Genomic DNA, 61,908 nt, shown 5'->3' with positions numbered 1-61,908 from the left:
TGGGAGATGGTCAAAATGAGAACTAAGGGTTATTTCATAGCAGCAGGCAAGAGGAAAGCAAAAGAAAGGAGAGCCAAATATAAATACCTGAATGCTGCCCTCCAGCGTCTGAGCCTGCTTCAGCTTCGGGGGTTCCCTGTAAGCGACGAGATAGCCCAGACCAAGCTAGATCTTTCAGTGCTTTGTAGGGAGGAACAACGAAAGGTCATGCACAATGCAAAAGTGCAAAAAATGGAGGAAGACGAAAAGTGTACTCGCTTCTTCTTCCAGAAAACGAGGGAGAAGCGGCACTTGATGTCCTCCATGCTCGACAGCAGGGGGAGGATAGTAGAGGATAGTGAGGGAGTGAAAAAAGTGGTAGAGAACTTCTATAGGGACCTGTATAACATCAAAGCTACAGATGACACCCTGATAGAGTGGTTCCTGAGCCAGTTGGAGCCTGACTCAGTGCGGGACGACGAGGAGGAGGAGAAGGACCCAGAACTCACGCTGGAGGAGCTCACCCAGGCGGTTAAGACCATGAACACCGGTAAGACGCCAGGTCCAGATGGCATCCCGGGTGAGTATTACCATCTTTTTTGGGACACGCTAAAAGTCCATTTAGCGGAGGTCTACAGAGCGGTCTACAGGGAGAAGCGGTTGGGCCCTTCTATGCGGGAGAGTGTAATTACTCTCCTTCATAAGAAAGGGGAAGTTAAAGATCTACGGAATTGGCGCCCAATCAGCCTCCTTTGCGTGGATTACAAGATACTAGCCAAAGCTCTGATGCTCCGGCTACAAGTACACCTCCCTTTGGTCATTGGCCCCGACCAGGCTTGTGGCGTCCCAGGGAGGTCCATCACGGGTATTTTAATGTTAACAAGGGACATTCTGGCTTATTCTAGAGAACGGAACCATCCCCTCTGCCTGTTCAACCTTGACCAGGAGAAGGCGTTCGATAGGGTAAGCCATGAATATATGTACAAAGTGATGGACCAGATGAAATTCGCTCCTGGACTTAGGGAGTGGGTTAAAACCATATATACAAACATTAGTACCCGAGTCTTGGTGAACAGGCACCTGACTGGTAAAATATCTATCCAGTCAGGGGTCAGACAGGGTTGCCCACTATCCCCACTGCTATATGTCGTGTGCATTGAACCCCTCCTGCAGGCAATTCGTAGGGATACCAATATAACTGGTTTCCAGCTGCCTGGATCCAACGGGGTCCAGGTCAAAACAACAGCATATATGGACGATGTGTCACTCATTTGCACCAACACATCGTCGGTACCTCGGATTAGTAATATCCTTGAGAAGTACTGCACGGCGACCGGGGCAGTGATTAATAAGTCCAAGAGCGAAGTCTACGTGTCTAAAAATTGGCAGGTAGATAGGGAACTGTCGGACATGTACCCTGTCAAAAAGGACAAAATCAAGATTCTGGGCCTCATTTTCGAGAACAATAGCTCGGGGGCCCAGAGCTGGACGGCGGCCATTAACCAGGTCCATAAAAAGATTGGCGGATGGAGCACAAGATCCTTAACAATGACGGGTAGAGTATTAATAACCAAGTCTATACTGTTCCCCATCCTCTCTTATGTAGGAAAAATCTTTCCCCCAGACAGGACCACCAAAAAAGTGGTGGACCGCATTATCCACCGCTTTATCTGGGGCAGCAAGATGGAGAGGGTAAAACGAGCCACCCTGAGTAAAGCCGACAAGAAGGGAGGTAAGGGGGTCCCGGACGTTGTGCAGCTCACCCGAGTGCAGGGGCTCACGCAAACTATCAAGAACATCCAGGCCCTGGACAGGAAGGTATGTTACATGAATCGTTTCTATTTTGCCACCTGTCTCAGGGCCTTGGGCCTCTGCACTATTGATAACACCGTGCCGTACTCCTGGGACCCCCCATTGTATTATAGAACCTTAAGGGACACTATATATAAATTGGGCTTAGATAAAGCAAAATTGGCCTCCTGGGAATACAAGGCTGTAACTAAATATCTTGCCGGTTCCCAGGAAATTGAAAAAGTAGCTACTTTCTCCCTCACCCAAAGCCAAAAAATCTGGGAGAATGTGTCTCACAGCTGCCTCAGTAATGTCCAGAAGGATATAGCATGGAACACCGTCCACAGTGCACTCCCCACTCGAGCGTTCATGTTCAGGAGGGGACTAGCCCAAGTAGAAACATGCCCCTATGCAAAGTGCCGCAAGAGAGAAACACCAGCCCATATCTTCTGGGAGTGTAATGTGGCTGGCAGTGTCTGGCTCTCTGTCTCTGTCTTCCTAAACAGGTTTGCTGACACGGCCAAGATGACCGCTGAGACTGTGCTCTATGGGCCTGCGGGAGGAATCACTACCAGCACAGCTAAGTGCGTTTGGCGTGTCATCAATGTTGTCAAGCAGATCCTGTGGGAAGGCCGTAACGTCTGTGTCTATCACAAGCAGGAGCTAGACACTATCACCACGACCAGAAGGGCACAAACTCTTATCAAGGACTTTGTAATTCTGGACATCCGGACCCTCGGGAAGGACAAGGCCTGCGCGGAGTGGAGGATCGCCGGACTTCAGGACGTGAAGATGGAATAAAGGAAAAAACTGGAACCGCTAGCTCCTAGGAGCGGGACTACGGGGCACCGCTAAGCCTTTTATTTATTTTGTCATGCCAGCATTCCGCCCTTTTTAGCTGGCATGACCGTTTTTTCAACGGTGCCCTGGTTTTATGTAGTCTTTTTGTTTCAGTTTTATTGACTTTTATTTGATTTACGTTGAATGTTTTATTTGATTTTGTTTTGTTTTGTTTTATGTATCTTTAAGATTTTTAATGTAAACTATTAAAAGTTACATTTTAAGTGTTTTAAAATTTTAGAATTTTAACTCACTGTTCTATACACTGTCCCTTTTCCCCTGTCCCTGTTTTAGATCTAGTTTTATGTTCACTTTTGAACTTTTTTAGAGAGCACTCCCCGGCCCTCACAAACACTGGTTTTTTATAGATGGTTCTTTTTTTCCAGTCACTTTTAAAGCAGCACAGGTTTTTTTCATGTTGATTTTAATCTGTGTCTGTTTTAACCATGTACAAAGCACAATTGTCTTGGTGTTTTTAAATGTATTTTAAATAGCAGCCGTTGTGTGTGCTGATGCGCCAGGGAGGCAAAATAAGCTGATCCCTGGAGCCAGCATTACACTTCAGCCATTAACACCAGACAGAAGGATATCTACATCATCATATGGAAGGAAACGTAAATGGATGGAGACACATATGGATCACATTAGTTTACTGTAAAGCTACGTCTTAGTTGGTGCTTATCTTGGCGAGAGCCGAGTTCAAATCAGCATGAAGTTTTAACATCTACTCTCGTGTAATGGAAATCATGAAGATCTGGATACGTCCAGTGACTGCTGTGAATAGTGCAGCTGGCAACAAGGGAAAGACCTTGTGACAGCCTGGAGAGACAGCTGACAGGAGGAAAGAGACCCCATTGGGGCTGGTAAGGGTTAGCTACCCTTGTCGGCAGTATCCAGCTCTGTGTTTACAGGATGCTGGAGACACCCGCCCAAGGCTTCTAAGAAATTAAAGAGAAAAATACCCCTAGAGTCTGCGAGAGCGGGGGCGGAAGATGACTCAACGTTGGACAACACGGTTAACGACTTAGGAACGGAAACGGATATGAGTATGGAGAGTACTTCACAAAAGACTAGTTCAAGATCTGCAGTTAACAAAGACATGGAACTCCAGGTTTGTGTCTGCGGCTGGAGCAAGGCGACAACGGTCAGGGGTTTGAAGATTCATCAAGGGAGAATGAAATGCTTGAGGGAGAAGGGACAAGGGCCTCGCATTGATCAATACTTCTTACGAAGTCAGTCAAGTCAGTCGAATGAAATCCAGCGACAGGAAGCAAACCACAGTTCGCAGGATATCAGCACCCCTGTCATAGATGTGAGGAGGACTTGCATGGACACAGTTAGTGATGAACCTAATGATCCTTGTGAACCCGGTCAGACAAACCAGCATAAGAGAGAAAAGAACCTCAACGGGCACAAGCCTGGAGTTAAATGGCCAAGAGCTTGTGAGAAAACTGCATGGGACACAGTAAACACAGATCTCTGCGTTGCATTGGAAAGATTAAGTGGAACAGTTGAAAAGAAGCTGGATAAATTTGGGGACATCATCTACGCATATGGAAGTGAGAGGTTTGGAGTTGAAAAAAGGAAGGAAAAAGTACAAACTATTCCTGGAAAGTCTAGACGGCAGCAGGAGATTGAACGCTTAGTTAGAGAAAGGAGACAGCTGAGGAACCAATGGAGAAGAGCAGAACAAAGTCAGAAGGAGGGACTCAATCTCTTACAAAGGGTCATAAAAGATAAGCTTGCAACATTGCGCAGAGCTGAGCGCCTACGGAAACGCTACAAAAAGAAGGAGCGTGCGAGAGCTAACTTTTATAAAGACCCATTCAAATTTGTAAAGAAGTTATTCACCAGTGAGAAGAATGGCACACTAAAAGCAACTAAGGTTGAGCTGGAGAGATATTTGGAGGAAACACATACAGATTCAAAAAGGCAGGAGCCTATGTCAATTCCGTCAGACATCCCACCTATCAATCCACCAGAATACCAAATGGAGGACTGTGCACCTAAGTGGAAAGAAATAGAGCAAGCTGTGAAAAAAGCAAGGGCTTCATCATCTCCAGGGCCTAATGGAGTTCCGTACAGAGTGTACAAGAGTGCTTCAGGAGTTCTACGAATTCTGTGGAAATTGATGAAAGTGACATGGGAAAAACAGGTTGTACCAAGAGCATGGCGCCGAGCAGGTGGAGTCTTTATACCTAAAGAAAAAGATTCTACAAGCATCAGTCAGTTTCGTCCCATTTCCCTATTAAACGTAGAAGGCAAGATTTTCTTCAGCATTATTGCTCAGAGATTGTCAGCTTACCTATTAAAGAACTGCTTCATTGACACTTCAATACAAAAAGCGGGCATTCCAGGTTTCCCAGGTTGCTTAGAACACATCAATGTGATCTGGCAACAAATTCAATCAGCTAAAAAGGAGAGGAAGGAGCTCCATGTGACATTCCTGGATTTGGCTAATGCATATGGTTCAGTGCCACATGAACTACTTTGGGCAGCATTTGATTTTTTCAGTGTACCGATGACAATAACAAATTTAGTGAAAGCCTATTTTGGAGATTTACAATTCAGTTTTTCAACTTCAGAATTCAGCACTACATGGCAATGCCTAGAGGTTGGAATAATGGCAGGATGCACCATTTCTCCACTGGCTTTTACCATGGCAATGGAAGTAATCATTAGGGCATCAAAATGGGTAGTAGGAGGAGAGCGCTTGGCTTCTGGAATGCGACTACCACCAATTCGAGCATACATGGATGACATGACAACCATGACTACAACAGTAGCCTGCACTAATCGATTATTGGGCAAATTAACCAATAACATTGAATGGGCACGAATGCAATTCAAGCCCACTAAATCAAGGAGCATCTCTATAATTAAAGGCAAAGTAGTAGATAAAACATTCTTCATTAATGGTGAGGCAATACCAACAGTGTCTGAGAAGCCAGTGAAGAGTCTTGGGAGATGGTACGACGGGGATCTAAAGGACACAGTTCGTGTGGGAGAAGTTAGACAACAAGCAGTGGAAGGGTTGAAGAGCATAGACAGCTGCGCTCTACCAGGTAAACTAAAACTCTGGTGCTTTCAGTTTGGTCTACTGCCGAGGTTGCTGTGGCCACTGACTGTGTACGAGGTTTCTTTGACAACAGTAGAGAAGCTGGAAGCTTTAATCAGTTCATACATCAGGAAATGGTTGGGAGTTCCACGCTGCCTCAGCAGAGTGGGACTTTATGGTAAAGGAATACTGCAGCTACCAGTCTCTGCTCTAACCGAGGAGTTTAAGTGCGCCAAGGTCAGACTGGAAATGACTTTAGTAGAGTCACGCGATAAATGCGTAAGGGAGGCAGCACCTGTGTTGAAAACTGGAAGAAAGTGGGCGGCAAAGAAAGCTGTGGAAGATGCAAAGGCTGCCCTTCGAATTGGTGATATCATGGGGCAAGTTCAGCATGGAAGAGGGGGTCTTGGTTTCAGTTCAACTCCTCCTACATGGCACAAGGCGGCCCCAGCTCAAAGGAGGAAGCTGGTAGTCAACGAGGTGCAAAAGCAGGAGGAGAGGATGAGGTGTATAAAGGCCATTTCCCAGGCCAAACAGGGAGAATGGATGAGATGGGAGAGTGTGGAACAACGCAAGATTGGCTGGCAAGACCTATGGTCAATGGAACAGAGCAGGATCAGTTTCCTCATCAGGTCAACATATGATGTTCTCCCATCACCACAGAACCTAAACCTCTGGGTAGGAGAGGATCCCTCATGTCCTTTGTGTTCAACACCTGCAACATTAAGGCACATTTTGACAGGATGTAAGGTGGCTCTTAGCCAAGGACGGTTTACTTGGCGCCATGACCAGGTGCTGCAATGTTTGGCTTTAGCATTGGAAGACAAGCGTAACATGACCAATAAGTTGCCACCTGTTCCATCAAAACATTACACACAAAAGACAACATTCCTCCGCCCAGGAGAGCAACCACCAAGAAAAGGTGTTAAAACCAATCCTCGCCCAGGACAACTGGAAGCTGCTAGAGACTGGAATATGCTGGCAGATGTTGGTCAACGGCTTATTTTTCCACCTGAGATTGCCACCACTAACCTTCGACCAGATATTGTCTTGTGGTCTGGATCAGCACGCCTTGTTCACCTGGTAGAGTTAACAGTGCCATGGGAGGATGCTGTAGATGAGGCGTATGAGAGGAAGAAACTGCGGTATGCTCAACTAGCCACTGAAGCGGAACAGCGAGGATGGAGAGTTCGGGTTTACCCAGTGGAAGTGGGTTGTCGAGGATTTGTGGCACACTCTACAACCCGGTTTCTCAGAGACGTCGGATTCAGTGGCCAAGAGTTGCGTCGCACAGTGAAGAACTTATCTGAAGCAGCAGAGAGGAGCAGCAACTGGCTGTGGTTGAGACGGAAAGATTCTGGCTGGGGACAGGTAAGTAAGCTGGGCTGAGTTGAGTGGGGGATGGAGGGGGGTGATGCTGGGACGCCAGAATCACCGTCGAGCCCTCTTGAGGTGTCGTGGGCTAGTCGACGAAACACTGAGGATGGAAGGTGCCCACTTGAAAACCCCAGAGATGTACCCTACTTAGCTCAATCCAGACGGTTGTCATGCTGATGCGCTGGGGAGGCCGCACTTTGGTTGATCCCCGGAGCCAGCATCGCAGCCGTTGTGTGTGCTGATGCGCCAGGGAGGCAAAATAAGCTGATCCCTGGAGCCAGCATTACACTTCAGCCATTAACACCAGACAGAAGGATATCTACATCATCATATGGAAGGAAACGTAAATGGATGGAGACACATATGGATCACATTAGTTTACTGTAAAGCTACGTCTTAGTTGGTGCTTATCTTGGCGAGAGCCGAGTTCAAATCAGCATGAAGTTTTAACATCTACTCTCGTGTAATGGAAATCATGAAGATCTGGATACGTCCAGTGACTGCTGTGAATAGTGCAGCTGGCAACAAGGGAAAGACCTTGTGACAGCCTGGAGAGACAGCTGACAGGAGGAAAGAGACCCCATTGGGGCTGGTAAGGGTTAGCTACCCTTGTCGGCAGTATCCAGCTCTGTGTTTACAGGATGCTGGAGACACCCGCCCAAGGCTTCTAAGAAATTAAAGAGAAAAATACCCCTAGAGTCTGCGAGAGCGGGGGCGGAAGATGACTCAACGTTGGACAACACGGTTAACGACTTAGGAACGGAAACGGATATGAGTATGGAGAGTACTTCACAAAAGACTAGTTCAAGATCTGCAGTTAACAAAGACATGGAACTCCAGGTTTGTGTCTGCGGCTGGAGCAAGGCGACAACGGTCAGGGGTTTGAAGATTCATCAAGGGAGAATGAAATGCTTGAGGGAGAAGGGACAAGGGCCTCGCATTGATCAATACTTCTTACGAAGTCAGTCAAGTCAGTCGAATGAAATCCAGCGACAGGAAGCAAACCACAGTTCGCAGGATATCAGCACCCCTGTCATAGATGTGAGGAGGACTTGCATGGACACAGTTAGTGATGAACCTAATGATCCTTGTGAACCCGGTCAGACAAACCAGCATAAGAGAGAAAAGAACCTCAACGGGCACAAGCCTGGAGTTAAATGGCCAAGAGCTTGTGAGAAAACTGCATGGGACACAGTAAACACAGATCTCTGCGTTGCATTGGAAAGATTAAGTGGAACAGTTGAAAAGAAGCTGGATAAATTTGGGGACATCATCTACGCATATGGAAGTGAGAGGTTTGGAGTTGAAAAAAGGAAGGAAAAAGTACAAACTATTCCTGGAAAGTCTAGACGGCAGCAGGAGATTGAACGCTTAGTTAGAGAAAGGAGACAGCTGAGGAACCAATGGAGAAGAGCAGAACAAAGTCAGAAGGAGGGACTCAATCTCTTACAAAGGGTCATAAAAGATAAGCTTGCAACATTGCGCAGAGCTGAGCGCCTACGGAAACGCTACAAAAAGAAGGAGCGTGCGAGAGCTAACTTTTATAAAGACCCATTCAAATTTGTAAAGAAGTTATTCACCAGTGAGAAGAATGGCACACTAAAAGCAACTAAGGTTGAGCTGGAGAGATATTTGGAGGAAACACATACAGATTCAAAAAGGCAGGAGCCTATGTCAATTCCGTCAGACATCCCACCTATCAATCCACCAGAATACCAAATGGAGGACTGTGCACCTAAGTGGAAAGAAATAGAGCAAGCTGTGAAAAAAGCAAGGGCTTCATCATCTCCAGGGCCTAATGGAGTTCCGTACAGAGTGTACAAGAGTGCTTCAGGAGTTCTACGAATTCTGTGGAAATTGATGAAAGTGACATGGGAAAAACAGGTTGTACCAAGAGCATGGCGCCGAGCAGGTGGAGTCTTTATACCTAAAGAAAAAGATTCTACAAGCATCAGTCAGTTTCGTCCCATTTCCCTATTAAACGTAGAAGGCAAGATTTTCTTCAGCATTATTGCTCAGAGATTGTCAGCTTACCTATTAAAGAACTGCTTCATTGACACTTCAATACAAAAAGCGGGCATTCCAGGTTTCCCAGGTTGCTTAGAACACATCAATGTGATCTGGCAACAAATTCAATCAGCTAAAAAGGAGAGGAAGGAGCTCCATGTGACATTCCTGGATTTGGCTAATGCATATGGTTCAGTGCCACATGAACTACTTTGGGCAGCATTTGATTTTTTCAGTGTACCGATGACAATAACAAATTTAGTGAAAGCCTATTTTGGAGATTTACAATTCAGTTTTTCAACTTCAGAATTCAGCACTACATGGCAATGCCTAGAGGTTGGAATAATGGCAGGATGCACCATTTCTCCACTGGCTTTTACCATGGCAATGGAAGTAATCATTAGGGCATCAAAATGGGTAGTAGGAGGAGAGCGCTTGGCTTCTGGAATGCGACTACCACCAATTCGAGCATACATGGATGACATGACAACCATGACTACAACAGTAGCCTGCACTAATCGATTATTGGGCAAATTAACCAATAACATTGAATGGGCACGAATGCAATTCAAGCCCACTAAATCAAGGAGCATCTCTATAATTAAAGGCAAAGTAGTAGATAAAACATTCTTCATTAATGGTGAGGCAATACCAACAGTGTCTGAGAAGCCAGTGAAGAGTCTTGGGAGATGGTACGACGGGGATCTAAAGGACACAGTTCGTGTGGGAGAAGTTAGACAACAAGCAGTGGAAGGGTTGAAGAGCATAGACAGCTGCGCTCTACCAGGTAAACTAAAACTCTGGTGCTTTCAGTTTGGTCTACTGCCGAGGTTGCTGTGGCCACTGACTGTGTACGAGGTTTCTTTGACAACAGTAGAGAAGCTGGAAGCTTTAATCAGTTCATACATCAGGAAATGGTTGGGAGTTCCACGCTGCCTCAGCAGAGTGGGACTTTATGGTAAAGGAATACTGCAGCTACCAGTCTCTGCTCTAACCGAGGAGTTTAAGTGCGCCAAGGTCAGACTGGAAATGACTTTAGTAGAGTCACGCGATAAATGCGTAAGGGAGGCAGCACCTGTGTTGAAAACTGGAAGAAAGTGGGCGGCAAAGAAAGCTGTGGAAGATGCAAAGGCTGCCCTTCGAATTGGTGATATCATGGGGCAAGTTCAGCATGGAAGAGGGGGTCTTGGTTTCAGTTCAACTCCTCCTACATGGCACAAGGCGGCCCCAGCTCAAAGGAGGAAGCTGGTAGTCAACGAGGTGCAAAAGCAGGAGGAGAGGATGAGGTGTATAAAGGCCATTTCCCAGGCCAAACAGGGAGAATGGATGAGATGGGAGAGTGTGGAACAACGCAAGATTGGCTGGCAAGACCTATGGTCAATGGAACAGAGCAGGATCAGTTTCCTCATCAGGTCAACATATGATGTTCTCCCATCACCACAGAACCTAAACCTCTGGGTAGGAGAGGATCCCTCATGTCCTTTGTGTTCAACACCTGCAACATTAAGGCACATTTTGACAGGATGTAAGGTGGCTCTTAGCCAAGGACGGTTTACTTGGCGCCATGACCAGGTGCTGCAATGTTTGGCTTTAGCATTGGAAGACAAGCGTAACATGACCAATAAGTTGCCACCTGTTCCATCAAAACATTACACACAAAAGACAACATTCCTCCGCCCAGGAGAGCAACCACCAAGAAAAGGTGTTAAAACCAATCCTCGCCCAGGACAACTGGAAGCTGCTAGAGACTGGAATATGCTGGCAGATGTTGGTCAACGGCTTATTTTTCCACCTGAGATTGCCACCACTAACCTTCGACCAGATATTGTCTTGTGGTCTGGATCAGCACGCCTTGTTCACCTGGTAGAGTTAACAGTGCCATGGGAGGATGCTGTAGATGAGGCGTATGAGAGGAAGAAACTGCGGTATGCTCAACTAGCCACTGAAGCGGAACAGCGAGGATGGAGAGTTCGGGTTTACCCAGTGGAAGTGGGTTGTCGAGGATTTGTGGCACACTCTACAACCCGGTTTCTCAGAGACGTCGGATTCAGTGGCCAAGAGTTGCGTCGCACAGTGAAGAACTTATCTGAAGCAGCAGAGAGGAGCAGCAACTGGCTGTGGTTGAGACGGAAAGATTCTGGCTGGGGACAGGTAAGTAAGCTGGGCTGAGTTGAGTGGGGGACGGAGGGGGGTGATGCTGGGACGCCAGAATCACCGTCGAGCCCTCTTGAGGTGTCGTGGGCTAGTCGACGAAACACTGAGGATGGAAGGTGCCCACTTGAAAACCCCAGAGATGTACCCTACTTAGCTCAATCCAGACGGTTGTCATGCTGATGCGCTGGGGAGGCCGCACTTTGGTTGATCCCCGGAGCCAGCATCGCAGCCGTTGTGTGTGCTGATGCGCCAGGGAGGCAAAATAAGCTGATCCCTGGAGCCAGCATTACACTTCAGCCATTAACACCAGACAGAAGGATATCTACATCATCATATGGAAGGAAACGTAAATGGATGGAGACACATATGGATCACATTAGTTTACTGTAAAGCTACGTCTTAGTTGGTGCTTATCTTGGCGAGAGCCGAGTTCAAATCAGCATGAAGTTTTAACATCTACTCTCGTGTAATGGAAATCATAAATGCTTTTAAAACAAAATGTATGTCTGTATGCATGAATGTCATCTTTAAAAGAAATGTAAAATGAATGAAAAAAACGAATGGGTGTAAATGTAAAAAATGTAAAATCTCAATAAAAGAGTATTAATATCTGATACGTCCCCTATCAGGGGACCATATATTAAATTGATTTTTGGAATCGGGAGATGGAACAGGGGCTTGCTCCGTCCACTCCACGCATCGGCCCGGTATTGCAGTACCTCCGGGAACGGTGCACACCTTTCTCTAACGTTGGTCAAAGTCAGATCTGGATCTCTCCTGTGAGCATTTTGTCTACCCCTGCTGGAGGGAGAGTGCCAGTGTTGATGCAAGTTTTCCCGCCGTTTTACTTCTTTTTTTTTTCTTTCTCTCTTTCTTTCTTTCTCTCTTTCTTTCTCTCTTTCTCTCTTTCTTTCTCTCTTTCTTTCTTGCTGTCTTTCTTTCTTTTATTCACATGTGGTGATGATGTAGACAGCAGCAGGTTGTTTCCTGGGAGCATGCAGCTAACCAGACAAGTGTGGTGGAACATGTCCCTATGCCAGGACCTTCTTAGCAAGCCAGCCAGCCAGCGAGGCACAGTTGTAGTTACCCAAGGCACCTTGCACAGCATAGCAGCTTGGCATGACTATTTGTAAGACGCACTCCGCCAGTTTATGTTTTGTTTTTGGTGTTATGTGTGTGTTTTTGCTTTGTTTTGTTTCCTCCTGCTTAAATTGCACATTTCCCCTCTGGAAGCAGCAGCCCGTTTTTTGGGGGTCTGCTTGTGCTTGGAATTTTGCACCCACCTTTGAATCCCCCTGTGCCGTCCGGGCTGGGGGGCCCCGGGCAAGGGCCAAGTCGCCATCGCTTCTCGGCCTTTTGGCTAAGATCAAGTGTAGTATCTGTTCTTATCAGTTTAATATCTGATAAGTCCCCTATCAGGGGACCATATATTAAATTGATTTTTGGAATCGGGAGATGGAACAGGGGCTTGCTCCGTCCACTCCACGCATCGGCCCGGTATTGCAGTACCTCCGGGAACGGTGCACACCTTTCTCTAACGTTGGTCAAAGTCAGATCTGGATCTCTCCTGTGAGCATTTTGTCTACCCCTGCTGGAGGGAGAGTGCCAGTGTTGATGCAAGTTTTCCCGCCGTTTTACTTCTTTTTTTTTTTCTTTCTCTCTTTCTTTCTTTCTCTCTTTCTTTCTCTCTTTCTTTCTTGCTGTCTTTCTTTCTTTTATTCACATGTGGTGATGATGTAGACAGCAGCAGGTTGTTTCCTGGGAGCATGCAGCTAACCAGACAAGTGTGGTGGAACATGTCCCTATGCCAGGACCTTCTTAGCAAGCCAGCCAGCCAGCGAGGCACAGTTGTAGTTACCCAAGGCACCTTGCACAGCATAGCAGCTTGCCATGACTATTTGTAAGACGCACTCCGCCAGTTTATGTTTTGTTTTTGGTGTTATGTGTGTGTTTTTGCTTTGTTTTGTTTTCTCCTGCTTAAATTGCACATTTCCCCTCTGGAAGCAGCAGCCCGTTTTTTTGGGGTCTGCTTGTGCTTGAAATTTTGCACCCACCTTTGAATCCCCCTGTGCCGTCCGGGCTGGGGGGCCCCGGGCAAGGGCCAAGTCGCCATCGCTTCTCGGCCTTTTGGCTAAGATCAAGTGTAGTATCTGTTCTTATCAGTTTAATATCTGATACGTCCCCTATCAGGGGACCATATATTAAATTGATTTTTGGAATCGGGAGATGGAACAGGGGCTTGCTCCGTCCACTCCACGCATCGGCCCGGTATTGCAGTACCTCCGGGAACGGTGCACACCTTTCTCTAACGTTGGTCAAAGTCAGATCTGGATCTCTCATGTGAGCATTTTGTCTACCCCTGCTGGAGGGAGAGTGCCAGTGTTGATGCAAGTTTTCCCGCCGTTTTATTTCTTTTTTTTTCTTTCTCTCTTTCTTTCTTTCTCTTTCTTTCTCTCTTTCTTTCTTGCTGTCTTTCTTTCTTTTATTCACATGTGATGATGATGTAGACAGCAGCAGTTTGTTTCCTGGGAGCATGCAGCTAACCAGACAAGTGTGGTGGAACATGTCCCTATGCCAGGTCCTTCTTAGCCAGCCATATACTCTGGCTTCTCTTCAGTTCGAATAAATCTTTCTAAGACTAAGGCTTAGAGGGTAGTGGCATTGCCCGCTCCCTCCGAGGGTCTGTGAGAGGTTTGTTCGGGTGAGGAGGAACAGAATTTTTTTTATTTTTGACTGGCTTTCTTCAGCTCGGCAACTTTTTGGAAGACTAATGCTCAGTCTGGTTTTGGCTTGCCCAATCCAGGCCGAGGGTCTTTCAAGATTTTGTTGACTGTTGAGAGCAGTTTTTTCTTTTTCAGGCGGTTCCCGTTTTTTTCTTTTTCAGGCGGTTCCGGCTTTTCCAGACGTTCCTGGAGTTAGAGAGAAGGAGGACCTACCATCCAGACGACCTTTGAGGACACTTTGATGACCTAGACGACCTCATCCCCAGCCCTTGATTGTAATCGAGATCCAGACCGAGAGAGCAGCAGGCGCCCAGCAGAGGGCGCCATCTGGGAGGAGCAGAGGGCGGCCCCGGACCCCGAGGAGGCGTCACAGCCACGATTCTTCCTACGTGGTCTCGGTGCCAAGCAGCGCCCCCTACTCCGCCAGGGAAGGACACCGTTCACCTGGGGAGGGGGTCCCTCTTGCAAGGCGACCATCTCCTCAGGGACTAAAGTAATAGTTCCTTCAACTGCCCAGATTTGCTGCTTACGTTGTCTCTTTTCCGTAGAGAGAGACAACCCGGACGTCCAGAGGCTTCTCCCACCCCAATCGGAGGAGCCAGCTGAAGGATGGCGTTCCGGCCAACCCAGGAAACCAGGAGGCACAATGCGGTGCGCTTCACAAGAAACAAGCAAGATGAAACGGAACCAGGACTGACGAGACTGGAGTTCAGCCGGACCATTCTTCAGAGGGGTATGGGTTTTTCCCCTTCTGACTTGAATTGTTTGGTGAAATTGCCAGGGCTTAAGGAAGTGTTTGAGGTCAGTTTTAGGAACCCCCAAAAGTTACAAGAAATGTGGTCCTTTTGGGGGGAGAATAAATATCTCGCTCCATACAAAGAATTTTGTGTGGCTGCACTGACAGACAGAGAAATGAAAGTTGTTACTGTCCAATTTTTCAATGAGGCTGTTAGCGACTATGATATTACAACATGGCTTAACCGCTATGGGAGGGTGTCATCAGAAGTGAGGAAAATTACAGATGAAGATGGGGTTTGGACAGGAGCCAGAAAGTGGCTGGTACGCCTTAATGTTGATCCATCGGGCATTGGAGGCGTCCGCCACATTCCAAACTCCATAGTGTTAGGGCCCAACAGAGGGCTGGTATTCTATAATGGGATGCCAAAACTCTGCAGGAAATGTGGGGAATTAGGACACCTGACGGCCGCGTGTACTGTAGTCAAGTGCAGGAACTGCGGCGCCCCCCACGAGACCAGCCACTGCAGAGAAGAGAGGCAGTGCAATTTGTGTGGAAAGAAGGGGCACCTGTTTAAGGACTGGCCCTCTTCCTATACCAACATGGCCAGAGCCAGCAAGGCAAACATGAACAAGCCTAGGCCTGAGCAGGAAGAGGGAGCAAGTAACAAAGATCAGTCCACATCACCACCAACAGTATCCAAGACCCAGACTCCAGCACCACCATCATCACCAGCACCCCCTCACCCCCCCGCCCCCGAGACATGTCCCATTTTACGAGGACCCCTTCCCCCAGCCCAGAGAGAGAGTACAACAGCCACTCCACTAGCTCCTCCAGTAGCTCCTCTGATGCAGAACACGAGTCAGGGAGGGAGCCCGGACCCAGCAGCGCCCCCCCCCCTGAGTAGGGCCCTCTCAGCGCCAGCACTCCCCCTCGGCTCTCGTTATGACGCCATAAGGATTGAGTCCGTGGGGGAGGAAAGCAAAAGCGACAGTGAAAGTGAGAGTGAGAAGGAGGGGAAGGGAGTGAAGAACCAGCAGAGGGTGGGGAAAAGAAAGGGTAGAGACGAGGGGGGGAAAAGAAAGAAGATCAGGATCAAAGACAGCAAGTTGCAGGTGGCCCCCATAGATCCAAAACCAGCTAATGTCCACACAAAGTCCCCAGTCTTGCCCTCGCAAGCAGAGACGGAGGCGAGTGGGACGGCTACACTGCCGCCTAGTGGGCAGGTAGCAGCCAGCCAGGGCATCCCCAGCCAGCCTTCCCAGTCGTTGGCACAAACCCTAGCACACCTCGCAGAAGAGGTGTTCACTAATGCACCGAGGGAGAGGTCGGGGTCAACACCTTCCCTGACCAGCAGTACCTCTGTAGCAATGACCCTCTTCAAGCGAAGGGCCTCCCTTCAAAGCATCCTTGACCCCCTCCCTTGTATGGGCAAAACCAGGGGCCCCCTAGAGGTCCTCCTAGATACAGCACTGGAGGACATGGGAATACCCCTGGACGCGGTAAGCCAGAAGTCTGCTAACAGCTCCAATTCAACAGACGGTAACAGCCAAAGAATGCTGCCTGTCATAACCCCCCCCAGGACAAAGCTGACCCACACGTTCCGAGGGGCCCTGAGCAAGTTCCACCAGACTTACCTTGTGGGGAGTTGAATAGCCCCAACAACTCCACGTACTGTGCATATAAAGACGGTGCCTTCTTGGACGAGGCAGCAGTGAGTACCTTCTCAGGGGTGATGGGAGTTGCAAATAAGCCCAAGCCCCCTCGAAGCAAGCGTAGAGCTAAGAGTAGGAAGAGTGTCCCGACCTCCCAATCATAGTCGCTATGGGGTGGACGCAGCGACTCCTTTTCTTGTTAGCTACCCTGATGGCCCTGATATGTGTGTCTGTTAATGTCAGGAGCATCAGGGAGACACAAAAAAGATTTGATGTACTAAACTATCTAGCTAACTTGAAAGCAGATCTCATCTTTCTGCAGGAGTGTGGTATTTCGTCGAGCCCTGATTATAGGGACCTGAAGGAGAGTTGGACCCTGGGGGACTCCTTCTGGTCGGGCTCCAACATAGCCAGAGCCGACGGAGTAGGTATCCTGTTTAAAAACCCATTTATTACCTCCCGCAGCAGCAGGGAGGTAGAACCTGGTAGAATTCTGAGCGTGGATGTGACATACAACAACACTCCCCTCAGACTGGTCAATGTCTACGCACCCACTAACCAAAACGAAAGAGTTCAATTTTTTCCACAGCTGCGTCCACTCCTGCTGGGGAACGTACCCGTCATCGTGTCAGGTGACTTCAATTGTGCTCTGAGGGACGTAGACCGGAGCAGGCCACGCAACGACGTGGAACGGTGCAAACCTTTCTCTAACGTTGGTCAAAGTCAGATCTGGATCTCTCCTGTGAGCATTTTGTCTACCCCTGCTGGAGGGAGAGTGCCAGTGTTGATGCAAGTTTTCCCGCCGTTTTACTTCTTTTTTTTTCTTTCTCTCTTTCTTTCTTTCTCTCTTTCTTTCTCTCTTTCTCTCTTTCTTTCTCTCTTTCTTTCTTGCTGTCTTTCTTTCTTTTATTCACATGTGGTGATGATGTAGACAGCAGCAGGTTGTTTCCTGGGAGCATGCAGCTAACCAGACAAGTGTGGTGGAACATGTCCCTATGCCAGGACCTTCTTAGCAAGCCAGCCAGCCAGCGAGGCACAGTTGTAGTTACCCAAGGCACCTTGCACAGCATAGCAGCTTGGCATGACTATTTGTAAGACGCACTCCGCCAGTTTATGTTTTGTTTTTGGTGTTATGTGTGTGTTTTTGCTTTGTTTTGTTTCCTCCTGCTTAAATTGCACATTTCCCCTCTGGAAGCAGCAGCCCGTTTTTTGGGGGTCTGCTTGTGCTTGGAATTTTGCACCCACCTTTGAATCCCCCTGTGCCGTCCGGGCTGGGGGGCCCCGGGCAAGGGCCAAGTCGCCATCGCTTCTCGGCCTTTTGGCTAAGATCAAGTGTAGTATCTGTTCTTATCAGTTTAATATCTGATACGTCCCCTATCAGGGGACCATATATTAAATTGATTTTTGGAATCGGGAGATGGAACAGGGGCTTGCTCCGTCCACTCCACGCATCGGCCCGGTATTGCAGTACCTCCGGGAACGGTGCACACCTTTCTCTAACGTTGGTCAAAGTCAGATCTGGATCTCTCCTGTGAGCATTTTGTCTACCCCTGCTGGAGGGAGAGTGCCAGTGTTGATGCAAGTTTTCCCGCCGTTTTACTTCTTTTTTTTCTTTCTCTCTTTCTTTCTTTCTCTTTCTTTCTCTCTTTCTTTCTTGCTGTCTTTCTTTCTTTTATTCACATGTGATGATGATGTAGACAGCAGCAGTTTGTTTCCTGGGAGCATGCAGCTAACCAGACAAGTGTGGTGGAACATGTCCCTATGCCAGGTCCTTCTTAGCCAGCCATATACTCTGGCTTCTCTTCAGTTCGAATAAATCTTTCTAAGACTAAGGCTTAGAGGGTAGTGGCATTGCCCGCTCCCTCCGAGGGTCTGTGAGAGGTTTGTTCGGGTGAGGAGGAACAGAATTTTTTTATTTTTGACTGGCTTTCTTCAGCTCGGCAACTTTTTGGAAGACTAATGCTCAGTCTGGTTTTGGCTTGCCCAATCCAGGCCGAGGGTCTTTCAAGATTTTGTTGACTGTTGAGAGCAGTTTTTTCTTTTTCAGGCGGTTCCCGTTTTTTTCTTTTTCAGGCGGTTCCGGCTTTTCCAGACGTTCCTGGAGTTAGAGAGAAGGAGGACCTACCATCCAGACGACCTTTGAGGACCCTTTGATGACTTAGACGACCTCATCCCCAGCCCTTGATTGTAATCGAGATCCAGACCGAGAGAGCAGCAGGCGCCCAGCAGAGGGCGCCATCTGGGAGGAGCAGAGGGCGGCCCCGGACCCCGAGGAGGCGTCACAGCCACGATTCTTCCTACGTGGTCTCGGTGCCAAGCAGCGCCCCCTACTCCGCCAGGGAAGGACACCGTTCACCTGGGGAGGGGGTCCCTCTTGCGAGGCGACCATCTCCTCAGGGACTAAAGTAATAGTTCCTTCAACTGCCCAGATTTGCTGCTTACGTTGTCTCTTTTCCGTAGAGAGAGACAACCTGGACGTCCAGAGGCTTCTCCCACCCCAATCGGAGGAGCCAGCTGAAGGATGGCGTTCCGGCCAACCCAGGAAACCAGGAGGCACAATGCGGTGCGCTTCACAAGAAACAAGCAAGATGAAACGGAACCAGGACTGACGAGACTGGAGTTCAGCCGGACCATTCTTCAGAGGGGTATGGGTTTTTCCCCTTCTGACTTGAATTGTTTGGTGAAATTGCCAGGGCTTAAGGAAGTGTTTGAGGTCAGTTTTAGGAACCCCCAAAAGTTACAAGAAATGTGGTCCTTTTGGGGGGAGAATAAATATCTCGCTCCATACAAAGAATTTTGTGTGGATGCACTGACAGACAGAGAAATGAAAGTTGTTACTGTCCAATTTTTCAATGAGGCTGTTAGCGACTATGATATTACAACATGGCTTAACCGCTATGGGAGGGTGTCATCAGAAGGGAGGAAAATTACAGATGAAGATGGGGTTTGGACAGGAGCCAGAAAGTGGCTGGTACGCCTTAATGTTGATCCATCGGGCATTGGAGGCGTCCGCCACATTCCAAACTCCATAGTGTTAGGGCCCAACAGAGGGCTGGTATTCTATAATGGGATGCCAAAACTCTGCAGGAAATGTGGGGAATTAGGACACCTGACGGCCGCGTGTACTGTAGTCAAGTGCAGGAACTGCGGCGCCCCCCACGAGACCAGCCACTGCAGAGAAGAGAGGCAGTGCAATTTGTGTGGAAAGAAGGGGCACCTGTTTAAGGACTGCCCCTCTTCCTATGCCAACATGGCCAGAGCCAGCAAGGCAAACATGAACAAGCCTAGGCCTGAGCAGGAAGAGGGAGCAAGTAACAAAGATCAGTCCACATCACCACCAACAGTATCCAAGACCCAGACTCCAGCACCACCATCATCACCAGCACCCCCTCACCCCCCCGCCCCCGAGACATGTCCCGTTTTACGAGGACCCCTTCCCCCAGCCCAGAGAGAGAGTACAACAGCCACTCCACTAGCTCCTCCAGTAGCTCCTCTGATGCAGAACACGAGTCAGGGAGGGAGCCCGGACCCAGCAGCGGCCCCCCCCTGAGTAGGGCCCTCTCAGCGCCAGCACTCCCCCTCGGCTCTTGTTATGACGCCATAAGGATTGAGTCCGTGGGGGAGGAAAGCAAAAGCGACAGTGAAAGTGAGAGTGAGAAGGAGGGGAAGGGAGTGAAGAACCAGCAGAGGGTGGGGAAAAGAAAGGGTAGAGACGAGGGGGGGAAAAGAAAGAAGATCAGGATCAAAGACAGCAAGTTGCAGGTGGCCCCCATAGATCCAAAACCAGCTAATGTCCACACAAAGTCCCCAGTCTTGCCCTCGCAGGCAGAGACGGAGGCGAGTGGGACGGCTACACTGCCGCCTAGTGGGCAGGTAGCAGCCAGCCAGGGCATCCCCAGCCAGCCTTCCCAGTCGTTGGCACAAACCCTAGCACACCTCGCAGAAGAGGTGTTCACTAATGCACCGAGGGAGAGGTCGGGGTCAACACCTTCCCTGACCAGCAGTACCTCTGTAGCAATGACCCTCTTCAAGCGAAGGGCCTCCCTTCAAAGCATCCTTGACCCCCTCCCTTGTATGGGCAAAACCAGGGGCCCCCTAGAGGTCCTCCTAGATACAGCACTGGAGGACATGGGAATACCCCTGGACGCGGTAAGCCAGAAGTCTGCTAACAGCTCCAATTCAACAGACGGTAACAGCCAAAGAATGCTGTCTGTCATAACCCCCCCCCAGGACAAAGCTGACCCACACGTTCCGAGGGGCCCTGAGCAAGTTCCACCAGACTTACCTTGTGGGGAGTTGAATAGCCCCAACAACTCCACGTACTGTGCATATAAAGACGGTGCTTTCTTGGACGAGGCAGCAGTGAGTACCTTCTCAGGGGTGATGGGAGTTGCAAATAAGCCCAAGCCCCCTCGAAGCAAGCGTAGAGCTAAGAGTAGGAAGAGTGTCCCGACCTCCCAATCATAGTCGCTATGGGGTGGACGCAGCGACTCCTTTTCTTGTTAGCTACCCTGATGGCCCTGATATGTGTGTCTGTTAATGTCAGGAGCATCAGGGAGACACAAAAAAGATTTGATGTACTAAACTATCTAGCTAACTTGAAAGCAGATCTCATCTTTCTGCAGGAGTGTGGTATTTCGTCGAGCCCTGATTATAGGGACCTGAAGGAGAGTTGGACCCTGGGGGACTCCTTCTGGTCGGGCTCCAACATAGCCAGAGCCGACGGAGTAGGTATCCTGTTTAAAAACCCATTTATTACCTCCCGCAGCAGCAGGGAGGTAGAACCTGGTAGAATTCTGAGCGTGGATGTGACATACAACAACACTCCCCTCAGACTGGTCAATGTCTACGCACCCACTAACCAAAACGAAAGAGTTCAATTTTTTCCACAGCTGCGTCCACTCCTGCTGGGGAACGTACCCGTCATCGTGTCAGGTGACTTCAATTGTGCTCTGAGGGACGTAGACCGGAGCAGGCCACGCAACGACCGCTCTAGTAGAGTTTTGTCCTCCGTAATATCTGATTTCTCCCTGTGTGATGCAGGTAAGGACCTGGTGCCTCCCTTTACCTGGGTGAGCTCATCTGGGACCTCCTTCTTCCGTATAGATCTCGTCCTGCATACCAGCTCCCTTACGAAGACAGCAGTAGACACCCAGGCCATCTTCTTCTCTGACCATAGGCTCCTGCAGGTAACATTGCAGGTCCCTCAGACCTCCCAGATGGGGTCAGGGGTTTGGAAATTAAACACCTCCTTACTCGATGACCCCTCCATAGCTGCAGCCTATAAGAGCAGGCTTGTTGAGTGGACCACTTTGCGTGACCTATTCAACTCCCCTATAGAGTGGTGGGAGATGGTCAAAATCAGAACTAAGGGTTATTTCATAGCAGCAGGCAAGAGGAAAGCAAAAGAAAGGAGGGCCAAATATAAACACCTGAATGCTGCCCTCCAGCATCTGAGCCTGCTTCAGCTTCGGGGGTTCCCTGTAAGCGACGAGATAGCCCAGACCAAGCTAGATCTTTCAGTGCTTTGTAGGGAGGAACAACGAAAGGTCATGCACAATGCAAAAGTGCAAAAAATGGAGGAAGACGAAAAGTGTACTCGCTTCTTCTTCCAGAAAACGAGGGAGAAGCGGCACTTGATGTCCTCCATGCTCGACAGCAGGGGGAGGATAGTAGAGGATAGTGAGGGAGTGAAAAAAGTGGTAGAGAACTTCTATAGGGACCTATATAACATCAAAGCTACAGATGACACCCTGATAGAGTGGTTCCTGAGCCAGTTGGAGCCTGACTCAGTGCGGGACGACGAGGAGGAGGAGAAGGACCCAGAACTCACGCTGGAGGAGCTCACCCAGGCGGTTAAGACCATGAACACCGGTAAGACGCCAGGTCCAGATGGCATCCCGGGTGAGTATTACCATCTTTTTTGGGACATGCTAAAAGTCCATTTAGCGGAGGTCTACAGAGCGGTCTACAGGGAGAAGCGGTTGGGCCCTTCTATGCGGGAGAGTGTAATTACTCTCCTTCATAAGAAAGGGGAAGTTAAAGATCTACGGAATTGGCGCCCAATCAGCCTCCTTTGCGTGGATTACAAGATACTAGCCAAAGCTCTGATGCTCCGGCTACAAGTACACCTCCCTTTGGTCATTGGCCCCGACCAGGCTTGTGGCGTCCCAGGGAGGTCCATCACGGATATTTTAATGTTAACAAGGGACATTCTGGCTTATTCTAGAGAACGGAAACATCCCCTCTGCCTGTTCAACCTTGACCAGGAGAAGGCGTTCGATAGGGTAAGCCATGAATATATGTACAAAGTGATGGACCAGATGAAATTCGCTCCTGGACTTAGGGAGTGGGTTAAAACCATATATACAAACATTAGTACCCGAGTCTTGGTGAACAGGTACCTGACTGGTAAAATATCTATCCAGTCAGGGGTCAGACAGGGTTGCCCACTATCCCCACTGCTATATGTCGTGTGCATTGAACCCCTCCTGCAGGCAATTCGTAGGGATACCAATATAACTGGTTTCCAGCTGCCTGGATCCAACGGGGTCCAGGTCAAAACAACAGCATATATGGACGATGTGTCACTCATTTGCACCAACACATCGTCGGTACCTCGGATTAGTAATATCCTTGAGAAGTACTGCACGGCGACCGGGGCAGTGATTAATAAGTCCAAGAGCGAAGTCTACGTGTCTAAAAATTGGCAGGTAGATAGGGAACTGTCGGACATGTACCCTGTCAAAAAGGACAAAATCAAGATTCTGGGCCTCATTTTCGAGAACAATAGCTCGGGGGCCCAGAGCTGGACGGCGGCCATTAACCAGGTCCGTAAAAAGATTGGCGGATGGAGCACAAGATCCTTAACAATGACGGGTAGAGTATTAATAACCAAGTCTATACTGTTCCCCATCCTCTCTTATGTAGGAAAAATCTTTCCCCCAGACAGGACCACCAAAAAAGTGGTGGACCGCATTATCCACCGCTTTATCTGGGGCAGCAAGATGGAGAGGGTAAAGCGAGCCACCCTGAGTAAAGCCGACAAGAAGGGAGGTAAGGGGGTCCCGGACGTTGTGCAGCTCACCCGAGTGCAGGGGCTCACGCAAACTATCAAGAACATCCAGGCCCTGGACAGGAAGGTATGTTACATGAATCGTTTCTATTTTGCCACCTGTCTCAGGGCCTTGGGCCTCTGCACTATTGATAACACCGTGCCGTACTCCTGGGACCCCCCATTGTATTATAGAACCTTAAGGGACACTATATATAAATTGGGCTTAGATAAAGCAAAATTGGCCTCCTGGGAATACAAGGCTGTAACTAAATATCTTGCCGCTTCCCAGGAAATTGAAAAAGTAGCTACTTTCTCCCTCACCCAAAGCCAAAAAATCTGGGAGAATGTGTCTCACAGCTGCCTCAGTAATGTCCAGAAGGATATAGCATGGAACACCGTCCACAGTGCATTCCCCACTCGAGCGTTCATGTTCAGGAGGGGACTAGCCCAAGTAGAAACATGCCCCTATGCAAAGTGCCGCAAGAGAGAAACACCAGCCCATATCTTCTGGGAGTGTGATGTGGCTGGCAGTGTCTGGCTCTCTGTCTCTGTCTTCCTAAACAGGTTTGCTGACACGGCCAAGATGACCGCTGAGACTGTGCTCTATGGGCCTGCGGGAGGAATCGATACCAGCACAGCTAAGTGCGTTTGGCGTGTCATCAATGTTGTCAAGCAGATCCTGTGGGAAGGCCGTAACGTCTGTGTCTATCACAAGCAGGAGCTAGACACTATCACCACGACCAGAAGGGCACAAACTCTTATCAAGGACTTTGTAATTCTGGACATCCGGACCCTCGGGAAGGACAAGGCCTGCGCGGAGTGGAGGATCGCCGGACTTCAGGACGTGAAGATGGAATAAAGGAAAAAACTGGAACCGCTAGCTCCTAGGAGCGGGACTACGGGGCACCGCTAAGCCTTTTATTTATTTTGTCATGCCAGCATTCCGCCCTTTTTAGCTGGCATGACCGTTTTTTCAACGGTGCCCTGGTTTTATGTAGTCTTTTTGTTTCAGTTTTATTGACTTTTATTTGATTTACGTTGAATGTTTTATTTGATTTTGTTTTGTTTTGTTTTATGTATCTTTAAGATTTTTAATGTAAACTATTAAAAGTTACATTTTAAGTGTTTTAAAATTTTAGAATTTTAACTCACTGTTCTATACACTGTCCCTTTTCCCCTGTCCCTGTTTTAGATCTAGGTTTATGTTCACTTTTTTAGAGAGCACTCCCCGGCCCTCACAAGCACTGGTTTTTTATAGATGGTTCTTTTTTTCCAGTCACTTTTAAAACAGCACAGGTTTTTTTCATGTTGATTTTAATCTGTGTCTGTTTTAACCATGTACAAAGCACAATTGTCTTGGTGTTTTTAAATGTGTTTTAAATGCTTTTAAAACAAAATGTATGTCTGTATGCATGAATGTCATCTTTAAAAGAAATGTAAAATGAATGAAAAAACGAATGGGTGTAAATGTAAAAAATGTAAAATCTCAATAAAAGAGTATTAATATCTGATACGTCCGCTATCAGGGGACCATATATTAAATTGATTTTTGGAATCGGGAGATGGAACAGGGGCTTGCTCCGTCCACTCCACGCATCGGCCCGGTATTGCAGTACCTCCGGGAACGGTGCACACCTTTCTCTAACGTTGGTCAAAGTCAGATCTGGATCTCTCCTGTGAGCATTTTGTCTACCCCTGCTGGAGGGAGAGTGCCAGTGTTGATGCAAGTTTTCCCGCCGTTTTACTTCTTTTTTTTTCTTTCTCTCTTTCTTTCTTTCTCTCTTTCTTTCTCTCTTTCTCTCTTTCTTTCTCTCTTTCTTTCTTGCTGTCTTTCTTTCTTTTATTCACATGTGGTGATGATGTAGACAGCAGCAGGTTGTTTCCTGGGAGCATGCAGCTAACCAGACAAGTGTGGTGGAACATGTCCCTATGCCAGGACCTTCTTAGCAAGCCAGCCAGCCAGCGAGGCACAGTTGTAGTTACCCAAGGCACCTTGCACAGCATAGCAGCTTGGCATGACTATTTGTAAGACGCACTCCGCCAGTTTATGTTTTGTTTTTGGTGTTATGTGTGTGTTTTTGCTTTGTTTTGTTTCCTCCTGCTTAAATTGCACATTTCCCCTCTGGAAGCAGCAGCCCGTTTTTTGGGGGTCTGCTTGTGCTTGGAATTTTGCACCCACCAATGAATCCCCCTGTGCCGTCCGGGCTGGGGGGCCCCGGGCAAGGGCCAAGTCGCCATCGCTTCTCGGCCTTTTGGCTAAGATCAAGTGTAGTATCTGTTCTTATCAGTTTAATATCTGATACGTCCCCTATCAGGGGACCATATATTAAATTGATTTTTGGAATCGGGAGATGGAACAGGGGCTTGCTCCGTCCACTCCACGCATCGGCCCGGTATTGCAGTACCTCTGGGAACGGTGCACACCTTTCTCTAACGTTGGTCAAAGTCAGATCTGGATCTCTCCTGTGAGCATTTTGTCTACCCCTGCTGGAGGGAGAGTGCCAGTGTTGATGCAAGTTTTCCCGCCGTTTTACTTCTTTTTTTTTCTTTCTCTCTTTCTTTCTTTCTCTTTCTTTCTCTCTTTCTTTCTTGCTGTCTTTCTTTCTTTTATTCACATGTGGTGATGATGTAGACAGCAGCAGTTTGTTTCCTGGGAGCATGCAGCTAACCAGACAAGTGTGGTGGAACATGTCCCTATGCCAGGTCCTTCTTAGCCAGCCATATACTCTGGCTTCTCTTCAGTTCGAATAAATCTTTCTAAGACTAAGGCTTAGAGGGTAGTGGCATTGCCCGCTCCCTCCGAGGGTCTGTGAGAGGTTTGTTCGGGTGAGGAGGAACAGAATTTTTTTTATTTTTGACTGGCTTTCTTCAGCTCGGCAACTTTTTGGAAGACTAATGCTCAGTCTGGTTTTGGCTTGCCCAATCCAGGCCGAGGGTCTTTCAAGATTTTGTTGACTGTTGAGAGCAGTTTTTTCTTTTTCAGGCGGTTCCCGTTTTTTTCTTTTTCAGGCGGTTCCGGCTTTTCCAGACGTTCCTGGAGTTAGAGAGAAGGAGGACCTACCATCCAGACGACCTTTGAGGACCCTTTGATGACCTAGACGACCTCATCCCCAGCCCTTGATTGTAATCGAGATCCAGACCGAGAGAGCAGCAGGCGCGCAGCAGAGGGCGCCATCTGGGAGGAGCAGAGGGCGGCCCCGGACCCCGAGGAGGCGTCACAGCCACGATTCTTCCTACGTGGTCTCGGTGCCAAGCAGCGCCCCCTACTCCGCCAGGGAAGGACACCGTTCACCTGGGGAGGGGGTCCCTCTTGCGAGGCGACCATCTCCTCAGGGACTAAAGTAATAGTTCCTTCAACTGCCCAGATTTGCTGCTTACGTTGTCTCTTTTCCGTAGAGAGAGACAACCCGGACGTCCAGAGGCTTCTCCCACCCCAATCGGAGGAGCCAGCTGAAGGATGGCGTTCCGGCCAACCCAGGAAACCAGGAGGCACAATGCGGTGCGCTTCACAAGAAACAAGCAAGATGAAACGGAACCAGGACTGACGAGACTGGAGTTCAGCCGGACCATTCTTCAGAGGGGTATGGGTTTTTCCCCTTCTGACTTGAATTGTTTGGTGAAATTGCCAGGGCTTAAGGAAGTGTTTGAGGTCAGTTTTAGGAACCCCCAAAAGTTACAAGAAATGTGGTCCTTTTGGGGGGAGAATAAATATCTCGCTCCATACAAAGAATTTTGTGTGGATGCACTGACAGACAGAGAAATGAAAGTTGTTACTGTCCAATTTTTCAATGAGGCTGTTAGCGACTATGATATTACAACATGGCTTAACCGCTATGGGAGGGTGTCATCAGAAGGGAGGAAAATTACAGACGAAGATGGGGTTTGGACAGGAGCCAGAAAGTGGCTGGTACGCCTTAATGTTGATCCATCGGGCATTGGAGGCGTCCGCCACATTCCAAACTCCATAGTGTTAGGGCCCAACAGAGGGCTGGTATTCTATAATGGGATGCCAAAACTCTGCAGGAAATGTGGGGAATTAGGACACCTGGCGGCCGCGTGTACTGTAGTCAAGTGCAGGAACTGCGGCGCCCCCCACGAGACCAGCCACTGCAGAGAAGAGAGGCAGTGCAATTTGTGTGGAAAGAAGGGGCACCTGTTTAAGGACTGCCCCTCTTCCTATGCCAACATGGCCAGAGCCAGCAAGGCAAATACGAACAAGCCTAGGCCTGAGCAGGAAGAGGGAGCAAGTAACAAAGATCAGTCCACATCACCACCAACAGTATCCAAGACCCAGACTCCAGCACCACCATCATCACCAGCACCCCCCTCACCCCCCCGCCCCCGAGACATGTCCCGTTTTACGAGGACCCCTTCCCCCAGCCCAGAGAGAGAGTACAACAGCCACTCCACTAGCTCCTCCAGTAGCTCCTCTGATGCAGAACACGAGGCAGGGAGGGAGCCCGGATCCAGCAGCGGCCCCCCCCTGAGTAGGGCCCTCTCAGCGCCAGCACTCCCCCTCGGCTCTCGTTATGACGCCATAAGGATTGAGTCCGTGGGGGAGGAAAGCGAAAGCGACAGTGAAAGTGAGAGTGAGAAGGAGGGGAAGGAAGTGAAGAACCAGCAGAGGGTGGGGAAAAGAAAGGGTAGAGACGAGGGGGGGAAAAGAAAGAAGATCAGGATCAAAGACGGCAAGTTGCAGGTGGCCCCCATAGATCCAAAACCAGCTAATGTCCACACAAAGTCCCCAGTCTTGCCCTCGCAGGCAGAGACGGAGGCGAGTGGGACGGCTACACTGCCGCCTAGTGGGCAGGTAGCAGCCAGCCAGGGCATCCCCAGCCAGCCTTCCCAGTCGTTGGCACAAACCCTAGCACACCTCGCAGAAGAGGTGTTCACTAATGCACCGAGGGAGAGGTCGGGGTCAACACCTTCCCTGACCAGCAGTACCTCGGTAGCAATGACCCTCTTCAAGCGAAGGGCCTCCCTCCAAAGCATCCTTGACCCCCTCCCTTGTATGGGCAAAACCAGGGGCCCCCTAGAGGTCCTCCTAGATACAGCACTGGAGGACATGGGAATACCCCTGGACGCGGTAAGCCAGAAGTCTGCTAACAGCTCCAATTCAACAGACGGTAACAGCCAAAGAATGCTGTCTGTCATAACCCCCCCCCAGGACAAAGCTGACCCACACGTTCCGAGGGGCCCTGAGCAAGTTCCACCAGACTTACCTTGTGGGGAGTTGAATAGCCCCAACAACTCCACGTACTGTGCATATAAAGACGGTGCCTTCTTGGACGAGGCAGCAGTGAGTACCTTCTCAGGGGTGATGGGAGTTGCAAATAAGCCCAAGCCCCCTCGAAGCAAGCGTAGAGCTAAGAGTAGGAAGAGTGTCCCGACCTCCCAATCATAGTCGCTATGGGGTGGACGCAGCGACTCCTTTTCTTGTTAGCTACCCTGATGGCCCTGATATGTGTGTCTGTTAATGTCAGGAGCATCAGGGAGACACAAAAAAGATTTGATGTACTAAACTATCTAGCTAACTTGAAAGCAGATCTCATCTTTCTGCAGGAGTGTGGTATTTCGTCAAGCCCTGATTATAGGGACCTGAAGGAGAGTTGGACCCTGGGGGACTCCTTCTGGTCGGGCTCCAACATAGCCAGAGCCGACGGAGTAGGTATCCTGTTTAAAAACCCATTTATTACCTCCCGCAGCAGCAGGGAGGTAGAACCTGGTAGAATTCTGAGCGTGGATGTGACATACAACAACACTCCCCTCAGACTGGTCAATGTCTACGCACCCACTAACCAAAACGAAAGAGTTCAATTTTTTCCACAGCTGCGTCCACTCCTGCTGGGGAACGTACCCGTCATCGTGTCAGGTGACTTCAATTGTGCTCTGAGGGACGTAGACCGGAGCAGGCCACGCAACGACCGCTCTAGTAGAGTTTTGTCCTCCGTAATATCTGATTTCTCCCTGTGTGATGCAGGTAAGGACCTGGTGCCTCCCTTTACCTGGGTGAGCTCATCTGGGACCTCCTTCTCCCGTATAGATCTCGTCCTGCATACCAGCTCCCTTACGAAGACGGCAGTAGACACCCAGGCCGTCTTCTTCTCTGACCATAGGCTCCTGCAGGTAACATTGCAGGTCCCTCAGACCTCCCAGATGGGGTCAGGGGTCTGGAAATTAAACACCTCCTTACTCGATGACCCCTCCATAGCTGCAGCCTATAAGAGCAGGCTTGTTGAGTGGACCACTTTGCGTGACCTATTCAACTCCCCTATAGAGTGGTGGGAGATGGTCAAAATGAGAACTAAGGGTTATTTCATAGCAGCAGGCAAGAGGAAAGCAAAAGAAAGGAGGGCCAAATATAAACACCTGAATGCTGCCCTCCAGCGTCTGAGCCTGCTTCAGCTTCGGGGGTTCCCTGTAAGCGACGAGATAGCCCAGACCAAGCTAGATCTTTCAGTGCTTTGTAGGGAGGAACAACGAAAGGTCATGCACAATGCAAAAGTGCAAAAAATGGAGGAAGACGAAAAGTGTACTCGCTTCTTCTTCCAGAAAACGAGGGAGAAGCGGCACTTGATGTCCTCCATGCTCGACAGCAGGGGGAGGATAGTAGAGGATAGTGAGGGAGTGAAAAAAGTGGTAGAGAACTTCTATAGGGACCTGTATAACATCAAAGCTACAGATGACACCCTGATAGAGTGGTTCCTGAGCCAGTTGGAGCCTGACTCAGTGCGGGACGAGGAGGAGGAGGAGAAGGACCCAGAACTCACGCTGGAGGAGCTCACCCAGGCGGTTAAGACCATGAACACCGGTAAGACGCCAGGTCCAGATGGCATCCCGGGTGAGTATTACCATCTTTTTTGGGACACGCTAAAAGTCCATTTAGCGGAGGTCTACAGAGCGGTCTACAGGGAGAAGCGGTTGGGCCCTTCTATGCGGGAGAGTGTAATTACTCTCCTTCATAAGAAAGGGGAAGTTAAAGATCTACGGAATTGGCGCCCAATCAGCCTCCTTTGCGTGGATTACAAGATACTAGCCAAAGCTCTGATGCTCCGGCTACAAGTACACCTCCCTTTGGTCATTGGCCCTGACCAGGCTTGTGGCGTCCCAGGGAGGTCCATCATGGATATTTTAATGTTAACAAGGGACATTCTGGCTTATTCTAGAGAACGGAACCATCCCCTCTGCCTGTTCAACCTTGACCAGGAGAAGGCGTTCGATAGGGTAAGCCATGAATATATGTACAAAGTGATGGACCAGATGAAATTCGCTCCTGGACTTAGGGAGTGGGTTAAAACCATATATACAAACATTAGTACCCGAGTCTTGGTGAACAGGCACCTGACTGGTAAAATATCTATCCAGTCAGGGGTCAGACAGGGTTGCCCACTATCCCCACTGCTATATGTCGTGTGCATTGAACCCCTCCTGCAGGCAATTCGTAGGGATACCAATATAACTGGTTTCCAGCTGCCTGGATCCAACGGGGTCCAGGTCAAAACAACAGCATATATGGACGATGTGTCACTCATTTGCACCAACACATCGTCGGTACCTCGGATTAGTAATATCCTTGAGAAGTACTGCACGGCGACCGGGGCAGTGATTAACAAGTCCAAGAGCGAAGTCTACGTGTCTAAAAATTGGCAGGTAGATAGGGAACTGTCGGACATGTACCCTGTCAAAAAGGACAAAATCAAGATTCTGGGCCTCATTTTCGAGAACAATAGCTCGGGGGCCCAGAGCTGGACGGCGGCCATTAACCAGGTCCGTAAAAAGATTGGCGGATGGAGCACAAGATCCTTAACAATGACGGGTAGAGTATTAATAACCAAGTCTATACTGTTCCCCATCCTCTCTTATGTAGGAAAAATCTTTCCCCCAGACAGGACCACCAAAAAAGTGGTGGACCACATTATCCACCGCTTTATCTGGGGAAGCAAGATGGAGAGGGTAAAGCGAGCCACCCTGAGTAAAGCCGACAAGAAGGGAGGTAAGGGGGTCCCGGACGTTGTGCAGCTCACCCGAGTGCAGGGGCTCACGCAAACTATCAAGAACATCCAGGCCCTGGACAGGAAGGTATGTTACATGAATCGTTTCTATTTTGCCACCTGTCTCAGGGCCTTGGGCCTCTGCACTATTGATAACACCGTGCCGTACTCCTGGGACCCCCCATTGTATTATAGAACCTTAAGGGACACTATATATAAATTGGGCTTAGATAAAGCAAAATTGGCCTCCTGGGAATACAAGGCTGTAACTAAATATCTTGCCGGTTCCCAGGAAATTGAAAAAGTAGCTACTTTCTCCCTCACCCAAAGCCAAAAAATCTGGGAGAATGTGTCTCACAGCTGCCTCAGTAATGTCCAGAAGGATATAGCATGGAACACCGTCCACAGTGCACTCCCCACTCGAGCGTTCATGTTCAGGAGGGGACTAGCCCAAGTAGAAACATGCCCCTATGCAAAGTGCCGCAAGAGAGAAACACCAGCCCATATCTTCTGGGAGTGTGATGTGGCTGGCAGTGTCTGGCTCTCTGTCTCTGTCTTCCTAAACAGGTTTGCTGACACGGCCAAGATGACCGCTGAGACTGTGCTCTATGGGCCTGCGGGAGGAATCACTACCAGCACAGCTAAGTGCGTTTGGCGTGTCATCAATGTTGTCAAGCAGATCCTGTGGGAAGGCCGTAACGTCTGTGTCTATCACAAGCAGGAGCTAGACACTATCACCACGACCAGAAGGGCACAAACTCTTATCAAGGACTTTGTAATTCTGGACATCCGGACCCTCGGGAAGGACAAGGCCTGCGCGGAGTGGAGGATCGCCAGACTTCAGGACGTGAAGATGGAATGAAGGAAAAAACTGGAACCGCTAGCTCCTAGGAGCGGGACTACGGGGCACCGCTAAGCCTTTTATTTATTTTGTCATGCCAGCATTCCGCCCTTTTTAGCTGGCATGACCGTTTTTCAACGGTGCCCTGGTTTTATGTAGTCTTTTGTTTCAGTTTTATGGACTTTTATTTGATTTACGTTGAATGTTTTATTTGATTTTGTTTTGTTTTGTTTTATGTATCTTTAAGATTTTTAATGTAAACTATTAAAAGTTACATTTTAAGTGTTTTAAAATTTTAGAATTTTAACTCACTGTTTTATACACTGTCCCTTTTCCCCTGTCCCTGTTTTAGATCTAGTTTTATGTTCACTTTTGAACCTTTTAGAGAGCACTCCCCGGCCCTCACAAGCACTGGTTTTTTATAGATGGTTCTTTTTTTCCAGTCACTTTTAAAACAGCACAGGTTTTTTTCATGTTGATTTTAATCTGTGTCTGTTTTAACCATGTACAAAGCACAATTGTCTTGGTGTTTTTAAATGTATTTTAAATGCTTTTAAAACAAAATGTATGTCTGTATGCATGAATGTCATCTTTAAAAGAAATGTAAAATGAATGAAAAAACGAATGGGTGTAAATGTAAAAAAATGTAAAATCTCAATAAAAGAGTATTAATATCTGATACGTCCCCTATCAGGGGACCATATATTAAATTGATTTTTGGAATCGGGAGATGGAACAGGGGCTTGCTCCGTCCACTCCACGCATCGGCCCGGTATTGCAGTACCTCCGGGAACGGTGCACACCTTTCTCTAACGTTGGTCAAAGTCAGATCTGGATCTCTCCTGTGAGCATTTTGTCTACCCCTGCTGGAGGGAGAGTGCCAGTGTTGATGCAAGTTTTCCCGCCGTTTTACTTCTTTTTTTTTTTCTTTCTCTCTTTCTTTCTTTCTCTCTTTCTTTCTGTCTTTCTCTCTTTCTTTCTCTCTTTCTTTCTTGCTGTCTTTCTTTCTTTTATTCACATGTGGTGATGATGTAGACAGCAGCAGGTTGTTTCCTGGGAGCATGCAGCTAACCAGACAAGTGTGGTGGAACATGTCCCTATGCCAGGACCTTCTTAGCAAGCCAGCCAGCCAGCGAGGCACAGTTGTAGTTACCCAAGGCACCTTGCACAGCATAGCAGCTTGGCATGACTATTTGTAAGACGCACTCCGCCAGTTTATGTTTTGTTTTTGGTGTTATGTGTGTGTTTTTGCTTTGTTTTGTTTTCTCCTGCTTAAATTGCACATTTCCCCTCTGGAAGCAGCAGCCCGTTTTTTGGGGGTCTGCTTGTGCTTGGAATTTTGCACCCACCTTTGAATCCCCCTGTGCCGTCTGGGCTGGGGGGCCCCGGGCAAGGGCCAAGTCGCCATCGCTTCTCGGCCTTTTGGCTAAGATCAAGTGTAGTATCTGTTCTTATCAGTTTAATATCTGATACGTCCCCTATCAGGGGACCATATATTAAATTGATTTTTGGAATCGGGAGATGGAACAGGGGCTTGCTCCGTCCACTCCACGCATCGGCCCGGTATTGCAGTACCTCCGGGAACGGTGCACACCTTTCTCTAACGTTGGTCAAAGTCAGATCTGGATCTCTCCTGTGAGCATTTTGTCTACCCCTGCTGGAGGGAGAGTGCCAGTGTTGATGCAAGTTTTCCCGCCGTTTTACTTCTTTTTTTTTCTTTCTCTCTTTCTTTCTTTCTCTCTTTCTTTCTCTCTTTCTTTCTTGCTGTCTTTCTTTCTTTTATTCACATGTGTTGATGATGTAGACAGCAGCAGGTTGTTTCCTGGGAGCATGCAGCTAACCAGACAAGTGTGGTGGAACATGTCCCTATGCCAGGACCTTCTTAGCAAGCCAGCCAGCCAGCGAGGCACAGTTGTAGTTACCCAAGGCACCTTGCACAGCATAGCAGCTTGGCATGACTATTTGTAAGACGCACTCCGCCAGTTTATGTTTTGTTTTTGGTGTTATGTGTGTGTTTTTGCTGTTTTGTTTTCTCCTGCTTAAATTGCACATTTCCCCTCTGGAAGCAGCAGCCCGTTTTTTGGGGGTCTGCTTGTGCTTGGAATTTTGCACCCACCTTTGAATCCCCCTGTGCCGTCCGGGCTGGGGGGCCCCGGGCAAGGGCCAAGTCGCCATCGCTTCTCGGCCTTTTGGCTAAGATCAAGTGTAGTATCTGTTCTTATCAGTTTAATATCTGATACGTCCCCTATCAGGGGACCATATATTAAATTGATTTTTGGAATCGGGAGATGGAATAGGGGCTTGCTCCGTCCACTCCACGCATCGGCCCGGTATTGCAGTACCTCCGGGAACGGTGCACACCTTTCTCTAACGTTGGTCAAAGTCAGATCTGGATCTCTCCTGTGAGCATTTTGTCTACCCCTGCTGGAGGGAGAGTGCCAGTGTTGATGCAAGTTTTCCCGCCGTTTTACTTCTTTTTTTTTCTTTCTCTCTTTCTTTCTTTCTCTCTTTCTTTCTCTCTTTCTCTCTTTCTTTCTCTCTTTCTTTCTTGCTGTCTTTCTTTCTTTTATTCACATATGGTGATGATGTAGACAGCAGCAGGTTGTTTCCTGGGAGCATGCAGCTAACCAGAGAAGTGTGGTGGAACATGTCCCTATGCCAGGTCCTTCTTAGCCAGCCAGCCAGCCAGCCAGCGAGGCACAGTTGTAGGTTACCCAAGGCACCTTGCACAGCATAGCAGCTTGGCATGACTATTTGTAAGACGCACTCCTCCAGTTTATGTTTTGTTTTTGGTGTTATGTGTGTGTTTTTGATTTGTTTTGTTTCCTCCTGCTTAAATTGCACATTTCCCCTCTGGAAGCAGCAGCCCGTTTTTTGGGGGTCTGCTTGTGCTTGGAATTTTGCACCCACCTTTGAATCCCCCTGTGCCGTCCGGGCTGGGGGGCCCCGGGCAAGGGCCAAGTCGCCATCGCTTCTCGGCCTCTTGGCTCTGATCAAGTGAGTTCGGGAAGGCGATTGTAGCAGTGGGAGTACAACCAGCTATCAGAGAGAGAGCATGGAGTACAAGTCGGCTACAAATACTCTCCGGTTTCTTTTGAAGAATCCGGAGGAGCAGTGGACTCGGAAGAAGTTCGTTCATGAGGTGATGTTCAGGTTGCTGGGACTGAGTTTGGAAGAGATCCTGTGCTTGGAGGACCACCAGAAGAAGGGTATGTTTGATCTGACCCTGAGGACGGAAGATTTGTGTTGGGAGAAGAAGGTGGTGTATGAGGAGGCAGTAACAGAGCTGAAGGAGAAGTTTGAGTTTGAGCCGATTTTTCTGCTGGAATGGAGGATCTTTTTTGTGAAGATGAACAGTGCTCAGGTTCCCATGGATGATATCAAGCGTGTACTGGAGGAACGACTCATCCTGAAGGGTGAGTTAGTGAAAACCTGTGACTCTGATGGAGTATGGAATAAATGGAGAAAGGTTTATGGAAGATTTAAGAAGATAAGAGCAAGGGGAGAAGAATTGTTTTTAAAACCTGTTATCTTTGTGGGACCGAACAAGGGAATTGTGAGGTACGCCGGCCAGCCGGAGGTGTGCTACAAATGTAGCAATATGGATCATAAGGCAGCAGAATGCAATGCTTTGGTCTGCAGGAACTGCAATGGCGTGGGACATTTGAGCAAGGTTTGCCCTGAAAAGAAGCGTTGCAATTTGTGTGGTGAAGAAGACCATTTGTATAGGGATTGTTCCAAGAGAGCAAGAAGCTATGCGGAAGCAACTTCAGGAAGAAAGAAGGTGTTTGCAAAGAAAGATGAAGCACAGAAAGGAAAGTTGGCTGGGGGAGTGGCCTCATCTGGGGAAGGCGGAACGGCGGGAAAAGAGGAGACAAAGGAAAGGGGAGGAGAGCCGAACAGGGAGGCGGAGGAAAAGAGTGACAGAAGTATGCTGAACAGCCAACAGAAGTCCTCGGAAGGTTCCGGCTCCTCCGTGGATGATTCCATGGAGGGGGTGGAGAGTATCCAGAGAAAGAGGAAAGTGGATGAGGAAGGGGCAACAGCAAGCTCAAGTTGGGCAAATAGTGTGGAGGAAGAGGAGGAGAAAAGGAAAAAGAAAGGAGTAATAGGAAATACAAACAGTGGAGGGGAGGAAAGACGGTCTTTGGGGAAAAAAGAAGAGGAGATGAAGAAGCGGAAAGACCGAGCTGGAATTGAAAAAGAGGAGAGTGCAAGCGCAGGTCCGGCCGGTTCAAGTTGGGTTTCAGAGTCTGTGTTAAGTGGGGTTGAGGAAGGTAGCTCAAGTCAGACAATGAGTGTGGAGGAAGAAGAGAATTTGATGAGGACGTTTTGCGCTAAGCATTTTGCAGAGCTTTCGGGGTGGAAGGAGAGGATGAGGAAGGGAAGGATTCTTGAAGAAGAGTGGAGAAGGTATGAGGAGGCGAAACAAAGGATATTGTTGTGTGCACGACGGAAGGCGAACGAGGCTTTAAAAGAAAGACAAAAGAAGAGAGAAGGTGAGAAAAAAAAGGACTTTAAGTAATAGTTTGAGATGGAATTGATGATAATTTAGATGGTTTTTTTGAGAAATTGATGTGTTTTTGATTAGAGATGAACATAATTTTGTCGTATTAATTTAAGAAAGTAATGTATTTTTTGAGTATTTGAATAATAAAAAAAAAAAAAAAAAAAAAAAAAAAAAATCTGTTCTTATCAGTTTAATATCTGATACGTCCCCTATCAGGGGACCATATATTAAATTGATTTTTGGAATCGGGAGATGGAACAGGGGCTTGCTCCGTCCACTCCACGCATCGGCCCGGTATTGCAGTACCTCCGGGAACGGTGCACACCTTTCTCTAACGTTGGTCAAAGTCAGATCTGGATCTCTCCTGTGAGCATTTTGTCTACCCCTGCTGGAGGGAGAGTGCCAGTGTTGATGCAAGTTTTCCCGCCGTTTTACTTCCTTTTTTTTTCTTTCTCTCTTTCTTTCTCTCTTTCTTTCTTGCTGTCTTTCTTTCTTTTATTCACATGTGGTGATGATGTAGACAGCAGCAGGTTGTTTCCTGGGAGCATGCAGCTAACCAGACAAGTGTGGTGGAACATGTCCCTATGCCAGGACCTTCTTAGCAAGCCAGCCAGCCAGCGAGGCACAGTTGTAGTTACCCAAGGCACCTTGCACAGCATAGCAGCTTGGCATGACTATTTGTAAGACGCACTCCGCCAGTTTATGTTTTGTTTTTGGTGTTATGTGTGTGTTTTTGCTGTTTTGTTTTCTCCTGCTTGAATTGCACATTTCCCCTCTGGAAGCAGCAGCCCGTTTTTTGGGGGTCTGCTTGTGCTTGGAATTTTGCACCCACCTTTGAATCCCCCTGTGCCGTCCGGGCTGGGGGGCCCCGGGCAAGGGCCAAGTCGCCATCGCTTCTCGGCCTTTTGTCTAAGATCAAGTGTAGTATCTGTTCTTATCAGTTTAATATCTGATACGTCCCCTATCAGGGGACCATATATTAAATTGATTTTTGGAATCGGGAGATGGAACAGGGGCTTGCTCCGTCCACTCCACGCATCGGCCCGGTATTGCAGTACCTCCGGGAACGGTGCACACCTTTCTCTAACGTTGGTCAAAGTCAGATCTGGATCTCTCCTGTGAGCATTTTGTCTACCCCTGCTGGAGGGAGAGTGCCAGTGTTGATGCAAGTTTTCCCGCCGTTTTACTTCTTTTTTTTTTCTTTCTCTCTTTCTTTCTTTCTCTCTTTCTTTCTTGCTGTCTTTCTTTCTTTTATTCACATGTGGTGATGATGTAGACAGCAGCAGGTTGTTTCCTGGGAGCATGCAGCTAACCAGACAAGTGTGGTGGAACATGTCCCTATGCCAGGACCTTCTTAGCAAGCCAGCCAGCCAGCGAGGCACAGTTGTAGTTACCCAAGGCACCTTGCACAGCATAGCAGCTTGGCATGACTATTTGTAAGACGCACTCCGCCAGTTTATGTTTTGTTTTTGGTGTTATGTGTGTGTTTTTGCTGTTTTGTTTTCTCCTGCTTAAATTGCACATTTCCCCTCTGGAAGCAGCAGCCCGTTTTTTGGGGGTCTGCTTGTGCTTGGAATTTTGCACCCACCTTTGAATCCCCTTGTGCCGTCCGGGCTGGGGGGCCCCGGGCAAGGGCCAAGTCGCCATCGCTTCTCGGCCTTTTGGCTAAGATCAAGTGTAGTATCTGTTCTTATCAGTTTAACCCTTTGCGGTCCATTGTCGGACTGGGTCCGACATTGCAATTATTCCTCACAGGTCCTTTGTCGGACTGGGTCCGACATCATTATAGCAACGCAATAAACAGGTGTTTAGTCGTTTTTTCTCCGGAAAAAGCCGAGAAAACCATTCAATTGCCGAGTGGTAGCGACAGGAGCCGAGACAAGTCGGAAAAAAAAAAAAAAAAAAAAAAAAGGCGTATTTCATGAATAGTCATACATGGTATCAGGTATCAGATAATGGGCGTCCATAATAAACAAGCTGGCTAAGTGCGTCAGCGCACTGAGACTATCATGGACATTTGCAGAGCTTTTTTCAGATGTTATAGTAATAAAATAATGACTTTGATCGCATTATTGAGGAGTTTGGTGATAAAACGAGTGATCTGGAGATGATCGATCGGTATGTACGACTATTATTATTATTATTATTTATTTCTTACACAGCTGAACGCTATAGCAAACAAAAGGCTGGGGAGGGGCTGGAGATGCCTAGTGTGTGCTTTGTTGATATGCAGGGCCATTTAAACCAGTTTGACTGTGAAAAAAAATACTTTTAAACAGCGCGTATAAAATTAACTGCGCGTGTGAAAATTAATTATTCCTGGCGTGCCTGACGCGCGATTAATAAATGGACCGCAAAGGGTTAATATCTGATACGTCCCCTATCAGGGGACCATATATTAAATTGATTTTTGGAATCGGGAGATGGAACAGGGGCTTGCTCCGTCCACTCCACGCATCGGCCCGGTATTGCAGTACCTCCGGGAACGGTGCACACCTTTCTCTAACGTTGGTCAAAGTCAGATCTGGATCTCTCCTGTGAGCATTTTGTCTACCCCTGCTGGAGGGAGAGTGCCAGTGTTGATGCAAGTTTTCCCGCCGTTTTACTTCTTTTTTTTTTTCTTTCTCTCTTTCTTTCTTTCTCTCTTTCTTTCTCTCTTTCTCTCTTTCTTTCTCTCTTTCTTTCTTGCTGTCTTTTTTTCTTTTATTCACATGTGGTGATGATGTAGACAGCAGCAAGTTGTTTCCTGGGAGCATGCAGCTAACCAGACAAGTGTGGTGGAACATGTCCCTATGCCAGGACCTTCTTAGCAAGCCAGCCAGCCAGCGAGGCACAGTTGTAGTTACCCAAGGCACCTTGCACAGCATAGCAGCTTGGCATGACTATTTGTAAGACGCACTCCGCCAGTTTATGTTTTGTTTTTGGTGTTATGTGTGTGTTTTTGCTTTGTTTTGTTTCCTCCTGCTTAAATTGCACATTTCCCCTCTGGAAGCAGCAGCCCGTTTTTTGGGGGTCTGCTTGTGCTTGGAATTTTGCACCCACCTTTGAATCCCCCTGTGCCGTCCGGGCTCGGGGGGCCCGGGCAAGGGCCAAGTCGCCATCGCTTCTCGGCCTTTTGGCTAAGATCAAGTGTAGTATCTGTTCTTATCAGTTTAATATCTGATACGTCCCCTATCAGGGGACCATATATTAAATTGATTTTTGGAATCGGGAGATGGAACAGGGGCTTGCTCCGTCCACTCCACGCATCGGCCCGGTATTGCAGTACCTCCGGGAACGGTGCACACCTTTCTCTAACGTTGGTCAAAGTCAGATCTGGATCTCTCCTGTGAGCATTTTGTCTACCCCTGCTGGAGGGAGAGTGCCAGTGTTGATGCAAGTTTTCCCGCCGTTTTACTTCTTTTTTTTTTCTTTCTCTCTTTCTTTCTTTCTCTCTTTCTTTCTCTCTTTCTCTCTTTCTTTCTCTCTTTCTTTCTTGCTGTCTTTCTTTCTTTTATTCACATGTGGTGATGATGTAGACAGCAGCAAGTTGTTTCCTGGGAGCATGCAGCTAACCAGACAAGTGTGGTGGAACATGTCCCTATGCCAGGACCTTCTTAGCAAGCCAGCCAGCCAGCGAGGCACAGTTGTAGTTACCCAAGGCACCTTGCACAGCATAGCAGCTTGGCATGACTATTTGTAAGACGCACTCCGCCAGTTTATGTTTTGTTTTTGGTGTTATGTGTGTGTTTTTGCTTTGTTTTGTTTTCTCCTGCTTAAATTGCACATTTCCCCTCTGGAAGCAGCAGCCCGTTTTTTGGGGGTCTGCTTGTGCTTGGAATTTTGCACCCACCTTTGAATCCCCCTGTGCCGTCCGGGCTGGGGGGCCCCGGGCAAGGGCCAAGTCGCCATCGCTTCTCGGCCTTTTGGCTAAGATCAAGTGTAGTATCTGTTCTTATCAGTTTAATATCTGTTCTTATCAGTTTAATATCCCAGCAGAGGGTGCCATCTGGGAGGAGCAGAGGGCGGCCCCGGACCCCGAGGAGGCGTCACAGCCACGATTCTTCCTACGTGGTCTCGGTGCCAAGCAGCACCCCCTACTCCGCCAGGGAAGGACACCGTTCACCTGGGGAGGGGGTCCCTCTTGCGAGGCGACTATCTCCTCAGGGACTAAAGTAATAGTTCCTTCAACTGCCCAGATTTGCTGCTTACGTTGTCTCTTTTCCATAGAGAGAGACAACCCGGACGTCCAGAGGCTTCTCCCACCCCAATCGGAGGAGCCAGCTGAAGGATGGCTTTCCGGCCAACCCAGGAGACCAGGAGGCACAATGCGGTGCGCTTCACAAGGACCCAGCAAGAGGAAACGGAACCAGGACTGACGAGACTGGAGTTCAGCCAGACCATTCTTCAGAGGGGTATGGGTTTTTCCCCTTCTGACTTGAATTGTTTGGTGAAATTGCCAGGGCTTAAGGAAGTGTTTGAGGTCAGTTTTAGGAACCCCCAAAAGTTACAAGAAATGTGGTCCTTTTGGGGGGAGAATAAATATCTCGCTCCATACAAAGAATTTTGTGTGGATGCACTGACAGACAGAGAAATGAAAGTTGTTACTGTCCAATTTTTCAATGAGGCTGTTAGCGACTATGATATTACAACATGGCTTAACCGCTATGGGAGGGTGTCATCAGAAGTGAGGAAAATTACAGATGAAGATGGGGTTTGGACAGGAGCCAGAAAGTGGCTGGTACGCCTTAATGTTGATCCAGCGGGCATTGGAGGCGTCCGCCACATTCCAAACTCCATAGTGTTAGGGCCCAACAGAGGGCTGGTATTCTATAATGGGATGCCAAAACTCTGCAGGAAATGTGGGGAATTAGGACACCTGGCGGCCGCGTGTACTGTAGTCAAGTGCAGGAACTGCGGCGCCCCCCACGAGACCAGCCACTGCAGAGAAGAGAGGCAGTGCAATTTGTGTGGAAAGAAGGGGCACCTGTTTAAGGACTGCCCCTCTTCCTATGCAAACATGGCCAGAGCCAGCAAGGCAAACACGAACAAGCCTAGGCCTGAGCAGGAAGAGGGAGCAAGTAACAAAGATCAGTCCACATCACCACCAACAGTATCCAAGACCCAGACTCCAGCACCACCATCATCACCAGCACCCCCCTCACCCCCCCGCCCCCGAGACATGTCCCGTTTTACGAGGACCCCTTCCCCCAGCCCAGAGAGAGAGTACAACAGCTACTCCACTAGCTCCTCCAGTAGCTCCTCTGATGCAGAACACGAGGCAGGGAGGGAGCCCGGACCCAGCAGCGGCCCCCCCCTGAGTAGGGCCCTCTCAGCGCCAGCACTCCCCCTCGGCTCTCGTTATGACGCCATAAGGATTGAGTCCGTGGGGGAGGAAAGCGAAAGCGACAGTGAAAGTGAGAGTGAGAAGGAGGGGAAGGGAGTGAAGAACCAGCAGAGGGTGGGGAAAAGAAAGGGTAGAGACGAGGGGGGGAAAAGAAAGAAGATCAGGATCAAAGACAGCAAGTTGCAGGTGGCCCCCATAGATCCAAAACCAGCTAATGTCCACACAAAGTCCCCAGTCTTGCCCTCGCAGGCAGAGACGGAGGCGAGTGGGACGGCTACACTGCCGCCTAGTGGACAGGTAGCAGCCAGCCAGGGCATCCCCAGCCAGCCTTCCCAGTCGTTGGCACAAACCCTAGCACACCTCGCAGAAGAGGTGTTCACTAATGCACCGAGGGAGAGGTCGGGGTCAACACCTTCCCTGACCAGCAGTACCTCGGTAGCAATGACCCTCTTCAAGCGAAGGGCCTCCCTTCAAAGCATCCTTGACCCCCTCCCTTGTATGGGCAAAACCAGGGGCCCCCTAGAGGTCCTCCTAGATACAGCACTGGAGGACATGGGAATACCCCTGGACGCGGTAAGCCAGAAGTCTGCTAACAGCTCCAATTCAACAGACGGTAACAGCCAAAGAATGCTGTCTGTCATAACCCCCCCCAGGACAAAGCTGACCCACACGTTCCGAGGGGCCCTGAGCAAGTTCCACCAGACTTACCTTGTGGGGAGTTGAATAGCCCAAACAACTCCACGTACTGTGCATACAAAGACGGTGCCTTCTTGGACGAGGCAGCAGTGAGTACCTTCTCAGGGGTGATGGGAGTTGCAAATAAGCCCAAGCCCCCTCGAAGCAAGCGTAGAGCTAAGAGTAGGAAGAGTGTCCCGACCTCCCAATCATAGTCGCTATGGGGTGGACGCAGCGACTCCTTTTCTTGTTAGCTACCCTGATGGCCCTGATATGTGTGTCTGTTAATGTCAGGAGCATCAGGGAGACACAAAAAAGATTTGATGTACTAAACTATCTAGCTAACTTGAAAGCAGATCTCATCTTTCTGCAGGAGTGTGGTATTTCGTCGAGCCCTGATTATAGGGACCTGAAGGAGAGTTGGACCCTGGGGGACTCCTTCTGGTCGGGCTCCAACATAGCCAGAGCCGACGGAGTAGGTATCCTGTTTAAAAACCCATTTATTGCCTCCCGCAGCAGCAGGGAGGTAGAACCTGGTAGAATTCTGAGCGTGGATGTGACATACAACAACACTCCCCTCAGACTGGTCAATGTCTACGCACCCACTAACCAAAACGAAAGAGTTCAATTTTTTCCACAGCTGCGTCCACTCCTGCTGGGGAACGTACCCGTCATCGTGTCAGGTGACTTCAATTGTGCTCTGAGGGACGTAGACCGGAGCAGGCCACGCAACGACCGCTCTAGTAGAGTTTTGTCCTCTGTAATATCTGATTTCTCCCTGTGTGATGCAGGTAAGGACCTGGTGCCTCCCTTTACCTGGGTGAGCTCATCTGGGACCTCCTTCTCCCGTATAGATCTCGTCCTGCATACCAGCTCCCTTACGAAGACGGCAGTAGACACCCAGGCCGTCTTCTTCTCTGACCATAGGCTCCTGCAGGTAACATTGCAGGTCCCTCAGACCTCCCAGATGGGGTCAGGGGTCTGGAAATTAAACACCTCCTTACTCGATGACCCCTCCATAGCTGCAGCCTATAAGAGCAGGCTTGTTGAGTGGACCACTTTGCGTGACCTATTCAACTCCCCTATAGAGTGGTGGGAGATGGTCAAAATGAGAACTAAGGGTTATTTCATAGCAGCAGGCAAGAGGAAAGCAAAAGAAAGGAGGGCCAAATATAAATACCTGAATGCTGCCCTCCAGCGTCTGAGCCTGCTTCAGCTTCGGGGGTTCCCTGTAAGCGACGAGATAGCCCAGACCAAGCTAGATCTTTCAGTGCTTTGTAGGGAGGAACAACGAAAGGTCATGCACAATGCAAAAGTGCAAAAAATGGAGGAAGACGAAAAGTGTACTCGCTTCTTCTTCCAGAAAACGAGGGAGAAGCGGCACTTGATGTCCTCCATGCTCGACAGCAGGGGGAGGATAGTAGAGGATAGTGAGGGAGTGAAAAAAGTGGTAGAGAACTTCTATAGGGACCTGTATAACATCAAAGCTACAGATGACACCCTGATAGAGTGGTTCCTGAGCCAGTTGGAGCCTGACTCAGTGCGGGACGAGGAGGAGGAGGAGGAGAAGGACCCAGAACTCACGCTGGAGGAGCTCACCCAGGCGGTTAAGACCATGAACACCGGTAAGACGCCAGGTCCAGATGGCATCCCGGGTGAGTATTACCATCTTTTTTGGGACACGCTAAAAGTCCATTTAGCGGAGGTCTACAGAGCGGTCTACAGGGAGAAGCGGTTGGGCCCTTCTATGCGGGAGAGTGTAATTACTCTCCTTCATAAGAAAGGGGAAGTTAAAGATCTACGGAATTGGCGCCCAATCAGCCTCCTTTGCGTGGATTACAAGATACTAGCCAAAGCTCTGATGCTCCGGCTACAAGTACACCTCCCTTTGGTCATTGGCCCCGACCAGGCTTGTGGCGTCCCAGGGAGGTCCATCACGGATATTTTAATGTTAACAAGGGACATTCTGGCTTATTCTAGAGAACGGAACCATCCCCTCTGCCTGTTCAACCTTGACCAGGAGAAGGCGTTCGATAGGGTAAGCCATGAATATATGTACAAAGTGATGGACCAGATGAAATTCGCTCCTGGACTTAGGGAGTGGGTTAAAACCATCTATACAAACATTAGTACCCGAGTCTTGGTGAACAGGCACCTGACTGGTAAAATATCTATCCAGTCAGGGGTCAGACAGGGTTGCCCACTATCCCCACTGCTATATGTCGTGTGCATTGAACCCCTCCTGCAGGCAATTCGTAGGGATACCAATATAACTGGTTTCCAGCTGCCTGGATCCAACGGGGTCCAGGTCAAAACAACAGCATATATGGACGATGTGTCACTCATTTGCACCAACACATCGTCGGTACCTCGGATTAGTAATATCCTTGAGAAGTACTGCACGGCGACCGGGGCAGTGATTAATAAGTCCAAGAGCGAAGTCTACGTGTCTAAAAATTGGCAGGTAGATAGGGAACTGTCGGACATGTACCCTGTCAAAAAGGACAAAATCAAGATTCTGGGCCTCATTTTCGAGAACAATAGCTCGGGGGCCCAGAGCTGGACGGCGGCCATTAACCAGGTCCGTAAAAAGATTGGCGGATGGAGCACAAGATCCTTAACAATGACGGGTAGAGTATTAATAACCAAGTCTATACTGTTCCCCATCCTCTCTTATGTAGGAAAAATCTTTCCCCCAGACAGGACCACCAAAAAAGTGGTGGACCGCATTATCCACCGCTTTATCTGGGGCAGCAAGATGGAGAGGGTAAAGCGAGCCACCCTGAGTAAAGCCGACAAGAAGGGAGGTAAGGGGGTCCCGGACGTTGTGCAGCTCACCCGAGTGCAGGGGCTCACGCAAACTATCAAGAACATCCAGGCCCTGGACAGGAAGGTATGTTACATGAATCGTTTCTATTTTGCCACCTGTCTCAGGGCCTTGGGCCTCTGCACTATTGATAACACCGTGCCGTACTCCTGGGACCCCCCATTGTATTATAGAACCTTAAGGGACACTATATATAAATTGGGCTTAGATAAAGCAAAATTGGCCTCCTGGGAATACAAGGCTGTAACTAAATATCTTGCCGGTTCCCAGGAAATTGAAAAAGTAGCTACTTTCTCCCTCACCCAAAGCCAAAAAATCTGGGAGAATGTGTCTCACAGCTGCCTCAGTAATGTCCAGAAGGATATAGCATGGAACACCGTCCACAGTGCACTCCCCACTCGAGCGTTCATGTTCAGGAGGGGACTAGCCCAAGTAGAAACATGCCCCTATGCAAAGTGCCGCAAGAGAGAAACACCAGCCCATATCTTCTGGGAGTGTGATGTGGCTGGCAGTGTCTGGCTCTCTGTCTCTGTCTTCCTAAACAGGTTTGCTGACACGGCCAAGATGACCGCTGAGACTGTGCTCTATGGGCCTGCGGGAGGAATCGCTACCAGCACAGCTAAGTGCGTTTGGCGTGTCATCAATGTTGTCAAGCAGATCCTGTGGGAAGGCTGTAACGTCTGTGTCTATCACAAGCAGGAGCTAGACACTATCACCACGACCAGAAGGGCACAAACTCTTATCAAGGACTTTGTAATTCTGGACATCCGGACCCTCGGGAAGGACAAGGCCTGCGCGGAGTGGAGGATCGCCGGACTTCAGGACGTGAAGATGGAATAAAGGAAAAAACTGGAACCGCTAGCTCCTAGGAGCGGGACTACGGGGCACCGCTAAGCCTTTTATTTATTTTGTCATGCCAGCATTCCGCCCTTTTTAGCTGGCATGACCGTTTTTCAACGGTGCCCTGGTTTTATGTAGTCTTTTTGTTTCAGTTTTATTGACTTTTATTTGATTTACGTTGAATGTTTTATTTGATTTTGTTTTGTTTTGTTTTATGTATCTTTAAGATTTTTAATGTAAACTATTAAAAGTTACATTTTAAGTGTTTTAAAATTTTAGAATTTTAACTCACTGTTCTATACACTGTCCCTTTTCCCCTGTCCCTGTTTTAGATCTAGTTTTATGTTCACTTTTGAACTTTTTTAGAGAGCACTCCCCGGCCCTCACAAACACTGGTTTTTTATAGATGGTTCTTTTTTTCCAGTCACTTTTAAAGCAGCACAGGTTTTTTTCATGTTGATTTTAATCTGTGTCTGTTTTAACCATGTACAAAGCACAATTGTCTTGGTGTTTTTAAATGTATTTTAAATGCTTTTAAAACAAAATGTATGTCTGTATGCATGAATGTCATCTTTAAAAGAAATGTAAAATGAATGAAAAAAACGAATGGGTGTAAATGTAAAAAATGTAAAATCTCAATAAAAGAGTATTAATATCTGATACGTCCCCTATCAGGGGACCATATATTAAATTGATTTTTGGAATCGGGAGATGGAACAGGGGCTTGCTCCGTCCACTCCACGCATCGGCCCGGTATTGCAGTACCTCCGGGAACGGTGCACACCTTTCTCTAACGTTGGTCAAAGTCAGATCTGGATCTCTCCTGTGAGCATTTTGTCTACCCCTGCTGGAGGGAGAGTGCCAGTGTTGATGCAAGTTTTCCCGCCGTTTTACTTCTTTTTTTTTCTTTCTCTCTTTCTTTCTTTCTCTCTTTCTTTCTCTCTTTCTTTCTTTCTTTCTCTCTTTCTTTCTTGCTGTCTTTCTTTCTTTTATTCACATATGGTGATGATGTAGACAGCAGCAGGTTGTTTCCTGGGAGCATGCAGCTAACCAGACAAGTGTGGTGGAACATGTCCCTATGCCAGGTCCTTCTTAGCCAGCCAGCCAGCCAGCCAGCGAGGCACAGTTGTAGTTACCCAAGGCACCTTGCACAGCATAGCAGCTTGGCATGACTATTTGTAAGACGCACTCCGCCAGTTTATGTTTTGTTTTTGGTGTTATGTGTGTGTTTTTGCTTTGTTTTGTTTTCTCCTGCTTAAATTGCACATTTCCCCTCTGGAAGCAGCAGCCCGTTTTTTGGGGGTCTGCTTGTGCTTGGAATTTTGCACCCACCTTTGAATCCCCCTGTGCCGTCCAGGCTGGGGGGCCCCGGGCAAGGGCCAAGTCGCCATCGCTTCTCGGCCTTTTGGCTAAGATCAAGTGTAGTATCTGTTCTTATCAGTTTAATATCTGATACGTCCCCTATCAGGGGACCATATATTAAATTGATTTTTGGAATCGGGAGATGGAACAGGGGCTTGCTCCGTCCACTCCACGCATCGGCCCGGTATTGCAGTACCTCCGGGAACGGTGCACACCTTTCTCTAACGTTGGTCAAAGTCAGATCTGGATCTCTCCTGTGAGCATTTTGTCTACCCCTGCTGGAGGGAGAGTGCCAGTGTTGATGCAAGTTTTCCCGCCGTTTTACTTCTTTTTTTTTTCTTTCTCTCTTTCTTTCTTTCTTTCTCTCTTTCTTTCTCTCTTTCTTTCTTGCTGTCTTTCTTTCTTTCTTGCTGTCTTTCTTTCTTTTATTCACATATGGTGATGATGTAGACAGCAGCAGGTTGTTTCCTGGGAGCATGCAGCTAACCAGACAAGTGTGGTGGAACATGTCCCTATGCCAGGACCTTCTTAGCAAGCCAGCCAGCCAGCGAGGCACAGTTGTAGTTACCCAAGGCACCTTGCACAGCATAGCAGCTTGGCATGACTATTTGTAAGACGCACTCCGCCAGTTTATGTTTTGTTTTTGGTGTTATGTGTGTGTTTTTGCTTTGTTTTGTTTCCTCCTGCTTAAATTGCACATTTCCCCTCTGGAAGCAGCAGCCCGTTTTTTGGGGGTCTGCTTGTGCTTGGAATTTTGCAACCACCTTTGAATCCCCCTGTGCCGTCCGGGCTGGGGGGCCCTGGGCAAGGGCCAAGTCGCCATCGCTTCTCGGCCTTTTGGCTAAGATCAAGTGTAGTATCTGTTCTTATCAGTTTAATATCTGATATGTCCCCTATCAGGGGACCATATATTAAATTGATTTTTGGAATCGGGAGATGGAACAGGGGCTTGCTCCGTCCACTCCACGCATCGGCCCGGTATTGCAGTACCTTTTTTTTTTTTTTAACTGGCTTTCTTCAGCTCGGCAACTTTTTGGAAGACTAGTGCTCAGTCTGGTATTGGCTTGCCCAATCCAGGCCGAGGGTCTTTCAAGATTTTGTTGACTGTTGAGAGCAGTTTTTTCTTTTTCAGGCGGTTCCAGTTTTTTTCTTTTTCAGGCGGTTCCGGCTTTTCCAGACGTTCCTGGAGTTAGAGAGAAGGAGGACCTACCATCCAGACGACCTTTGAGGACCCTTTGATGACCTAGACGACCTCATCCCCAGCCCTTGATTGTAATCGAGATCCAGACCGAGAGAGCAGCAGGCGCCCAGCAGAGGGCGCCATCTGGGAGGAGCAGAGGGCGGCCCCGGACCCCGAGGAGGCGTCACAGCCACGATTCTTCCTACGTGGTCTCGGTGCCAAGCAGCGCCCCCTACTCCGCCAGGGAAGGACACCGTTCACCTGGGGAGGGGGTCCCTCTTGCGAGGCGACCATCTCCTCAGGGACTAAAGTAATAGTTCCTTCAACTGCCCAGATTTGCTGCTTACGTTGTTTCTTTTCCGTAGAGAGAGACAACCCGGACGTCCAGAGGCTTCTCCCACCCTAATCGGAGGAGCCAGCTGAAGGATGGCGTTCCGGCCAACCCAGGAGACTAGGAGGCACAATGCGGTGCGCTTCACAAGGACCCAGCAAGAGGAAACGGAACCAGGACTGACGAGACTGGAGTTCAGCCGGACCATTCTTCAGAGGGGTATGGGTTTTTCCCCTTCTGACTTGAATTGTTTGGTGAAATTGCCAGGGCTTAAGGAAGTGTTTGAGGTCAGTTTTAGGAACCCCCAAAAGTTACAAGAAATGTGGTCCTTTTGGGGGGAGAATAAATATCTCGCTCCATACAAAGAATTTTGTGTGGATGCACTGACAGACAGAGAAATGAAAGTTGTTACTGTCCAATTTTTCAATGAGGCTGTTAGCGACTATGATATTACAACATGGCTTAACCGCTATGGGAGGGTGTCATCAGAAGGGAGGAAAATTACAGATGAAGATGGGGTTTGGACAGGAGCCAGAAAGTGGCTGGTACGCCTTAATGTTGATCCATCGGGCATTGGAGGCGTCCGCCACATTCCAAACTCCATAGTGTTAGGGCCCAACAGAGGGCTGGTATTCTATAATGGGATGCCAAAACTCTGCAGGAAATGTGGGGAATTAGGACACCTGGCGGCCGCATGTACTGTAGTCAAGTGCAGGAACTGCGGCGCCCCCCACGAGACCAGCCACTGCAGAGAAGAGAGGCAGTGCAATTTGTGTGGAAAGAAGGGGCACCTGTTTAAGGACTGCCCCTCTTCCTATGCCAACATGGCCAGAGCCAGCAAGGCAAATACGAACAAGCCTAGGCCTGAGCAGGAAGAGGGAGCAAGTAACAAAGATCAGTCCACATCACCACCAACAGTATCCAAGACCCAGACTCCAGCACCACCATCATCACCAGCACCCCCCTCACCCCCCCGCCCCCGAGACATGTCCCGTTTTACGAGGACCCCTTCCCCCAGCCCAGAGAGAGAGTACAACAGCTACTCCACTAGCTCCTCCAGTAGCTCCTCTGATGCAGAACACGAGGCAGGGAGGGAGCCCGGACCCAGCAGCGGCCCCCCCCTGAGTAGGGCCCTCTCAGCGCCAGCACTCCCCCTCGGCTCTCGTTATGACGCCATAAGGATTGAGTCCGTGGGGGAGGAAAGCGAATGCGACAGTGAAAGTGAGAGTGAGAAGGAGGGGAAGGGAGTGAAGAACCAGCAGAGGGTGGGGAAAAGAAAGGGTAGAGACGAGGGGGGGAAAAGAAAGAAGATCAGGATCAAAGACAGCAAGTTGCAGGTGGCCCCCATAGATCCAAAACCAGCTAATGTCCACACAAAGTCCCCAGTCTTGCCCTCGCAGGCAGAGACGGAGGCGAGTGGGACGGCTACACTGCCGCCTAGTGGGCAGGTAGCAGCCAGCCAGGGCATCCCCAGCCAGCCTTCCCAGTCGTTGGCACAAACCCTAGCACACCTCGCAGAAGAGGTGTTCACTAATGCACCGAGGGAGAGGTCTGGGTCAACACCTTCCCTGACCAGCAGTACCTCGGTAGCAATGACCCTCTTCAAGCGAAGGGCCTCCCTTCAAAGCATCCTTGACCCCCTCCCTTGTATGGGCAAAACCAGGGGCCCCCTAGAGGTCCTCCTAGATACAGCACTGGAGGACATGGGAATACCCCTGGACGCGGTAAGCCAGAAGTCTGCTAACAGCTCCAATTCAACAGACGGTAACAGCCAAAGAATGCTGTCTGTCATAACCCCCCCCCCCCAGGACAAAGCTGACCCACACGTTCCGAGGGGCCCTGAGCAAGTTCCACCAGACTTACCTTGTGGGGAGTTGAATAGCCCCAACAACTCCACGTACTGTGCATATAAAGACGGTGCCTTCTTGGACAAGGCAGCAGTGAGTACCTTCTCAGGGGTGATGGGAGTTGCAAATAAGCCCAAGCCCCCTCGAAGCAAGCGTAGAGCTAAGAGTAGGAAGAGTGTCCCGACCTCCCAATCATAGTCGCTATGGGGTGGACGCAGCGACTCCTTTTCTTGTTAGCTACCCTGATGGCCCTGATATGTGTGTCTGTTAATGTCAGGAGCATCAGGGAGACACAAAAAAGATTTGATGTACTAAACTATCTAGCTAACTTGAAAGCAGATCTCATCTTTCTGCAGGAGTGTGGTATTTCGTCGAGCCCTGATTATAGGGACCTGAAGGAGAGTTGGACCCTGGGGGACTCCTTCTGGTCGGGCTCCAACATAGCCAGAGCCGACGGAGTAGGTATCCTGTTTAAAAACCCATTTATTACCTCCCGCAGCAGCAGGGAGGTAGAACCTGGTAGAATTCTGAGCGTGGATGTGACATACAACAACACTCCCCTCAGACTGGTCAATGTCTACGCACCCACTAACCAAAACGAAAGAGTTCAATTTTTTCCACAGCTGCGTCCACTCCTGCTGGGGAACGTACCCGTCATCGTGTCAGGTGACTTCAATTGTGCTCTGAGGGACGTAGACCGGAGCAGGCCACGCAACGACCGCTCTAGTAGAGTTTTGTCCTCCGTAATATCTGATTTCTCCCTGTGTGATGCAGGTAAGGACCTGGTGCCTCCCTTTACCTGGGTGAGCTCATCTGGGACCTCCTTCTCCCGTATAGATCTCGTCCTGCATACCAGCTCCCTTACGAAGACGGCAGTAGACACCCAGGCCGTCTTCTTCTCTGACCATAGGCTCCTGCAGGTAACATTGCAGGTCCCTCAGACCTCCCAGATGGGGTCAGGGGTCTGGAAATTAAACACCTCCTTACTCGATGACCCCTCCATAGCTGCAGCCTATAAGAGCAGGCTTGTTGAGTGGACCACTTTGCGTGACCTATTCAACTCCCCTATAGAGTGGTGGGAGATGGTCAAAATGAGAACTAAGGGTTATTTCATAGCAGCAGGCAAGAGGAAAGCAAAAGAAAGGAGGGCCAAATATAAATACCTGAATGCTGCCCTCCAGCGTCTGAGCCTGCTTCAGCTTCGGGGGTTCCCTGTAAGCGACGAGATAGCCCAGACCAAGCTAGATCTTTCAGTGCTTTGTAGGGAGGAACAACGAAAGGTCATGCACAATGCAAAAGTGCAAAAAATGGAGGAAGACGAAAAGTGTACTCGCTTCTTCTTCCAGAAAACGAGGGAGAAGCGGCACTTGATGTCCTCCATGCTCGACAGCAGGGGGAGGATAGTAGAGGATAGTGAGGGAGTGAAAAAAGTGGTAGAGAACTTCTATAGGGACCTGTATAACATCAAAGCTACAGATGACACCCTGATAGAGTGGTTCCTGAGCCAGTTGGAGCCTGACTCAGTGCGGGACGACGAGGAGGAGGAGAAGGACCCAGAACTCACGCTGGAGGAGCTCACCCAGGCGGTTAAGACCATGAACACCGGTAAGACGCCAGGTCCAGATGGCATCCCGGGTGAGTATTACCATCTTTTTTGGGACACGCTAAAAGTCCATTTAGCGGAGGTCTACAGAGCGGTCTACAGGGAGAAGCGGTTGGGCCCTTCTATGCGGGAGAGTGTAATTACTCTCCTTCATAAGAAAGGGGAAGTTAAAGATCTACGGAATTGGCGCCCAATCAGCCTCCTTTGCGTGGATTACAAGATACTAGCCAAAGCTCTGATGCTCCGGCTACAAGTACACCTCCCTTTGGTCATTGGCCCTGACCAGGCTTGTGGCGTCCCAGGGAGGTCCATCACGGATATTTTAATGTTAACAAGGGACATTCTGGCTTATTCTAGAGAACGGAACCATCCCCTCTGCCTGTTCAACCTTGACCAGGAGAAGGCGTTCGATAGGGTAAGCCATGAATATATGTACAAAGTGATGGACCAGATGAAATTCGCTCCTGGACTTAGGGAGTGGGTTAAAACCATATATACAAACATTAGTACCCGAGTCTTGGTGAACAGGCACCTGACTGGTAAAATATCTATCCAGTCAGGGGTCAGACAGGGTTGCCCACTATCCCCACTGCTATATGTCGTGTGCATTGAACCCCTCCTGCAGGCAATTCGTAGGGATACCAATATAACTGGTTTCCAGCTGCCTGGATCCAACGGGGTCCAGGTCAAAACAACAGCATATATGGACGATGTGTCACTCATTTGCACCAACACATCGTCGGTACCTCGGATTAGTAATATCCTTGAGAAGTACTGCACGGCGACCGGGGCAGTGATTAATAAGTCCAAGAGCGAAGTCTACGTGTCTAAAAATTGGCAGGTAGATAGGGAACTGTCGGACATGTACCCTGTCAAAAAGGACAAAATCAAGATTCTGGGCCTCATTTTCGAGAACAATAGCTCGGGGGCCCAGAGCTGGACGGCGGCCATTAACCAGGTCCGTAAAAAGATTGGCGGATGGAGCACAAGATCCTTAACAATGACGGGTAGAGTATTAATAACCAAGTCTATACTGTTCCCCATCCTCTCTTATGTAGGAAAAATCTTTCCCCCAGACAGGACCACCAAAAAAGTGGTGGACCGCATTATCCACCGCTTTATCTGGGGCAGCAAGATGGAGAGGGTAAAGCGAGCCACTCTGAGTAAAGCCGACAAGAAGGGAGGTAAGGGGGTCCCGGACGTTGTGCAGCTCACCCGAGTGCAGGGGCTCACGCAAACTATCAAGAACATCCAGGCCCTGGACAGGAAGGTATGTTACATGAATCGTTTCTATTTTGCCACCTGTCTCAGGGCCTTGGGCCTCTGCACTATTGATAACACCGTGCCGTACTCCTGGGACCCCCCATTGTATTATAGAACCTTAAGGGACACTATATATAAATTGGGCTTAGATAAAGCAAAATTGGCCTCCTGGGAATACAAGGCTGTAACTAAATATCTTGCCGGTTCCCAGGAAATTGAAAAAGTAGCTACTTTCTCCCTCACCCAAAGCCAAAAAATCTGGGAGAATGTGTCTCACAGCTGCCTCAGTAATGTCCAGAAGGATATAGCATGGAACACCGTCCACAGTGCACTCCCCACTCGAGCGTTCATGTTCAGGAGGGGACTAGCCCAAGCAGAAACATGCCCCTATGCAAAGTGCCGCAAGAGAGAAACACCAGCCCATATCTTCTGGGAGTGTGATGTGGCTGGCAGTGTCTGGCTCTCTGTCTCTGTCTTCCTAAACAGGTTTGCTGACACGGCCAAGATGACCGCTGAGACTGTGCTCTATGGGCCTGCGGGAGGAATCACTACCAGCACAGCTAAGTGCGTTTGGCGTGTCATCAATGTTGTCAAGCAGATCCTGTGGGAAGGCCGTAACGTCTGTGTCTATCACAAGCAGGAGCTAGACACTATCACCACGACCAGAAGGGCACAAACTCTTATCAAGGACTTTGTAATTCTGGACATCCGGACCCTCGGGAAGGACAAGGCCTGCGCGGAGTGGAGGATCGCCAGACTTCAGGACGTGAAGATGGAATGAAGGAAAAAACTGGAACCGCTAGCTCCTAGGAGCGGGACTACGGGGCACCGCTAAGCCTTTTATTTATTTTGTCATGCCAGCATTCCGCCCTTTTTCGCTGGCATGACCGTTTTTCAACGGTGCCCTGGTTTTATGTAGTCTTTTGTTTCAGTTTTATGGACTTTTATTTGATTTACGTTGAATGTTTTATTTGATTTTGTTTTGTTTTGTTTTATGTATCTTTAAGATTTTTTATGTAAACTATTAAAAGTTACATTTTAAGTGTTTTAAAATTTTAGAATTTTAACTCACTGTTTTATACACTGTCCCTTTTCCCCTGTCCCTGTTTTAGATCTAGTTTTATGTTCACTTTTGAACCTTTTAGAGAGCACTCCCCGGCCCTCACAAGCACTGGTTTTTTATAGATGGTTCTTTTTTTCCAGTCACTTTTAAAACAGCACAGGTTTTTTTCATGTTGATTTTAATCTGTGTCTGTTTTAACCATGTACAAAGCACAATTGTCTTGGTGTTTTTAAATGTATTTTAAATGCTTTTAAAACAAAATGTATGTCTGTATGCATGAATGTCATCTTTAAAAGAAATGTAAAATGAATGAAAAAACGAATGGGTGTAAATGTAAAAAAATGTAAAATCTCAATAAAAGAGTATTAATATCTGATACGTCCCCTATCAGGGGACCATATATTAAATTGATTTTTGGAATCGGGAGATGGAACAGGGGCTTGCTCCGTCCACTCCACGCATCGGCCCGGTATTGCAGTACCTCCGGGAACGGTGCACACCTTTCTCTAACGTTGGTCAAAGTCAGATCTGGATCTCTCCTGTGAGCATTTTGTCTACCCCTGCTGGAGGGAGAGTGCCAGTGTTGATGCAAGTTTTCCCGCCGTTTTACTTCTTTTTTTTTCTTTCTCTCTTTCTTTCTTTCTCTCTTTCTCTCTTTCTCTCTTTCTTTCTCTCTTTCTTTCTTGCTGTCTTTCTTTCTTTTATTCACATGTGGTGATGATGTAGACAGCAGCAGTTTGTTTCCTGGGAGCATGCAGCTAACCAGACAAGTGTGGTGGAACATGTCCCTATGCCAGGTCCTTCTTAGCCAGCCATATACTCTGGCTTCTCTTCAGTTCGAATAAATCTTTCTAAGACTAAGGCTTAGAGGGTAGTGGCATTGCCCGCTCCCTCCGAGGGTCTGTGAGAGGTTTGTTCGGGTGAGGAGGAACAGAATTTGTTTTATTTTTGACTGGCTTTCTTCAGCTCGGCAACTTTTTGGAAGACTAATGCTCAGTCTGGTTTTGGCTTGCCCAATCCAGGCCGAGGGTCTTTCAAGATTTTGTTGACTGTTGAGAGCAGTTTTTTCTTTTTCAGGCGGTTCCCGTTTTTTTCTTTTTCAGGCGGTTCCGGCTTTTCCAGACCTTCCTGGAGTTAGAGAGAAGGAGGACCTACCATCCAGACGACCTTTGAGGACCCTTTGATGACCTAGACGACCTCATCCCCAGCCCTTGATTGTAATCGAGATCCAGACCGAGAGAGCAGCAGGCGCCCAGCAGAGGGCGCCATCTGGGAGGAGCAGAGGGCGGCCCCGGACCCCGAAGAGGCGTCACAGCCACGATTCTTCCTACGTGGTCTCGGTGCCAAGCAGCGCCCCCTACTCCGCCAGGGAAGGACACCGTTCACCTGGGGAGGGGGTCCCTCTTGCGAGGCGACCATCTCCTCAGGGACTAAAGTAATAGTTCCTTCAACTGCTCAGATTTGCTGCTTACGTTGTCTCTTTTCCGTAGAGAGAGACAACCCGGACGTCCAGAGGCTTCTCCCACCCCAATCGGAGGAGCCAGCTGAAGGATGGCGTTCCGGCCAACCCAGGAGACCAGGAGGCACAATGCGGTGCGCTTCACAAGAAACAAGCAAGATGAAACGGAACCAGGACTGACGAGACTGGAGTTCAGCCGGACCATTCTTCAGAGGGGTATGGGTTTTTCCCCTTCTGACTTGAATTGTTTGGTGAAATTGCCAGGGCTTAAGGAAGTGTTTGAGGTCAGTTTTAGGAACCCCCAAAAGTTACAAGAAATGTGGTCCTTTTGGGGGGAGAATAAATATCTCGCTCCATACAAAGAATTTTGTGTGGATGCACTGACAGACAGAGAAATGAAAGTTGTTACTGTCCAATTTTTCAATGAGGCTGTTAGCGACTATGATATTACAACATGGCTTAACCGCTATGGGAGGGTGTCATCAGAAGGGAGGAAAATTACAGACGAAGATGGGGTTTGGACAGGAGCCAGAAAGTGGCTGGTACGCCTCAATGTTGATCCATCGGGCATTGGAGGCGTCCGCCACATTCCAAACTCCATAGTGTTAGGGCCCAACAGAGGGCTGGTATTCTATAATGGGATGCCAAAACTCTGCAGGAAATGTGGGGAATTAGGACACCTGGCGGCCGCATGTACTGTAGTCAAGTGCAGGAACTGCGGCGCCCCCCACGAGACCAGCCACTGCAGAGAAGAGAGGCAGTGCAATTTGTGTGGAAAGAAGGGGCACCTGTTTAAGGACTGCCCCTCTTCCTATGCCAACATGGCCAGAGCCAGCAAGGCAAATACGAACAAGCCTAGGCCTGAGCAGGAAGAGGGAGCAAGTAACAAAGATCAGTCCACATCACCACCAACAGTATCCAAAACCCAGACTCCAGCACCACCATCATCACCAGCACCCCCCTCACCCCCCCGCCCCCGAGACATGTCCCGTTTTACGAGGACCCCTTCCCCCAGCCCAGAGAGAGAGTACAACAGCTACTCCACTAGCTCCTCCAGTAGCTCCTCTGATACAGAACACGAGGCAGGGAGGGAGCCCGGACCCAGCAGCGCCCCCCCCTGAGTAGGGCCCTCTCAGTGTGTCACGTTTTCACTTTTCACGTTCTCTTTTATTATATTATTCGCTCTGCACACACTCTTAACTCAGGGGAGACGTTAAGGAGGACAGAGATGTTTAAAACTCCTAGTGGTTTATGTTCGAGCACTGGACGAGCGGTGTGTCCTTAAAACCTTTTTATTTAATCAAGAAAATCACTCAGACTCATTTATTCAAAGTTTTACGAATCAGAGCAACATCAGCGCTCCTTCGTTTTATTAAAATGCCTTTAATATTGGTTTAGTAGTTTGCGCATACTACCAAGACCCGAAAACATGTAACAATAATTAGCAATGCTAAGTTGATTACAAGCTTCAGCATTTAGTACTTCAATAACATAATACAATTATATGTATTCAGTGCAGCCCTCAGGCTGGTTAAGCACAAAGCCTACAAGCACCCACTGCTATGTTTTAGCACATTCAATATAACACTCTTAATACTAAAACATTGTTTCAAAACCTCATAGCAATATAACCAATAAACGCGAGATACAATAATACCATTAATATGCTTACCTCCTATTATAAGGAAGAGTAGCGTGAACAAAAGAGAAGGACTGTTCTGTAGAGATCTGCAAAGGATGGACCACGTGGCTCTGCCAAGCTTGAGTGTGGTGGTCTCAGTGTGATCGGCCCAGGGTTTTTATACAATTTTCGTCCCATTGAAAGCAATGGGAAGCCCCAATTAGATCCAGTCATCAATCTATATGGACACTCCTTATCTCTTGGCAAACAGTAATCTCTAAAGAATTCAACCAACTCCTCAGACTCAATTAAAGTCATATGCCAACAAATCAACACTAGCCCATGTTCTCATCCACTCATTCTTGGCCCCCCTCCTTCATCTGAAAAGTTAGGTGAAGCAGAGTTCACAAAATCCCTGCAAACTTGATTCACTACTTAATATGGGTGCATTATAAAAAGAGTGGTGTTTGAATATATGTAACACCAATAGTTATATCATAATATAGCAGTTATAGTTATAATGATTATAATTGATTACATGAACTTGGCTTTCAAAAATATATTCCCTCATGTCATCTCACTCTCAAATTAATTTCCTTCTTTCCTTACAGGTGTGTGTTTAGCAGGTATTATAGGGAACTTCCATCTTATATCTTTTTAATGTAGAGTTTTCTCCTTATGGAAAACCTAACTATTTTACTGAGCTGTAAAGCTGTAATGTTTTCTCCTATGGGCCCCTGGTAGCTTGAACTTAATTGACACTCAGATGACCCTGTATGTTTCAGCTATACACATACTGGCTAAAACCAGCTTGCTGAAGACACCTCTTTTCTTGCCAAGTTTAATAGTGATTAATGTTCCCTAGAACTTTCCTTACACCTGTATCTTACGTGCTTGTTCCGCCCGGCAACTAACTATCTTAGGTGCTAAGACCATCCGTTCTAACTCCCTATTTTTGCAGTCCGGCCTGATACTATAAGCCTTCTGATAAAAAAATTCCGGCTTCTTCCCACCAAAGAGGCCTTCCAGCAGCTAATATTAATTTCTCCAAGGGCAGGCTGATAGAGAGCTCAAGAAGACAGGTCACATAGAGTTTACTCTCCTAAAATCTCCTGCTTTTATTCTTCATTATTTATTCAATCCTTTTATTTTGTATTTTAAACACAACATCTTTCTATGCTGCGTCTTTTAACTTCAGAGTCAAACTAGTACATTACTTCTTATAGCGTATGGCTGCTAACCTTATTACTTTCTGCTAGCAGCAGTATATCCGCAATATTACAATAGGATTTTATTCAATTTTTCTGCTCTCTATTTGTGGTGTATCTTCTGACAATGCTTATTTGTCTTAAGTTATAGTCTGCTTTTACTCTAGGTTGTTCTTACTCACCTACTTATTTTAAAACTGAATTACAAACAGAAACCTACTCAAAGCGAGGTCTTTTAATCCTTTTCTGTTTTTTTCTTTCCCTTAAGAATACTCCTAACTCCTTTTCCCTTTATATTCAGAAGTTATAATTCTTGAATGTAAGCACACAGTAATTCTTTTCATTGAATTAGGACTCCGTTTTTAACTATGCTCATCTTGATAGAAAACAGCTTCAGGTATGCTATCATATTAAGCAAAGTGAATCATATGATCTTATACATAAAAATTGTTCATAGTATTTCATACTAACAATAATTATCACTACCTATGATTATATGTTACCACAGCAATCTATACCATTTAAAACAAGCATATTAACATACATCTATTAGTACAGCATTATTCTGTAGTCAAGCTGAAAAGTCTTAACAGAGATTTCAGCACTAAATTCTGGGAATCGTGCCAATTTTAATAAGAGACTGCTCAAGGCCGGCCAGTGTATCAAGTTGTACCAGATTCTGTTATACGGTCTTACAGAGAGAGTACTTTACAGTATTTGTTACAGACTAAAGATTATTCAAACATTACAAATGGTTACAGCACATATCATCTCATTAATACATTTCATTTTTAAATCGTCTAGTCCATGTCCAATGTTTCAGCTCGTTCCCAGCAGGACTCCACTTCTGTCTTGGGTTCAGCTCGGGTCGGCTCTGCAAACACCACAATACCTATTTTGCTCTACATTATTAGTGGGCAGACTTAATACAACTGAATCTGAATCAATCGAGGAGCCGTGAACTCTAGCCACTGAAATTCTCCATGCAAAGGAATCCAATTTCTTACTACACATAATAACTGGTTCGGGGTCAGCCGTGACAAGCGCCAGCACTCCCCCTCGGCTCTCGTTATGATGCCATAAGGATTGAGTCCGTGGGGGAGGAAAGCGAAAGCGACAGTGAAAGTGAGAGTGAGAAGGAGGGGAAGGGAGTGAAGAACCAGCAGAGGGTGGGGAAAAGAAAGGGTAGAGACGAGGGGGGGAAAAGAAAGAAGATCAAGATCAAAGACAGCAAGTTGCAGGTGGCCCCCATAGATCCAAAACCAGCTAATGTCCACACAAAGTCCCCAGTCTTGCCCTCGCAGGCAGAGACGGAGGCGAGTGGGACGGCTACACTGCCGCCTAGTGGGCAGGTAGCAGCCAGCCAGGGCATCCCCAGCCAGCCTTCCCAGTCATTGGCACAAACCCTAGCACACCTCGCAGAAGAGGTGTTCACTAATGCACCGAGGGAGAGGTCGGGGTCAACACCTTCCCTGACCAGCAGTACCTCGGTAGCAATGACCCTCTTCAAGCGAAGGGCCTCCCTTCAAAGCATCCTTGACCCCCTCCCTTGTATGGGCAAAACCAGGGGCCCCCTAGAGGTCCTCCTAGATACAGCACTGGAGGACATGGGAATACCCCTGGACGCGGTAAGCCAGAAGTCTGCTAACAGCTCCAATTCAACAGACGGTAACAGCCAAAGAATGCTGTCTGTCATAACCCCCCCCAGGACAAAGCTGACCCACACGTTCCGAGGGGCCCTGAGCAAGTTCCACCAGACTTACCTTGTGGGGAGTTGAATAGCCCAAACAATTCCACGTACTGTGCATACAATGACGGTGCCTTCTTGGACGAGGCAGCAGTGAGTACCTTCTCAGGGGTGATGGGAGTTGCAAATAAGCCCAAGCCCCCTCGAAGCAAGCGTAGAGCTAAGAGTAGGAAGAGTGTCCCGACCTCCCAATCATAGTCGCTATGGGGTGGACGCAGCGACTCCTTTTCTTGTTAGCTACCCTGATGGCCCTGATATGTGTGTCTGTTAATGTCAGGAGCATCAGGGAGACACAAAAAAGATTTGATGTACTAAACTATCTAGCTAACTTGAAAGCAGATCTCATCTTTCTGCAGGAGTGTGGTATTTCGTCAAGCCCTGATTATAGGGACCTGAAGGAGAGTTGGACCCTGGGGGACTCCTTCTGGTCGGGCTCCAACATAGCCAGAGCCGACGGAGTAGGTATCCTGTTTAAAAACCCATTTATTACCTCCCGCAGCAGCAGGGAGGTAGAACCTGGTAGAATTCTGAGCGTGGATGTGACATACAACAACACTCCCCTCAGACTGGTCAATGTCTACGCACCCACTAACCAAAACGAAAGAGTTAAAATTTTTCCACAGCTGCGTCCACTCCTGCTGGGGAACGTACCCGTCATCGTGTCAGGTGACTTCAATTGTGCTCTGAGGGACGTAGACCGGAGCAGGCCACGCAACGACCGCTCTAGTAGAGTTTTGTCCTCCGTAATATCTGATTTCTCCCTGTGTGATGCAGGTAAGGACCTGGTGCCTCCCTTTACCTGGGTGAGCTCATCTGGGACCTCCTTCTCCCGTATAG

At 48.4% G+C, this 61,908-nt stretch overlaps 11 non-coding genes and 8 pseudogenes across 11 annotated transcripts; all 19 read left to right on the top strand.

Annotated features, from left to right (window-relative positions):
- Window positions 1–11,792: 11,792 nt before the first annotated feature.
- On the top strand, window positions 11,793–11,947 carry LOC131738669 (U2 spliceosomal RNA; annotated as a pseudogene).
- A 599-nt stretch (window positions 11,948–12,546) lies between these two features.
- Window positions 12,547–12,737, top strand: LOC131739233 (U2 spliceosomal RNA). Its single transcript, XR_009330400.1, has one exon. It is a non-coding gene; the product is annotated as a U2 spliceosomal RNA (small nuclear RNA).
- A 580-nt stretch (window positions 12,738–13,317) lies between these two features.
- LOC131738389 (U2 spliceosomal RNA) lies at window positions 13,318–13,508 on the top strand. Its single transcript, XR_009329941.1, has one exon. It is a non-coding gene; the product is annotated as a U2 spliceosomal RNA (small nuclear RNA).
- A 4,114-nt stretch (window positions 13,509–17,622) lies between these two features.
- LOC131738378 (U2 spliceosomal RNA) lies at window positions 17,623–17,813 on the top strand. Its single transcript, XR_009329938.1, has one exon. It is a non-coding gene; the product is annotated as a U2 spliceosomal RNA (small nuclear RNA).
- Window positions 17,814–24,860: 7,047 nt separating this feature from the next.
- Window positions 24,861–25,015, top strand: LOC131738784 (U2 spliceosomal RNA; annotated as a pseudogene).
- A 598-nt stretch (window positions 25,016–25,613) lies between these two features.
- Window positions 25,614–25,804, top strand: LOC131738198 (U2 spliceosomal RNA). Its single transcript, XR_009329762.1, has one exon. It is a non-coding gene; the product is annotated as a U2 spliceosomal RNA (small nuclear RNA).
- A 7,056-nt stretch (window positions 25,805–32,860) lies between these two features.
- Window positions 32,861–33,015, top strand: LOC131738712 (U2 spliceosomal RNA; annotated as a pseudogene).
- Window positions 33,016–33,615: 600 nt separating this feature from the next.
- LOC131738367 (U2 spliceosomal RNA) lies at window positions 33,616–33,806 on the top strand. Its single transcript, XR_009329928.1, has one exon. It is a non-coding gene; the product is annotated as a U2 spliceosomal RNA (small nuclear RNA).
- Window positions 33,807–34,382: 576 nt separating this feature from the next.
- On the top strand, window positions 34,383–34,573 carry LOC131738789 (U2 spliceosomal RNA). The gene has a single exon (XR_009330041.1). It is a non-coding gene; the product is annotated as a U2 spliceosomal RNA (small nuclear RNA).
- A 2,265-nt stretch (window positions 34,574–36,838) lies between these two features.
- Window positions 36,839–37,047, top strand: LOC131738474 (U2 spliceosomal RNA; annotated as a pseudogene).
- Window positions 37,048–37,608: 561 nt separating this feature from the next.
- Window positions 37,609–37,799, top strand: LOC131738321 (U2 spliceosomal RNA). The gene has a single exon (XR_009329885.1). It is a non-coding gene; the product is annotated as a U2 spliceosomal RNA (small nuclear RNA).
- A 565-nt stretch (window positions 37,800–38,364) lies between these two features.
- Window positions 38,365–38,481, top strand: LOC131738855 (U2 spliceosomal RNA; annotated as a pseudogene).
- Window positions 38,482–39,034: 553 nt separating this feature from the next.
- LOC131738758 (U2 spliceosomal RNA) lies at window positions 39,035–39,218 on the top strand. Its single transcript, XR_009330036.1, has one exon. It is a non-coding gene; the product is annotated as a U2 spliceosomal RNA (small nuclear RNA).
- A 600-nt stretch (window positions 39,219–39,818) lies between these two features.
- Window positions 39,819–40,009, top strand: LOC131738355 (U2 spliceosomal RNA). Its single transcript, XR_009329916.1, has one exon. It is a non-coding gene; the product is annotated as a U2 spliceosomal RNA (small nuclear RNA).
- Window positions 40,010–40,608: 599 nt separating this feature from the next.
- Window positions 40,609–40,709, top strand: LOC131738612 (U2 spliceosomal RNA; annotated as a pseudogene).
- Window positions 40,710–47,019: 6,310 nt separating this feature from the next.
- On the top strand, window positions 47,020–47,174 carry LOC131738668 (U2 spliceosomal RNA; annotated as a pseudogene).
- Window positions 47,175–47,776: 602 nt separating this feature from the next.
- LOC131738343 (U2 spliceosomal RNA) lies at window positions 47,777–47,967 on the top strand. Its single transcript, XR_009329907.1, has one exon. It is a non-coding gene; the product is annotated as a U2 spliceosomal RNA (small nuclear RNA).
- Window positions 47,968–48,570: 603 nt separating this feature from the next.
- LOC131738366 (U2 spliceosomal RNA) lies at window positions 48,571–48,761 on the top strand. The gene has a single exon (XR_009329927.1). It is a non-coding gene; the product is annotated as a U2 spliceosomal RNA (small nuclear RNA).
- A 6,623-nt stretch (window positions 48,762–55,384) lies between these two features.
- Window positions 55,385–55,539, top strand: LOC131738711 (U2 spliceosomal RNA; annotated as a pseudogene).
- The last annotated feature ends 6,369 nt before the right edge of the window (window positions 55,540–61,908 follow it).

Source organism: Acipenser ruthenus, chromosome 10, assembly GCF_902713425.1.
Source record: "Acipenser ruthenus chromosome 10, fAciRut3.2 maternal haplotype, whole genome shotgun sequence".
Taxonomy (NCBI): domain Eukaryota; kingdom Metazoa; phylum Chordata; class Actinopteri; order Acipenseriformes; family Acipenseridae; genus Acipenser; species Acipenser ruthenus.
The sequence above is the reverse complement of the archived record's forward strand: the minus strand, read 5'-3'. Positions and strand labels throughout refer to the sequence as shown.